Genomic DNA, 71,687 nt, shown 5'->3' on the forward strand with positions numbered 1-71,687 from the left:
ATCACACCCGACACGTTTGCTGCAGTTTGTGAGCAATGTAACACAGGCTGTTAATAACAGTAAGGAGTTTGGTCGGTCATAGATGTAGTTTCAGTACTTTATGTACATTGTTTATAACATAGTTGACTACGGTTTTGAAATTACTTGTAACTTGTAAAATATGTCAACAGTGTGATAGTACTCTCAGACACGCGAGAGCGACTTTTGCTTGTGATGTAAAAGCGCTCGTCAAAGTCAAGTGCGCCGTTTCCGTGGACCTTGTGGGATTCACCGCGACCGCAAGTCGAACACTAAAAGAAATCGACATGTCATTCAAGGCGTTCTTCTTCTCACATTCAGCAAAGTATTTGAGTTGATTTGATCCTCATGATAAGGTTTGGTGCGGCACAGCGACACAATCTCGTTTCCAAATCCGCTTCGGCCGTGCAAAAGCTGGATCTCATCATGCTCGTCTGGATCCGACTGACTTAGCCGCCCTCTTTCTCGCCGTCTTGTGTGAAGCAAGTAACACGACCGTCTGACTTCTGACGCGATGACACAAACTTTTTTTTCCGCTCAACTTTTAATCAGTTCCACAGAACGAAAGCTCTCTGCGCTCTGATCCTATAAGCTAACTTCCTTTCACTCTCGGAAACCACAGGAGACGCAGGCCACGCTGCACCTAATCAGCACAATCGATCGCTCACATTTGGTCGACGACGGGTAAATGGTGATCCACAAAAAGGATCTCTCAGCGACTCTGAGGCCGTCCGAATAACTACATTATTCTGAGAGTGTGTAGGTGTGTTCATGAATTGCCACGTGAGCTCTAGAGGTGATCTGTTGTCTTCAGACAAAGGAAAATCCCGACTCTGAAAGATAAAGCAGAAGTGCCAGGATGGGCGACTCCTCCGGCTGCAAAAATAAGTCTGGTTGTATAGAAGTCTATATAAGTGACTCTACTTCTCTCTTGATTTATTCCCTCAGTCAATATTGTAAACATGAGTTCATGTCTCGATCTCAAGTTTCAAGTCTTCTTCAATACAGCATGATGTTCATTTAGTAAATGATGCTCCATTTAGAGTCAAACAGACCATAAAGCAGGCTATGCGTTAGGGCGGGGCTACCTTGTGATTGACAGGTCGCTACCAGAGGCAAAGCCGTAGCTGAAGTCCTACTTTTTTTGTTGAAAAAGCAACTAGACTTTTTGCCAGTGTCTTTAATGAAAGGTTATTCATAGAAGGGCCTCTGATGAAATGCGAGCCCAAAATTGAAAAATGGGTTTGGACATTAGTTTCGTAGATTTGGATTAGATTAAGACCTGATCACATCATTCTGGACCTTTTGCTTTTTGTAAAATTGTAGAGAAGTACGTTTTTACTTTCCGTACCGGAACTCTGGAATTATATCGGCAAACGTATAAAGTTTTGAATAATACCCAGCCATACTCGTTTCCAACATAGGAGTCTACTGAAATAGATTTTGTACACTTCATTTATATCAAGATTATTCATCAGGACGTCATTTTGTTGTATCAATGTTCAGGAGGAAAACATAAAGCTCTCTAGCCGTTCCACTTTGCTCCAGATTTACGAGAGGACGGCCACGAAGAGAGAAGACAATCTACCACCTCGCCACTTGCTCTTGTTCATTTTGAACAAATTAGTTCCTAGCTGCGGCCCAATCCTTTTAATCTTCCTTTCTTCCCCAGAGCCCTCACTGGACAACTCTGGCATACAGCTAAATTACGGCAAGAAACGCTGCTTGAAGTGTTTGTAAAAAGATGTCGGGTACGGGAAGAAGTGAAGGGGTGAAGTCACGAACACAGATGGCGTTTTCATTCCAAGAAACCACGAGTTTTAAACCGCAGCCAATCTTCCAGTGCGTTCGAGGGGCGCTTCATCATCATCATCATCATCCGACGCTGATTATCAGGCAACAGACTGGAACCTGGCACTTACTCAGATGTTATTTCAATCCCTGACTGACAAGCGCAGTCACCCACTGTGAGAAAAGTACTAGCTGCAGATCGGTTCCCATGGAAACATGGACCAATAGATCTCAGCTATTGACTGAGGATGAAGATCTCTGTAGACCTAGCGGGGTAAATAACTAAAAAACACCACCTACACACACACACACACACACACATACTTTATGTGCCGGCAGACTCTTGAGGCTCTCACACACACACACACACACACACACACACACACACACACACACACACACACACACACACACACACACACACACACACACACACACACCGGCTAGGCGTCAGCCTCCAAAACATCCTCTCTTTTTTTTTCTTCTTTTTTTTTATAAATGGAGACGGAGAAAACAATACAATAGAAAGGTTTTCACTCTAAAAGGCCTGAAACGGCTGAATGCTTGAGTAACCAGGTGAAGGGGAACAAGTCAAACCTCCCCGAGCCGTGCCATGGAAGGGCTCGCACTTAAGTGACAGCAGCATGATATACAAGAGGGTGTGTGTGTGTGTGTGTGTGTGTGTGTGTGTGTGTGTGTGGGCGGTTTGCTCAGATTTAACTGGGGGAGGATGAACTGTCTTTTTATTTCAATATATATCCAAAACCATTTTGGCAGTCGTCTCTCTGTGTTCTGTGTCGCCGCTTTCATTCACGCATTTTTAACACGGCGCCTTCAGAATCACACAACCCCCGCGTAGTGGCGCCGTCTAAGTGTGTGTGTGTGCTTTCCCAATCGCCGTTTACCAATCTCGAGAGTCAGTATAAGATTACCCGTTATCAAATATGGAAAAAAAAACGTGAGGAAGGCAAAGCGAGCAGCCAGTAAATGAACGGGTTTAATGGCGCCTGTGATGTGTGATTGTGTTGTCATGTTACTCGGCCTGTCATTCTAAGAAATAAAAAGCCCCAACTATCCGGAGCATTTGTACAGACGCCTTGTTCAGAGGCAGGACACACATTATGTCTGCCTCTGAAAGTACTATTGGGTTATTAGTCGTCCGTGAAAGCAAATTTATTACTATGGGCTTTTGAAATATCCCCTCATGAATAGATTTGAAGCTACATTCAGGCAGCGAGGAGAAGACGCCTGAGAGCCACTCATCACTTCATTGCCACACTGATAAAAAAATGATATTTAGTAAACATGAGCATATTCACTCAAATGTGATGTTTTTTATCTTCCAAGATTATTATTATTATTATTATTTGTATATATCAGCTGAGGTACGTACAGACTATATTTTTGTGTTGTTTTGGTTTTATTGGCGCATTAACATTTGGAAAAACAATTGTAAAAAATAGATAATTTAAAAAGCCTTTGAGCAACATGCATGTCTCACACTGAAAACCTTTCCACCGTTGTCTGGCAAAATGTCAATGAGTTAAAAAAAAAAATATAAAAAAACTCCTGAAAAGAGACATTTGACATTTTGGGTTTTTCAAATGTCATCTTCAGTGCAGCAGAGGCGCCATTGAAATTCCACTCACATCCAGCGCCATGTTGGCATCAAGTCTGAGAGGCCGATATCTCCTAACCTCTGCAATTAGATCAACTAAACTAAAATATCTACATGGAAGAAAACAATTATATATATATATATATATATATATATATATATATATATATATATATATATATATATATATATATATATATATATATGTATATATATAAAATTGAGATAATTGATCTTTGATAGCCAGTTGCATCAATGGATTCCAAGTGAATGTATTTACATCTCAACTTTGTGGATGTTTTATTGAACATTTATTACAACTGAATTTACACTTGACTCTCCTTGGTTTTAATTTGTTTTCCAGAAAGTGTCAAAAGAATTGTTATGGAAGCAAACTTGACTTATGTATACAGTCATGGTTCCTCCGAAGTTGAACCAGCTCAACACCGAAATGACAACAGTGACGCCTCGACATTTATGGCTGAGGTTTATGCCATAAAGCTCAGTTAACCTTCCAGTGCTTTACAAACAAACACATTATAAGCTCCTTTAATAAAATAAAAAGATCTTTTTTTTAAACACTAAATCTTTTTTTTTTTTTTAAGGGAACAAACATATTGTTTTTTGTTGTCCATATTATATTAAAATCATAAAATAAATTTTTACTACAGTATATAAAATGCCCGTTCCTCTTTAAGAGCTGCAGTGGGAGATGGAACCGACTCTGCTGCTATTTTTGATGTTTTCCTCGGGTGGCCGTGAAGACGCGGAGACCGTCAATTATTGATCTGTGCCCGACTGTGAAAACGTCCCATATGGATCTGGTTCGAGGTCGAAGACCGCGGGGCTCATGAATGAATGAATGAATGAAAAAGTTTCCTCGTTTAATGCAAAGAACCGGCGGCGGTGAGGAGAAGCACGCGCTGCGGTCCACCGTGCGCTCGGGCTGGATGTTTTGTTGTTGGATGTGTGTGTGTGTGTGTGTGTGTGTGTGTGTGTGTGTGTGTGTGTGTGTGTGTGTGTGTGTGTGTGTGTGTGTGTGTGTGTGTGTGTGTGTGTGTGTGTGTGTGAACGTGCCATCGGTTAAAGAGGCCTGTGTGCTACAACACCGATTATTAAAAAATAAAAAATAAAAATGAATACACGGACGTGTTGAGTGCAGTCAGAACATCAATCCCAGCATCCAGCACGCGCATCAAATATGACAGCCACCTCGTCTTACACAACACGACTGCTGGTTCAGAGTGTACTGACATCTCCTCATGGCTAATACAATAACTGCTTTATTAATATGAACAATCAAGCTAGATGGACAATGGAACGGGAGTCATGTCATGTGTTTTTTTGGTATGATACTAAGGAATAAAGGAGCGCTCTTACAGGTTGGATAATAAAGCACAGCACATCGGTGTCTTACCGTCGGCGGCCGAGGAGCTCTGCAGCATCAGCACCAGCACCAGCACCGCGCCGACGGCCACCAGCCGCCGGGCCGGCATCCCGTCCGCCGCCCGCGTCCTCTGCCCGTTCCTCGGCGAACAGGCGGCCGCCGTGCCCGCATCAGGGATCCATGCCGTCGGCGAGGAGGAGCGAGGGGGCCCTGTCTTATTTACCCCCGCGACCCTGGGGCCACCGCGGCTGCCGGAGAGGAGCGCGTGTTTTGGAGCCATTGGTCAACCAATTAATCCCGAGCGCAGAACGTCTAACGGCGCCGCTGCGGTGAAAGGCATCCGATCAACCTGCGCCCGGTGCGGACAAGCGGAGCTCCGCTCTCCATGAGCCCGCCTGCGGGGATCGACAAGCAAGCAAAGAGGATTTTTGTATTTGTATTTGTATTGTTCCCTCCGCGTCTCCCCGTCTCTGTTTCTGTGCTTGGAGTCCGATGTCCCTACTGCGACCGCAGAGCGCTCTTCGCCTGCGCCAGGCTGCTGCGTCAAGACGCAGATGCGATACCGGAAAGCAGCTCGTGCTGCCTTCAAAATAAAAGCGTTGAATTTGTCTGGGAGTGGATTTGGCATGGAGTGGTTAAAGGTGCACTGTATTGCTCACTTCACATTGAAAGCTGTTTAGTATAAGTAGCAAACCAGCCAAAAAAAAGGTATAATGCAAGGCAGTAATTATAATTGTACATTTAATTTAGCTGACGCTTTTATCCAAAGTGACTTTATACAATAAGTGCATTCAACTACGAGTACAAACTCAGAACAACAAGACTCAAGAAAGTACAATTTATTCAAGAAGGCCAAACTACAAAGTGCTATAAGTAAATGCCATTTAAGTGCTACTAATGTGCTATTTTCTTTATTCAAGCTACAGTCGAAAACAATGTGTTTTTAGTTTGAGGCGGAAGATGTAGAGACTTTCTGCTGCCCTGATGTCAATGTGGAGCTCATTCCATCATTGAGGAGCCAGGACAGCAAATAGTTGTGACTTTGTTGAGTGATAATAATATGTATATTATAATCAAATTTGCCCTGGTATATTGGTAAAAGCATAAATAGATATTAAATAGCCGCAGCAGAAGCTGTTGCGCAAACTGCTTTGGGTTGGTAGAGGTACTGAAGGGCGCCTGTGTCTCTATTTCATTACTCTCAAATGTTTTTAAAATGTAGAAAACTGGGTCGTAATGTGAGTGTAATGTCAGCTTCATCACTGTCGATCGTGATCGTTTATTAAAGTGTTATGAAAAGAGAGGAGCGGAGAGGAGAGAGGACTAATAAGACTTGTTTTCACAGAACAACGGGAATAACGTCGCCTGTGGCACTGAGCAGCTCTTTAGTCTGGGAAGATCATGGTGATGTCATTAGGGTTATTATAGGCTGTGGAGACTAAACATTTCTATAATAAAGCAGTTCCAAACTGAATTTCCAAACAGGGATGCTTAAAATCTACAACCTGTTATTAATATGCATCAAGGGAAATGTAGTATCCATCATGTGTGGAGCTTCACTTCTCTGAACTTCTCATAATTTTGCCATGATACCATGAGGTCAGAGGTTGGGGTCGGCCTACACGTATTATAATGATATCATAATGCATATTTTTCCCTACAAACATGTTATACATTCAAACATTTAGTCCAAGTTGTCTGTAGCATCCATTTCACAGCTAGAGCTCTCTCAGTGTTTCTACTCAGAGTAAATAGTTTCGTTCCGTAAACGGGCTTCAATCATTTAGTGGCAGGACGTTGTTTTCGCGGGTAAACTACGTAACTTCCGGTCTTGTCTCGGTTAGCAGTGGCTGGCTTGACGAAAGCGTCTGAGCAGGTAGACAACGGCTCGCGCGGCGCGTTCTGGTGTAACTATGGTGAAAATGACAGCGAACAGATAGCGGGCCGACTAATCCCCCCCACCCCTAAAATATTAATTAATTAATAAATGAAAACACAACGACTTTCCTTCCTTTATAAGGGGCCGTGCAGCTGCATCAGTAAAATGTCCAAAACATATCGGGTTTTAGCAGACCTGAGATCAGCAGCAGGCAGCGGCCCCTGGTGGAGGGCAAGAGTCCACGCTGCATGTATGCAAAGTTGTGTTTACTGTGACGAACTTTAAGTGAGTCGCGCGAAAACCCAAAAATGAAATATAAATATCACTATTGGTACATAGATTCTTGTCTAACGCTGTGGTTCAGTGGTTAGTGCGCCTGCCTTTCACATCAGAGCATCGGGTTCGATTCCGAACCCGGGTCTCCCCCCTGAAGCCTCTCTTGGGGGGAAAGGCGGCTCTAGGAGAGGCGAAAGGCCGCTGCACTGACGATAGCACGAACCGTTACACCGTGTTAGACCGATCGAGTTAGACCGATTGAGTCAAACCGATTGTTTTTACTGCTAATATTTCACATCAGCATTCTTTTACACACACTGTACATATTTGATTCCACCAATTTATAGCTAGGTAACGGGTCCACTGGCGAGTCTAACGCCGCTCCGTCTGGCACCGTTTTTGTTTGTTTTGTGTTTTTTTTCTTCTACCTATTATTTATTTAACAGTGTAGTTAAGTTTATTCAACGTACTCTGCTTTCTAATGCAACGTTTCGTTCTGGATTTGTTTGCTTACCTGTTGCACCTGCTCTCTTCTGCTACCGTCTACCTCCTGGACAAATAACTGGCTAACTGACGGTCTGTCGCTAGCTGGTGGTTACCGACGAGCCAGCCGGCTCCCTGCGGATACTCCTGTCCGTGCTACTGCTCTCAGGCGCGTTGCCTGGATGGCCTCTCGTCTGTCCTGCTCCCCTCACCTGCCTGCTGTGGATTGTCTTGACGTGCCTGTCGCTTCACCTGCGCTTCGCGGCTACCGTCTACTCCCTGGACAACTAGCTGGCTGCCAACTGGCTCCCTCCTGGACACTCCTGTCCGTGCTCCGTGCTGCTGCTCTGGGCTGGCATGGGTCTGCAGTGCTCCTCCTCGCGGCTCCTGCAGCTCCTCTGCTCCTCTGCTCGTCTCGGCCATCGGGCCATTCGGACTCCTCCGTCCGTTGCAGCCACACTTCTCCAGTTTTCTTTTGTGCCGGGGATGTTTGTTTGTTTTGTTTGCTCTATTGTCTTTCTATTTATTTATTTTTGTTCTGTTTGTCTCTGTCCCATGTAAAACGTCTTTGAGCATTTTGAAAAGCGCTATATAAAATTGATGTATTATTATTTTTATTATTATTATATTATTATGTTGTTGGTTTGTTTGGCTACCACTTTTAAGTGTTACACTCTTTAAGGGATTATACCTTTTTTCTTCTTTTTTGTAGCTTTGTTTTTGCTTTGTTGTTCATTTTAATGTCTGACGCTGTGGTTTAGTGGTTAGTGCATTTCACATCAGCATTCTTTACACACACACACACACACACACACTCACAGAACAGAGGGAACAGTTGTCATTTCATAAATTACGACATTCATTTAGTTAAGTATATAATTGCTTGTTATTAGCCTTTCAGTATGTTCATTTGTGTGCCTTGTTCTTCATGAGGCAAACAAATTGATTTATCAAACAGATGAAACATGTTAAAATACAACAAACATGCTGCGTTAAAAAACACATATCCTTGTGGAGAGGAGACGGGTATGAGGAGCAGCGCAACAACAGAGAGAGAGAGAGAGAGAGAGAGAGAGAGAGAGAGAGAGAGAGAGGATCTAAAGGGACAAGTGGTGTCGGTCCTTAATTTGGAGACGGAAAGGGACCAAAAAAGGAAATATAAACAATGACAGGAGTCAATCAAAGTTCCACTTCACATGGCTCCCTACACATGTGAATGATCTGAGTGAGCCTTTCCACTGGAGGGCTGGTGATCGCCCGTGTCACTGGGAGGGCTGTAACTGGGCTCGGGCTCCTCGGTCAGCCCGCTTGACGCTCCGCTTGTGTCGGGGACAACCGGGGACACACTTCTTCTCCGACTTGGTGCCCAGCGACGCGGGGGCCGGAGCTGCAGAGCCCGGCTTCCTGTTCAGAGAAAGGGAGAAACCAGACACACCGGCGGAGGAATGAGAGGAGGAAGCGTGGAAGTGTTTGTTCTGGCAGTGACACGAGAGTCTTTCATTATTAACGCGCAGACTCCTGTGGCCTCGAACCGCTGGTGTGATCACAGTCCAGTTTGAGGCATTACTGTCCTCCCGCAAGTCATCCATAATGTAAAAACAATAATCAGCCCGATGGATGCGTGTCAACTCAGTCATTACCGCAGAAGAATCGATGCTTTTTAAAACGTCAACACCGACCAAGACTCAAGTACAGAGAAATAAACATGTCGAGCCCTTTCAGCTCGAGCCACATACTAATCACAGGAGTGTGTTCATGGTGATATCAATAAATGTGGCCCAACATCCATTCATTAATTACTTATGAAGTAATGATTCCTTACATTTATAGTTGCATTGTAAGTATATACTATATACAATATGTTTACAACCTGGAAACCCTAAATGTGTTCTTATCAGTGGTTTATAGTCTTTAAAGCACCGGTAAATGATTTAAGAACCATTCATAACATCAAAAGTTACAGCTGTTTAGAAAGGGTTCCTGCATAGGAAAGTGGTTCTCAAATGTTCCAAAAGCGGTAGTAAAGTTTATTATAATATGCTTTACCTAATATTGCATTTCTACATTTTGACCATTATATTTATGTGCTGGTTAATGTGTCTTTGGGCAACAAAACATTCTCCACATATTATACCGTTTTTAGCTACACCAGCTGGCTACCATCGGTCCGGCAATGTTGGCTGTTGGCTGATCCACGACTTTGGATCAGACTGAAATGTCTCGACAGCTATTTGATGTATTGGCATGACATTTTGAACAGATATTCATGGTCCCTAGATGATGAAGCCCAATGACTTTGGCGCCACAAGCAGGTTAAAATGCTCACTTATCCAGCAAAATATCTCAACATAAACTATTAGCACAAATATTATTGCAACGCATGACTTTTCCTGTGGCACCATCAACAGGTTGACAATTCAATTTGTCCAACTAATTTGTGATACCAAACAAATACCTGCAAAACTAATAGCATTCCCATTGGCGTCGGCTGTGCTTTGTGTTTGGCGCTCACAAGCAATTGTTAGCATGCTAAGCTAAGCTGGTAAACATGACGACACTAAACACTATGTCTCAAAATTGTTATCAACATATAAAAAAAGCTAAGGTCAATTAATGCACTATAGTTACTGGCTACAAGTTAGAGGTCACTGAGTTGTTCCTCACCTGTTGGCGGCGGCAGCAGCAGCGGCGGTGACAGCCTCTGTGTTCCTGACCTGCTTCATCACCTTCAGCATGCGACAGATCTGTCTCAGGCTCATCCTCGGAGCGTGGCATGCCAGGCGGGGCCGCGGGTCGAAGCGGGGGTATGTGAAGAGAAGCAGGTAGTTGCCCCGTCTGGGTCGTCTGCCAAACAGCTGCAGGGGCTGAACACTGGCATAGCAGGATGCGAACTGAGGGGGGAGAGAGAGAGAGAGAGAGAGAGAGAGAGAGAGAGAGAGAGAGAGAGAGATGTGTGTGATGTTGTGATCTTCTGAGACGATCGATTAGACGCGGACATACTGTATGCAGATATACAATAGATCCGTGTACACACAGTTACATCCACTCACACAGTGCATTCGTACTGTAATGATCTAATAATGAAGTAGGGACCTGTTGCCCTGGGCTTTGTCTTACAGACTGAATTCCCACTTTGTGGATATATGGTCAAGTAAGAATAACACAATTTAAATTTAAAAGGTTAACCTTAATATTAGCAACAAATAAGTAATTTGGAGATTCAAGTAGTCATTTTTAAACTTATCTTGTGATGTGGATCCCCAAATTCTATCTTCTCAAAATTCTAACTTTAAAAGCATGAGGCCTTATAATAATCTTCTTTTAAACTGAAGAAGAACACAAACACCTTAATATATAATAACAAATGTTACACACCGACACACATCACACCACACCATTTTAATTAGTGTAGCCGCTGTCTTCCTCTCGCAGACTTAATCATCCTCTCAATCAGAAACCTAAGACACACACACACACACACACACACACGCACGCACGAACACACACATACAGGAAGGAGCAATCACACGAAGAGAATTCAGTTGTGCAGATTCATTTACAGCAACGACACTAGACCTGTTGTCTACCAATGCACGAGCGCGCACACACGCACACACACACACGCACACTAGCTGACCTAGCGTATTTAAGTTGTCAAGCAAAGAGAAAACGACACCTTTGAGCATATCCAATATCACTATTACTCTTAAAAAAGTAAAACATTGTTGCGTACAAGTATGGAAACGCGTCTCGTAGAGTATTTTGTATACTTTGAGCGCTGTAGGTCACTTGCACTGAGTTTACTTGCTGAGAACACCTAACACCTCAAGTCACACAGCGATGCATCTCTCTGCACGAATGACACAGATGAGACACTTTGGAAAAGTTTGAGATACTCAAAATGTCCTCACTCTCAAGGTCTAATAAACTCACATCGGTTCTCACAAAGACAGACGCACAAGTACACACACACACACACACACACACACACACACACGGATACTTACAGGGACGACAGTAGCCATGGAGGAGTGTTTTTGCTCTGTGAGAAAAAGTTCATCACAAAGGGAATCATTGCCTTCTTATGCAAGTTGATGTGACCGGGCCAGAGCACGGGCCAATCATTCTTTAGAAGACAACATAGCCCCACCCACTTCTGACATCACCACAGTGATGACACACACACACACACACACACACACACACACACACACACACACGTTTTTTCTTCAGGTTACACGACATTGACACGTAGTCTATTATTGAGGACTCTTTTGTTATGGGGGGAATATTTAGAAAGGCTGTAATAACTGAGAGAGGAAGAGAGACAGGAGGGGGACTTTAAGGGGGGTCAAGAAAGAAGAGAGACATGGCAAAGGAGGAGGAGAAAAGACAGTGATGGAGGGATCACACAAATAAGGAGGGGAAGCAGCGTGGTGACGTGCCAGAACAATGTGATGCACAAGACATCTCAAGTTGGACTTTTATTTTTTGGTATTATTGTTTTTAAGATTTTGATACCCCCCAGGAAGATAGTGCGATTGGTCGCATGTGTGCATGTGTGTGCATTCCTGAGTGAAGTGTGCACGTCTGTGTCTGTCCACGGCTAACGTCGCTTTCTGCTGCAAAAAAACCTGGCAAAACGTGTAGTGTGGCTGCGTGCTCACGGCCCTCTCGTGGTTGCGGTAACTCACACAACTTCAAATGACTTCTATTGCTTGTTTTATGCCGCCATTGATTGCCTGCTGACTCCTCACTCACTCACACTATAGTTTCCGCTTCCGTTACGTTATTCATTCTGGCCACATGACATCTATTGCTTCTGTCCATCCGGGGAGAGGGATCCTCCTCTGTTGCTCTCCCTCAGGTTTCTTCCCCTTTTTTCCCTGTGAAAGCGTTTTTACTATCTTTATTGGGGGAGTTTTTCCTGATCCGATGTGAGGTCCCGGGACAGGGATGTCATGTGTACAGATTGTAAAGCCCTCCAAGGCAAACTTGTATTTGTGATGTTGGGCTATATAAAATAAACTGAATCGAATTGAATAGTGATAACACAGCCTAGTGCATCGCCAATCCCCAGCCTCTACTCTGCGGCCAGAGACACACAGTGGGTAAAAGACTTGGCTCACTTGTATTGTTTTGGCACATCAGCTAACAGCCAACAGAACAACCAGTGCATTGCCACCACAGAGCCTCTGCTAAGCCGACAGACAGCAAGACAGCAGTCAAGTCCAAAAACCCAGATGAAGAGCACGGCTACAACAAAAGCTAATCAAAAATGTAAACAAATATTAATACCCCAAAACATTTAGCTGGACTTGAGCTAGCTCCTATTTCTTCTTTTAAATTTTTTCATTATTTTTTTTTTTTCACAAGATTATGATTAGTATTTCCTCAAATGAACTGGTGGTATGTTTAGATCTTTAATTTTTTATTGAAATGAGGTTAGACCAATGTTGTCATATGCATGCTGCATTCTGGGACAGCGGTAGATGGGAGTAACAATGAAAGTCAAACAAATAATCTGTGTTGTTTCTTTTTTTCAAATTGGGTTGAAACTCCTAATTGTATCATCTAATATTTGAATGAAAACAGACTTTAGAAAAAAAGTAAATCAATAGCTACATATTACAGTGACATGTATGTCTGATCACTAATTTATCATCTTTGGTTATGTACTTCAACTTTTTAGTTTAGCAACCCTGACCAAACCAATTTCTCAATGTAATCTGTTTATGCACCGAGGAGGTCATGAGCTGTTTTGCATGACAACGTGACTTTATGTACCAAGTGTAAACAAAAACAAAAGAACAGATTTTTAGCAGTTTGAGTCCAAAACACATTTAATGCCACAACATAACTATGTCAGTAGGCTCATTGCAGCTACTAATACTGAAATAACATGATGGCTCACACATATCTGCACTCATTGTTTTGTTTGGCACAGGTTGCAATTTATTGTTATAATCTTAACAAGATATTCAGTGCAAAACAGATTAATTGCAGCCACAATAGGCAATTTCTTTGTGGTGGGGCATGGAAATGTTTCTTCCTCCAAAGTGAGGTGTGACAAAAAGGTTTGAGAACCACTGGTCTAAAACATATTTAATGTAAGAAAACCCTATTCTTGCCGTCAGCCCAGTGCTATTCAACCACATAACGTCAACGAGTGCTTGAACAGCACTTCAACGGCGACTGGGTGACGATGCAGCTGGCAACGCTTAGCCGTTTCGTAGCTGCGTTGCTAGCAGTGTGAACGTAAGTGGTGATTCCCAACAGACAGACCCAACTGTTCTTTCCTGGCACGCTCCTGAGTTTCAGCCACGATAATTGTGTCGGGCTTCACTTTTTAACTTAAGAGTGGGGACGTTTCCCAGTTATTATTTCTGGACTTCACACAACTTTACAAGTCGCTGTAGCTCCCAAAAAGGAGGCAGATTACGAGATTGGGAGCATGTCTAATTGCTTCTCACGCTAACACCGCTAACAGAGCTAACCGAACAAACGCGCTGACTGAGCTAACAGCGTTCCCTCGAGGGGGAACCGGAGGGTGGGGGTCTACACTGTCGGTGGGGACGCAGACGGAGAATGATTTACTTTCTCTGGCCCGATAGACAAATGCTACGTTAACACCAAAAGCGTTGCAAATTCAAAAGCGTTGCTAAATTATGCTCCATTTAGAGGCAAACAGAGTATGCTTTAGGGCCACATATGGTAACTTCCTATTATTAGTTGGAAAAAAAAAAAAAACAAGATGGCGATGGGCGTAATCCAAGATGGCAACGGCAAAATTGCCAAACTCGAAGCTTGAAAACAACTATACTTGCACATCTTATAAACAGTCTACAGTGGGAGTCCTACGTGTGTTTAGCTTACAGAGCTAACAGCTAATGAAACTAAAACACAGGACCGTTTCTGTTCAGAGGAAGCATTAAATAGTCCACATAAGACGTTCAGACCTGTTGAGAGCTGTTTAGCGGCACGAAGGCGGTGTACTGAGCGCACTTTTCTAGTGGATCAGACGTTTCAGTATGACCAACACACTTGGTGCAGAATCGTTTTCAATACCTGGACAAGACACGTATTCCAATAAAGACAACACTGACTGAAGCAAAAGATCTTTTTTTTTTAATTCAAAGTGAATCTTGACATAGTACACCATCAATTCATAATTTGACACTCACCAATAAGAGTCACCAAGAAGGAACCCGCTTTTTGTGACAAGGTACATAAGGCTTGGTCACATTGAAACTCACTGAGAACTAGAAGGGGGAGGGGGGCTTACCGCAAACTGGTAAGACACATTATCACATCCAAACAATCATTTTCCCAGTCCTCATTGTTGTATATTGCACAGTGCAGTTTGCTACATGTCAAACTAGTGTAGCATTTAAGAATAATAATAATACAAAAAATGTAAATCAACTAAATTAAAATCATAAAGCCACACAGATCTACGCATACTTAGAACAGTAACAGTTTTCAAATGAGCAATCATGTCTACATATTTGTGTCTAAATACAATAACTGTCAACCCGATGATTAGATCGGTGTGATACAAAATCTACCTAAAAACGTGTCTTAGGAGTCGAAATTTCCCACAAGTCATTCCTCAGCCCAGCACCCGGATCAGCTGTGCAGACCCACGCCTGTTCAATGGGTAGTTGTCACAGAAGGACCAAGTAGAAGCAGGACTTCTGGTTTTATTTATTTTTTTAAAACTGAAATATGTCCTTGTTTATAGCCGTAACACCCGCCCTCCCCCCCAAAAAAAGATCACTGAGATGGGACATCTCAACGCAGGTGCTGAGCTGACAGAATAGAGCCATCTGGGGGAATCAACGAGAGGCTGCACACCACATGGTTAAAATAATACCATAATTGTTTTTTTAAAACACAAAAGGAAACATTGTCCTTAAAAAAAAAAAAATGAAAGTACATATATTACGCACACACACAGTTATAATTCTAGGTGGTTTTGCAAGCTGAACAGTGCATCTTCCCGTCCAAGAGTCGTCAGAACAGTAGACTCGCCCTCCATTGCTTGAGCGACACAGTAAAACCATTATGATGCAATACATTAAGTAGCGCCATGACAAAAAACCTGCATGTCTGCAGAAGCTTTTCTTGTTTTGTTACTTTAAAGAGATCCTTTTTCCCGCGTGGTTTTTGACGTTTTCTTATTTTTACTAAATAGCAAATGATTCGTCAAATTACACCGTAGTGTGTTATCTTGCATTATCCCCAAACGTTTTTTTTAACGTTGTTTCATAGAAAATAAAAAAAAATCCATGAATGTTTGTCAGAAATCTGAGCAAACGTTGTTTTTTTTTGTTTGTTTGTTACAGTGGCGGCCGGTAGAGGAGAACTTTGGACCTAAACCTTTGAGTGTGATTGACGGATAAAGCCTTTTGAAAGAACCCTGACTGGAACACACAATGAGATCTACCTATGGTAATAGCTGCATACAGGACTGTCAACATCCCAATCCCAACATGACGAGTATGATGAAGATGATGAGAACAACAGCAGTGTAGCCATCACAAATACAACAAGTAACTCGTTTGCAAACAAACAAAAAAATAGATGTGTCGAGTTTCACAAAAACATTAACGTGTGAGAATAAAGCTTTACATTTGTGAATATTGAGGCCCGATGTTTGTTTTGTTTTATTCAGTACTGCACAGAGGTCTCAGTGAGCGCAAGATCACAATCCCAGACTTGTACTTTCTTAGGATTCTGAAGAAAAAAAAAAAAAAAATAGTTTCCAGACCTATTCTGAAGTCTAACAAACAAACAACTTTGGGGTTTCTCGTGACGTGAAAAAAAGAAAAAGAGGAGCTGATCCCCTCGAGAGGACCTAGATCACGACGACTGGGCGTCACCTGCCGGCCACTCGTTTGAAGAAAGGCACTAGTTGTACAGTACGAAGAGTTGCAAATACAGTCGGGAGAAAAGAGACGGTGACAACGCACCGCTCACAGAATCTAACGGCGAACACCCCGGCCTACGTTTGAAATACTGATGCTAAATGCCAACCCACAGAAACACACAACGCAACACACCAAAAAGCAACGGAATAAAAAAAAGAAATTCATAACTTCCATTACAGCAGTTTACACTTCAAAAACAACACAGCCAATATACAGAGGCACTAGCATATAGGAATATCATTCAATATACTATGTAAGGAAAAAACAACAAAAACACACGCACTTCTATTGTATCTGGAACTACAATACAAAAGAGAGAAAACGCAGACTAGAATGAGATTACTCCTCTAAATTCACAGCTACGAAGTGGCAGATAATCAGTACATAGCAGCTTATTATCTATACATTCCAAATACAATTTGCCAAAAAAATAAAACAGCTCAGAAAAATAAAACCTCAACCTCTCAAATTTTTTTCAGTTTTTCTTTTTCCTTTTAAATAGAGATCTCACAATATATATTCCAATGTCGATAACTGCAATTGTATGCTGGAGGTGAGAGGAGAAATAGTCTCGACCGCGCTTCAGAAATGATTAACGAACAGTCTTTGGTGCTGATTTGAGGAAAAGAAATAATAAAAAAATACCAGCTGATGCGACGGGTAAAGACGCAGCTCTACTACACACTGGACACACACACACACACACACACACACACACACACACGCACACGCACACTATGCATCCACCCTGAAGGAATGTATCAAAACTGACTTCAATACATGGACAAGAAGGTTCGTTTCCACACAGATATTTGAAACAATTACACCAATAACACCTTGAAACGCTCAAAAGCCCAGCGATGATACTGTAAGTTGATAGGTTATCTCAAACACTGAGAAGCATTTAAAACTGAAAAACACACACAAAAATTGCGTTTCACGTCTACGCCGCTCCCGAAAAACTAAAATGCATCGACGCAAGTCTAGCCTAAATGCCAAAAGATATGTTAAAATACACGGCAACCCAGAGGCCAATCTAGATTGTATTGCAGTTACAGTAAACAGTGACAATACTGTTATGAATTTAAGTACTATAGTGAATAGAAATTGATTATCAAAATATCAAATCATTCTTTATGTACATAAAAAGCTCATTCAGTCAAAGCCCTAAATGTGCCACCGCTAGCTAAAGTAAATCCATTCTCTGAGTTAGGAAGCAAACTGAAATCCAACATTTGCCAATATTAATACATGAACGCAAGCGTTAGTTATTCCAATGAGCCCGTCGCATTCAGAGTCTGAGTGTTAAGTGCTGCAAGCCCATTTCTTTTTTTAAATGTACAATCTATAAGCTCTTGAAGTAACGTCAGAGACTCTGGTTTTTAAGGCACTAGGGCGGCGGCTGCAGCGCTCCATCCTGGTTAATACGCACTATGACGGCTTCAACACAGATCAGACCGGCTAGCACATGCTACAAGGCAACAAAGATAAAGGGGTCGGGGGTCTTGATCGCCCCCCGACAGCAACAACGAACGATTTCCCCGCCCTCTAATTAGATCAGGCTCTCCGAGCGCTACCCAAACTAAAGGAGGTAATGTGTGAAGGACACATTCTCAACTAAAACGTCCTCTTCTGCGCACTTTGTGAAGTCACCCGCTCTCTCGTGACGCGCTCGCTCTCAAAAAAAAAAAAACTAAAAACAAAACCTCCGCCGTCTTAAATCAATCAGTTTTCTCCGTGCATGATTTTTTCGGGAAGTCTCTCAGTTGCTCTGGCAATCTGAATTCATTCGTCCTCGACAACACCATGAAACATTAACTTCTTTTTTTTCTTCTCCTCTCTCAATACCCTTCGATACATCTCTCGTTGCAACCGCGTTCGCCCTCCTCGTCTTCGTCAAAAGTGTCCGTTTTGCGCTCTGCTGCCAGCTCTGCCCGCCCAGGTCGCAGCACCGGTCCATTTCCCGTTGGCCTTCCTCACCAAAAGGTACTGCTGCGGCCCCGCCCTGCTCCTCAGATATAGGAGAACTGCGGGTGGTGGTTGAGCTTGGTGGGGCTCAGGGGGAAGCCGGTGTAGGCGGCTGGGGAGGCCATGTACGGGTGAGGGGGGGGAAAGGGCGCATTGAACTGGTGGGGGTGGTGGCCGTAGCCGGGCTGGTGGTGCGGGTGGACGGTCGGGGAGGGGAGGAGCCTGTGCGGGAGGGGCGCCGGGTGGTGGTGGTGGTGGTGGGGGTGGGCACTGATGCCCAGGGTCACCTGGTGCACTATGGCGCCCCCCTGGGGGTGGGCCAGACCGTAGCTGTGCTGCAGGAGGGTTGGGGGAGGCGGGCGGGAGGGCAGGATGGGGTGGGGGTGGTGACCTCCGAGCGGGGCGCCGGGGGGGTACTGCAGCAGGGGGTGCGGGGGCAAGCCCTGGCCGTGCGGGGCGGCCGAGGTGTGCGTGGGGCTGCTGTGCGGCAGGTGGGTGAAGGCGTGCGTGTGGACCGTGGGGGGGATGTAGGCGTGCGGACGCAGAGGCCCATAGTTGCCGTTCCACTCTTTGCCGCTGTGGTTCGAACCGTACAGCTGAACCTGAGAGGGCGAGAGAGAGAGCGAGAGGGGGGGGGGTGGGAGGGGGGGAGGAGCTCAGTGACCATCCGATAAACAACAAGTTTCTACGCAGTCTTGACACTCTTATTTGCTTTCTTGCCGAGAGTCAGATGAGCATTTTGCTACCACACTCGGGTCTAGCCGGTAAGTATGAGGCGTGACCCAGCGACCAGCTGCAGACAAAAAGGAGGCGGCTCCACAAAATAAACATACGAGCGCCTCTCAAGCTCGCTAGTTTACACGTGGAGCTTCTATGGAGTTTACAGAAACTTCCTGTAGCTTATATGTTGGTGAGCTTTAGAGGTAGACGGATTCTGAAACCTACGCACAGAGCCACTCACCCCGGCTCCCTTTTGTAGTGCTAACCGACTACTGGATCTAGCGTCGTATTTAGTAAAGTGGTACCAATCTCCTCATTTAACTCTCGGCGGGAAGTGTTCAGCTCTTGCTAAATCCCCGATGTATTATATAGACAGAGAAAAAACTGAACCGACCTGTCCAAAGCCCAGAGGATGCTGCTGCTGCTGCCCTGTAACTTTCTGCTGCCGGGACAGCAGGGGGGCGGAAGGGAGGAGGGGGAAGTAGGAGGGAGCGCTCTGTTGTCCCACGAGGCTGCAGCGCCCTTTGGACCGGGACCAGGACTCTGAGACTGGGACAGAGAGAGAAGACAGACGTGAGTCAAGCAGAACAAAAACAGTTGGCAGGTTCAGTACACCTGAAGACTGCAGGTGAAGACAAGCAAAAAAAAAAATTACAAAGACTTCAAACAACAAAAAAGAGCGCATGCCAGGGAGAGAATAGGATGGGATACGGTCGTTCCATATAGAAAATATGAAAACTCAAATATAAAAACAGGAATAGCACAGAATCCTCAACCGTGTGCAGAGGGGCTTTACCCGGCTGAGAAAGACTAAACGGACCAAAAGAGCAGACGTGATGCGACTCGTCCCGGCTGGTGCCCAGAACTCTGAGCAGCACGGGCAAAATATTTGTCGATGCTGTGAAATACAAATGTGCTTTCGGAGGGTCAAATTGTTCTCCCGAGTGCTGACGAAAGACAATTAATGTAGCGGCACCGATGTACGGAACATTTGTGAGGAGCCCCCCCCATCCCACCAAGCAAAATCACTTTCGAACCAAAAGCAGGCAACTCTGCAGGGACAACAGTATTGGAGTTAGTTGGGACAATATGGGATTTAATGACCGCACGGTGATCGTACTCTGCTGCTATGAAAGAATCATTAAACGTTTGTCTTTTACTTTTCAACCAGTTGGGAAACACGGCATCAGAAAACTAGACAATAAAAGACAGATTGTTGGCACTCAGAAAAACGGCACCTGAGGGGCAAAGTTGCCCCTTAGACTCTGATCTGTATCAGTTTGAAACTCACTCCACCAGATCTCAGATCAGTGCCTGGGGGCAACCTTTGCTGCACAGCAAGAACCAGCAGAGAAAGCGTTGGCTCTGACTCAACACCACGTCGTATGCATCCACCTTTCCCTCCGAAAGACTCAGAACATACGTGTTTGCTGGAGTAAACTTCCCCTCTTCTTCTGTTGTGTAAAACTTGTCGTCAAGTGTGGAGGGATTTTTTTTTGGATACTTAAACTGCAGTTAAGATATTGGTTTGAATGGTTGGCGAGAGAGACTGAAGGGATTAACAGGTAAAAAAAAAAAATTTCACTGATGGTCAGCCAAAGTAACTGCTCAACTATCCGGTTCACTGAAGCTTACACTAAATGTTGGAAACTTTCAAATGATGCACACAGATAAGAAAAATAAATTAAAAAAAGACACCTGTGCATGCATATAAAAAGGTGAGGAGCGAACACACCAGCTATTTGAACATGTGCTCTTTATTCCTTCAAACCCTAACCACTAATTTGATGGAGGGAAAGCCATAAAAACAAAAAGAGGTATCGGGGCAACGTTAGCATTGCCTGCTATGGATGCATCTTAGAGGTGTTGGTACAACGTGGGCAGTTCTCTGTTGGTTTTTCTTGATCACCTGTTAAAGCCTCTATGAGCCACTTGGGGGCGGTAAGCCCCTACTGCTTCCACGTGACCTGCAGAAGCAGACACTGCCAAAGTGCAGGTGACAGACCGAAGGACAAGTTGTCGAGAAGGGGACACATTTATGGGGGGAGGGGACGGGGACTTTTCTGGGTGTTGGTAATGACAATATTTTCCTGAGAGCATCAATTTCCCTTAGCTTGTAATGAAACAAACGGGTTAAAACCTGACAACAATGGCATAAAATGTATAATGGAGTCTTACGATACATAAATGCACAAACAGAAACATTCGTTTCCCGTTGTTCACATTCACACTGACCTGCCCTGTGAACCCGCTCCTCGGCGCCGTAGCCGTTGTTGTTCTGCACTCTCATCGGCGGGACCACCATTGTCCTGACGCCGCGGGGGCTCCGGCCCTGCGCCGCAGGGGTAGGCAGCGGCACCACCACGGCCGCCAGGGCCGGGCGATTGTTGCAGTTCCGGTTGCGGTCGAGGTAACGGTAGGGACCGTTGGTGGGCGGGGAGGTCGACGCGTCGGACGCCGGGGAGCCTTCCACGGTGTCGCGGCCGCTCTCGTGGCCGTCGTCCTCCGACATGCTGGACACAGAAGGGGATAACATGTCGATGATTGGAGCGTAAGATTTATTTTTTTGTTTCTTCCTCAGTTAAATCACTTCCACGGACGACTCACCTGTTGGGCCTCTTGCACGGTGAGAGGGAGGGGCTGGACTGAAGAGAGTTGGAGGCGAAAGAGCTGGTGCTGATGCTGCTGTCGGGGCTGCTGAGGGAACACACGCGCTCCATGGACACACTGGTGTTTCTGCACGCCTCGCACACACACTCCGCTTTACACCTGCCGAGATCAAAAGTCAGATCAGTCGGAGCAGCGCGGAAGAAAAGAAAAGGAGCAAATGGAACTTTCCAAGATCTTCCATGTTATTTTGCTGCCGATACCCATTACGGATGATCCATATTTTCAGATACAGATCCCTTTGTTTGGTTATAGCAGCTGGTCTACAAGGCGCCTGACTATATTTTTTCACCACAGTCTTAAAAATCATTTCAACCCTTTGAAGTCAGTGTACACCATCAAAAATTATAAATGTTACAATTCAAATGAAAAAGAAATAGTATTTTTATTGATCCATTATTTTTACGGCCGTAAAGGAAGTTAAACAGTCTCTAATATATGTTTATGTTGCTGTGTCCTTCAAAACAACTGAATTCATTAAAGTTTCTCTCAAACTACATTTTACGAGATTACGTTTGAACACATAACAACGTTATAATTTACCTCTGCCCAATACTTGTTTTCACTGAACAGAGCCTGAATGCATCATGATGCAACTAAACATGATTGGAGCTGCTGCTAATGTAACTAGCTCTCCTGTCAATTTAAACTCATTTGTAGTTCACAACGTAACGTCAGGCATCGGCGAATAGAAAGCATAAACGCAAATGTCCTGATCGCATTTTGTTTACTGACTATCGGCCGATAACGAGTCAGTAAAATCTTATTTCCCACTTATGGTTAAACTAAGCAATTAATCCGCGGTTCACTCGCAAACCGTATGGATCACAGATCAACAATTAATAATTTCAATAATCTATAATCTGCCTCTAATTTCTCATTTGGCTACTGACAATTTATAGGCGGCCCAACTCAATTGATTTTGATCATCCCATTACAACTCACCCACTCAGACGGCACCTCTGAGGGTCTTCGTCCTCTTCGTCGGTCAGCTCGCTGTGGATGCTGATCACACTGGGAGCGGGGCTCGGTGTGTCGCCCATCAGGACCGCCACCTCTCGCTGTTGCCGGCTGGACAGGTCCAGCTGGCTGTTGGCATTTGGCACTGCCTCTTTGAAGCAGCTCACTTCCTCTTCTGCGTTGTTTCCCTCTTCGTCTGGGTTGTGAACTGCCGGTTGTCCGGTCCCCGCCAGAGGCACCTCCCTCCGAGGCTGCTCTCTGCGCACCACCGCCTGCCCAACAACGTCGGCAATCTTGGCCGGCATGTGGACGTTGCCGTGGTGGGACAGGTTCCTTATGACGGAGGAGTTGACATATTACATATCAATAAAACGGCAAAGAACTTTAACTTCACTTTAGGAGAAAACCTCACCTGTTGTGACCGTGTCTGTTCCTCTGGTTGGCCGGCTGGGGCCACACGACATGAGCTATGCCAATGTTGATTGGCTGATGGGCAGAGAGGGCCGGCATTTGATTGGTCAGGAGAGGCTGTTGCATGACTGAAGTGTAGTGGCTGTTGGGGGAGACACAATTTCCTGTTAATACATCTCAGAAGCAAACACAAAGAAAAGCGGAGCAAGAGAAACCTAACGCAGCAAAAACATGTGACGGGAAGTTTTACATGCTATTCTCTGATGAAAGCGGACATCGTGCTAGGAGAAAAAGTTACTTTAGTTCACATGTACACACTGAATGCAACACAAAAGAACTTTAATGAGAGGAAGTCTTAAAAAAAAAAAAAAAAAGGGAATTTCCCAGTTAATCTAAACGGAGGTTTAGGTGACTCACCCCCAGTCGCTGATTCTCTGTGGACCGGCTGCGGGGTCGTTGGTAAGGGAGGACGGGGCCGGTGGAGGTGGGTGGGAAGGAGGAGGACCCACCGTAGTCATCTGTTGCCAGGCTGCCGGGACGAGGAGCTGCTGCCCTCGGCTGGACCAGGCGTGCTACAGGGACAGAGCGGGGAAATACAATCATCTGTAATCTGTGTGAACTGGGGGGGGTCAGCGCTTGCCTCGGATCCACAGCCTACACACGTATTGAGCATTCATGTCTGGGTCTGCGTCTCACCTGAGCAATGACACCAGGTCTCACTGGTAAGGGCTGTATGGGAGCCTGAGTTACCATGGGAACAGAATACCCTGCTGGTTGGTTAAGGTTACCTTTAACAAAATAAAGAGAAAACAAATCAAATAAACCATCTCTCATTCATGCAGCTCAAAAGTCTAAATTGATTGATTCCATTTTGGAAAAGGTTGAGTAATGTTTTTTTAAATCCGCATGACCCTGTAAACATTTTTAAAGTGTTATGTAATCATTGCAAGCAGTTTGCAGTCTGCATACCTTGCATGGCGGGAGGACAAAGAAGAAGGGCAGGTGGGAAGGAGTCAGTGCACCCAAACTGACCATTCCCAGTTGTCAGAGCTATCCCAGGATGCAACACAGAGGGACCCGACTGGTTTATAGCCTGCAATGGAAAAGAGTAGAGGAGACAGGAGACAGTATTTAGAGGAAATTAGGCAGAGGGGAGACAACAAGTGCAGACATGGAAAGAAGGATCAGCGATAACGGTCCCAAGTGGCGGAAACACGCAGACCAATATAACGAGTTGATGTGTCATAGCTCCTTCTTCCCTGAAGAGGGCAACATTAGCTCATCGGTACAAAAACAGTGCACAGAAACGTCACCAAAGACTCCAGAAACGTAATACTTTCTGGAGCAAAATGGTATTTAAAAGAACTGACTGTTGTCTGTAAATCAAGATCTTTGTCAGGCTGATATAAATAATTACTGGGGGTTAAGCGGAACGTATTCTGGTAGCAAACGAAAACACCCACGGATTAGTGTCTCACCTGTGTGTGGACTGGCATGTTGTAGCCCAGAGGGAGGCCAGAGGAGGCGACGGGGGCCACAGGGGCCCTTGAGAAGTGAACCGTGTTCTCGTTCAGAGCGTCAAAAACTGCGTTGGCGGGCCGACTGTGGCACATGTCCATGATGCGGAACGCTGACTGCACGCTGGAGAGAATAAGAGGAGTGTGTATATATATATATATATATTTTAGAGGCTACACATGCACGACTGGAGTTTAAACAAGGAAAAAGCAAACAAAGAACGTGCACACTATTTTTTTTTCCGCGTCAGCTGCAGTACTTACTGGTTACTGTGCGGGTAGTCCAGCAGGTGGGTCATGGTGAGGAAGGGGTGGCCGAGGACGCTGGCGGGAACGGTCCGGTGCTCGGCGTCGATCAGCAGCATGCTCTTCAGCAGGGACACAAACTCCCTCCGGTCGGCCTTCTCCGCTTGCATGTCGCTGCCGTCGGGGCTCAGCACCACGTTCACCTGGGGGACAGGAGAGAGGAGCTTTGAAATTCTTTGGCAGCGCACCACGCACCACGCTGCCGCTTGCTAGTCGGTTTATATTATTTGTGTTCTTTATTGTGAGTGCCAATATGCCAGCGTTTGACCACCGTGATAATTAAAAACATTTTTTTTTTTAAAAAAGAGCCGTGTCTTCGAAAAAATTGGGAAGGTTTGGATATCCATACTAAAACAAGTGCATCTCCTGAACCACAAGGGCTATTTGAATAATTCCGGAGCTATAATAAAGAAAACGCTTGTGAGATTAGTTAAGATGTGTATATAGCAAAATATGTATTACTGGTTAAAAGTGAATGAAGACACATTAAAAATAAAACATAAAAGCATTTCCAGGAAGAATATCTCTTTAAAATGACGCAGCTGAACGCTTTACACTTCTAGAATATCATAGCACATTATGTTAAGAGCCTCTCTGCAACGTTTTACTTTGATAAAGTGAAGGAGAACATTTTTAGACAGGTTTTAGTATAGACACTTCACGCGAATCTCCAAATAGAGCGTTTGATTTTTGTTTGATATTTACATTTTCTCATGTAACACGCTATTTATTTCACTTTTATATCACTAATGGTGTTCAATACATCCACATACAGCAGTTATATGAACTAAATAAATCAAAACAATGCTCTATGCCCTCAAATAGTCATGCAATATTTGCGCATGTATCATCATTTCCCATAACCTCTCATATCTCCGTAGTCCTGAGTCCAATTTCATTCTATGAACACTCCTTTTAACTGTGAGAGCCTATGGGAGCCGCCTGTAGCATTCCAAAAGAGATATACAGCCCCTTCAGCCAAACAAAATCATAAAGTCTCACATTTTGTGACACTTAGGATTAGATTTGGTGAGACTTAAACCGACCTAACTAGCTGACTGTAAATCGAAACGCCTCCAGGAAAGGTCGGAGATGCACAGGAAGCTAGGGCTCACGTAGAATCAAAATGGTGCGTGTGGATTTAGCCGGAGCTCCCGTTCTTCATCAAAAAAGGTAAGTCATATTTCTGTACAGTCGCTGGACAATTTTTTTTGGCTGAGAAGAAATCTGAAGGTAGTGTCTGAATCCGTAGGTTGTGAGCTTTACAGAGAGGTCCATTCGTGTATAGCATAATGCTAACGGGCCCAAATATGAACTTCCAGATTCATAATTTCATTTTAAGTAATTTTGAGTCAATTCTCGAGTCATGTTTTGGTTATGTTTATCTTTGAGTTGTGTTTGGAACATGTACATTTGGCTTTCTTATTCTTCTAGCCCAGGCTCTGCCGTTTAATATGGTATGAAACATCAATACGGCATAGTTTGAATTTGATCATATCATTTTGGTGGGGTTAGACTCACGTGTGCGACGTCATCCAGACAGGTGAAGATGTACTTTCTGGCCTCTTTGGATTTCAGTCCCGTCTCTTTCTCGTGCTCTTCTGTTGTCTGGGGGAGAAAAGAAAAACAGGATGAAACCGAAACGTGGGCGTGGTGTCTAAAGAGTTTTTGTACAAACACTTATTTATTTTTGTATCTCTGTGTGTCGAAAGCAACCATGGATTTGCCATGTTTACATGATGAGGAATGAAAGATCAAACACACATGCGTGTAACTCTGAGTGTGAGGCAGTTGAGTGTTTCCTGGGGGGGCGGATGAGCGGTAGGTTCACATTCATTAAATGCATTGAGAATGTGCTGAGCAGCTAGTCTAAATAGTTCCTTGAGCTTTTTCCTCAAGGCATGCCTGATTTTGATCTTGTTTTGAAAAGCTTATGCAGCCGTTTTCATTTTGCTTGCATTTCAAAGCCCACCGTCAACCTGTGTGCGTCCGTTTCCCTCACCGCCGCCACAGGAATCAGCTGATAATGTGTGCCTTGTGTTTTGCTTATTAACATACGCTCTGTGTGTGTGTGTGTGTGTGTGTGTTTTGCTTATTAACATACGCTGTGTGTGTGTGAGTGTGTTTACTTTTAGTCTCCAGGAGGCATAGGGAGAGTTGGACTCTTTGGAGAAGAAACGAGAGGTCTTGGTCCCCCTGTTGAGCAGCTGCTCGGCCGGCACGCCCTGAGTCTGGGAGATGTACCGGATCTGAGCGGAAGGAGAGAGAGAGAGGGGGAGAAGAGAGTGGAAATGTAAAAGTCAGTTAGAGCGAGGAAAAGACAGCACCTCCATCATGTATACTTTATACTCTGCATCTTGGGTTTTGTCTGAGAGCGGGTCTTTGAGTTGCTCGTTATCCAATACGACACATTGACATCCGTGCTCTTTGACCTTCACTACGCTGCCAAGCTGACATAGTGGGAGCACTTCAGGGGCCCGGGGCCGATGCAGCAAACAAGCGACACACACGCACAAAAAAAGAAGAGGTTATTGACATTTGTGAGCACTTATGACCAGAGCCTGCGTCAAACCAGCAAAAACATTCAGAAAAATGCAAGAACTCTCAAAGGCATTCATGAAAAGGATTTTTTGTATTATATATTTTTTTTAACTATTTGTGGGTTTGGCTTGTGGTTTGTGCTTTTTCCTCATCTCCAGATATGTTGTCCATTTTTTTAAATATATAAAACCTGCCCATTACTAGTAATGAATTTTTCTTCAATACAAAAATGATAAATACATTTGCCCAGCTAGGGCGAGACCGGCCGCCCCGTCCCTTACGTTTTACTGCCTTTGTTCATTGTCTGTGATGTGAAAACATCAGCTGTCCACGGGGCCAGAGAAAGTTGGTCATAAGTTAAAATACGAAACCTTCCCTCCTGACCACGCCGGCGGTGATGGATGAGGTTGTACCCACCTCTGGTTCCAAAGCACTTAAGACGACTTCAGTGACTCACGGTCTCGCATGCTATGTGTGGTAGATTTATGGTGAGGTCAGACTCGGCCTGTGAGGTTCGCAGTCGGCCATTGCCGTTATCCTGCATTGCTCTGTGACGCAACTCCTTAAACTCTATTGGAGGCACAAAGTTTGTTCCAGTCAACAAAAAAAGTGGCAAGTGAATCATGCAAAACACATCACGTGTTTTTGTGGTTTCCTTACTGAGGGTAGACATGGCGGCGACGTAAAACTACTTACAAGTACAGAGGCGGATCGCCTCACTGGCCATACAACATTTGTATTTTTCCTACTGATTTGTTCAGCCGTTTCTTTGTTTTTCAGTTACATAAATATTTACTATTCTTAAAAGAAAAGAAAAAAAGGTGTGGTTTCCAGCAACGTTTGGTTTGCAAGTTATAACATTTACATACGGTTCATGTCACAGGAGTTATGGACATGAACTCCTGCCCCATTTTGATTACCAGGGGCCGGCGATGAAAACTAGCCCTTCGGCTTATGCAAATGCACATTTATATTTGTTTGGCGATTGATCAAAGTAAATTCTCCCTTTAAAAAAAAGAAAAGAAACTCCAGAAATTCCATAAGCTTTGGAAATCCTCCAGTGGTGCGTTTTACAGCCTGTAGGCGCGTGTGCACGCGTCTACGTCCCAGAACAAACACACCGACTGGCCTGAACCTGCTGATGGTGCACAGAACACTCACCGCAGTGTGTGTGTGCGGATGCGTGCGTGCACATGTCTACCATCAGGCTTATGCTTATAAATACATTTTGCTGTGTAGAGTGGAACTGCAGTGAGCCTTGGCATAGCACAGCATACTTTTGGGGGGCTCAATATGCACACGCCAGAGTGTGTGTGTGTGTGTGTGTGTTCTGGCATGTCCCATTGGTTCAACAGAGCCGTTGGTGCTCAGCGAAGCTCTATAAGCCACTATCTTTGACTGAAGATTGTCCAAACAGCTAGCTGCTGCTGCTGGAGGCACAACTGACACCAAAAAACAACAGCTTTGAAAACAGACCAAACAAGCAGTCAGTTTAAAAAAAGAAAAGAAAAAGAATGACGTTTGGTACTATCGAAGTGCAGCCAATTCCGATTTTGTTGGGCAAGGAACCGCAAAAAGGTTAGCTTTGAGGAACTCAGTAGATGGCCATAAAACGTGGAGTATCATGCAAAGACACGACTATGCCAGGGTGTGTCTAAACTCGTCACAGAGTTGCCTGTACTCAAAACACGAGGTAATCCTGGACTGTTCTGTGAATGCGGCGCGGGCCTTTTCCCATGCTCCCTTTCCTTTGCCGTTTTTTTACAGTCCCCGTTGTGTTGCTTAGACCTCGCGACCCTGTGGGAAGACCGCTGCGCACTGCCAAGAACAATTTCCTGATTCGCTCGGCTCAGATTAGCATTAGGTGGATTTCACGCTGGATATGTTGGACTTCACTCATACAGCGAGAGAGAGTAAAATCACAGAGCAACAACAAAAATACAGGTTTAACTACATAATGAACTCACTGTTGAGTTTTGGCTAGTGGCAAAGCAGAGGCCGAAGAATTTTTTACATTATGTATTCTGTAATCTCTGAGAAACTATATTTTGTTCTCCTTACTAGCGGTAGAGAGAGAGAGAGAGAGCGAGAGATAGATAGATATAGAGAGAGAGAGAGATATAGAGATATAGAGAGAGATCTCTACTCGTCTCCCTTGGGGGGTGTGTTAGTTCTTGAGCGTGAAGAATGTTACCTGGTCGTACTCCAGTGCTCCAGGGTAGAGGGGCCAGCCCAAGAAGAGCTCGGCTATCACACAGCCCAGTGACCACATGTCTATGGCCTCGCAAAATGGCAAGCCCAAAATAATCTCTGGAGCCCTGCAGAGAGGAAAGAGAGGCACAATAGGTTATTTTTGGGAGAGTTGGTCTGGTGTTGGGTACCATTTATATTTAGTACCTTTTTTTCTTTACTCTAAAGTTAACAAAATGTATTTCAGTTGTGACAATAATAAATCCAAACTTCAATGTTGTTATTTATTCAGATTTTTATTTATTTAAACAATTTACACACCACACACCCAATTGATTCAACGAGAGGCTGAACAGAAAATGTAAGTAGATTGCGTAAACCCCGTCAATGCTATAAAATCAATGTTCACGGGTGACTATGGATCTAAAAGAACTACTGTCATTCCACATAGTGTTTCCAGCATAGAGAACATAAAGAGGACATGAAACGTGGATGTTTTGGCACCGCTAGTGGCCACATAGATTAGAAAAAACACCATGCCAGAATCATACGAAGGATAATTGGTGCTGGCCATGAAAACAAAGCAGAGTCTCAACAAAAACTAAACATAGTTAAGAATTCAGTTTACATTTTAAGCACCATGCTGACAAAAATTGCCGTTTTAGGTGGTAATCTCATCTTCCGGTAGGTTTTACATGACCCCATTCCACCTTTAGTAAACAGTTCATCTTAAAAAAAAAAAAACTGCACAAAGCAAAGCACACAACAGCCTGTGCGAGAAATTACACTTTCATTAACAACAGGTTAGTCGGGTGTCACAAATTAAACATTACACCCATATGACGAGCTGCAACAAGCGCTAAATCCCTCCCAACAAGCTACCCTTGCCACTTGCGCAACTCAAATGGGACCAGTAATCTTTGCGGCCGCGGTGTGGGGCGGCGTATGAACACAATGGGCCATTAGGCCCGAACACAGCCCCCGAGCAACAGCGCTGCAAATAGCAACAAATGCTGTGAGGACAACGGGGACTGTTGCCAAGCAACAGCTGGACGCAAGACCATGATGTAACAGCATTACTCTGATAAATGGGGCCATCGCTCACTGTTGCGTGTGTGCGCGTGTGTGCAGGACAGTGAGCATGTGTGCGCTTCTGTGTGTGCAAACACACAAATGCAGAAGTCAGGCCCGTCATGTTTACCAGCGCAGCCCGTGGCCTCCTTTGGCAATAGGAAACGACACTCTGCCGTTTCCCTCAAGAGAAAGAAGCCCAAGTTATGCAATGGTGTCTGTAACGCTCACAGAACACTCCCGCAAAACGGGGCGTAAGAAACGGGTTGTGGAGCTCCCAGCTTTGAGGAGGTGTTAAGTGCTCGGAGAAACCGAGGCGGATCTGCCCCGGAGACAACGACATCCGGATCACAACAGAAAACAGTTTGGGCACAAAGCGACACTTACTAAAACAAAGGGCGGTTCAAATACATTTAAAAACACACAATAAAAGTTCCATAATGGACTAAATAAAATGTATAACACATTCACACAGACAAACACAACTACATATACATACATACATTTTACTTTATTTGTATATATATCTTTCATTCCTGTTGCTTCTTTAGATATTTTATCTTGCATGTTTATTTGTATCTTCAAGTTGTACAGCGCTACTATGACAAGAAATTTCCCTTTGGGGATTAATAAAGTACTAAAGTATCTATCTATCTATCTATCTATCCACGGCTGGGTGACCCAGGCTGCACCAACTAAAGAAACTGAGGCCAGATCAGTCAACTGTTGAAGAGGACAAAAATCATTTGACTACTGCTACTGAAGAGGAAACGGAGGTTCTGGTTGTGCTTAACGTTTGAGATGAAAACAGAGATAGGAACAAGATGTTTTCCAGTAAGACTTGGACCGCAACATTCTGTCTAAAACTTTTCTTTTTTTGCAGCCATGAAAAATATTAGTCAAACATATTAGAAGTATTTCTTTGCGTATAAACTCAAGGAGGAGCACACACACACACACACACACACACACACACACACTAAAGCGCAGCAGTTAGGACAAGAACAAACACTGCAGACTGTATGGCAACACGCCCCTGCTGCGTGCAGAGAACTGAGATAACTGAACACGTGAACGCATCAGAGTGCGTTGTAGTGGTGGTGGGGGGCTCGCTACGGTACGGGGGACTCGCTACGGGACGTGTGAACACAATGCTTTCCAACACATGTGAAAAAAAAGCTGGTGGCGAGTGTTAAAACGCATCCCTCTGCATTGCCGAGGCGTGGGACGGCAGGTCGAGTTACGGACAGCGAACGCTCATGTGCCGCAAACGAGAGCGTCACAAACTGAAGAGCAATGATCACCTGAGAGACTACTTCTAGAACATTGTGCACAAGTGGCACGTTTGTACATAGGCTGTGATTAAATTGTTTATGAGGAAAGAAGAAATAAATAATAATAAAAAGATCCTGCAGGGGATCATGTATTATTCATAAAGCCCTGCGTATGAGCAGCAGGTGCGGGTCCTGCGTCATACATGGCTTCACTATCGATCGTCGGGACAAACAGTGATCCACAAAACACAGCTACATGTCTTTTCACGGTTTTACTTCCCCAAACTAGTAAAAAAGGAGGATAGCTCCGCTCTAAAAAGCATTCATGTGTGGAGAGGCCCGAGGCTACATGTCAAGGCCCACTCAGGATTCCACCTTCCCGTTCCTCCCGAAGAGAGAACTTAAAAAGCACACATCTGAACATCCACATCAAATATTTCAACGCGACCCGGTGCTGGAGTGACAGGAAAGGGAGCCGGATTGAAGGGAGCCTGACACAAGCTGCCCAAATCTGTGAGCACGGAGAGGCGATAGCCATCTTTCCTTCCACCCGATCTGCTCAGCTGAATTATTCACGCACCCGGTGCTCTGTTTTCATTGTGGGAGCCGTGTTTTTTTTATTTTGTACACACACACACACACACACACACACACACACACACACACACACACACACACACGTCACCGGCCCCCGCAGGAGAGCACAGTCACCTCACCGGGCCCTGCTGTGTCACGCTGCCATGGCAACAACACATCAGAGCATGACGGGCGTCGGGGGGCAGCTTCTGCCAGAGACTTCCATCTACTCGTGAAAAATCAAAAAAAGTTCAAGCACGTATCCGCTACAAAGCATTATCCCGATGACTGGGCAAAGGCGCCGGTTTTCCGTTGGTGAATAGAGACACACAGGGTCCACGAGTGCAGAAAGACTAGATTTATGAACAATGAAATACGTAGGTAAAGAAAATTAAACACTGGTATGCATCGTCGGAAAACTCCAAATGAAACCATAAGCCGCTTCAAGTCCAGTATTTGTTAAAAATTACATTTAACTGACACAGAATGTATGTATTAGTATTCCTAATCAAGACAATGTTAGTGGCATATCAATTGTTTGTTATATTATATGTTTTTAGTTTGAAAACCTTAAATCTGATAATATTTTGAGCCTCTAATGTGATCATTCACATGCTGCTCATTCTGGTAAACAAACCTTTACGAGCATCAGAAACCATGTTGTCTGCCGCTGGTCTGACCATTAAAACAAGGCCAGTTGCAGTTTGTGTGGGAGTCATGGATACAAACATGTATTTATTGTGACTTTATTGCGAGTGTTAAGATCGCCACAATTTTACGACCTCAGGACGGGTTGTTGTTTTTTCGCCCATAAAAGAAAAACGCACCCTGCTGGCGACACCACTGCCTATAGCTCTGGAAAATCCAGGGAACACCCCAGCAAAAAACACACACACACACACACACACACACACACACACACACACACACACACACACACACACACACACACACACACACACACACACACACACACACACACACACACACACACACACACACACACACCTCTGCGGTGAGGCCAGCATTTCTTTACAGCTTCACCGTGGTAACAATACAGTACAGCCATTATGCAACCTGATCGCTGGAGACACCGTGTCCTGCAAACTCTCCTGATAACCCGATGTGCAAACAAAACGACACGCACTCGTCGCTCTGGTAATCGTATTTTGAGGGGTGGTGGGGGGGACAACACAGTACAGCGCGATGACAGCTCCCTGTGAACACAGGCGTTTACCTAACCAGGGTCAACCGACGCACAAAGTAAACTACGGCTGCGCAGACAGCCAGCTGTCGTCATGGCGAAACGGACTCACACACACACACACGCACAAACAAACAGCCGTTGGGAAGCAAAAATAGAGAGAAGACGAACGGAGGAACGGAAGTGCTCCGTCTCCCATTATAAACCAAGTGGTTACTGTGTCTGCACTCCTTGAATACACTTTTCAACCCAACGACCCTTTATTATTTGGCAAAAAAATAAGGCTCCTTGCAAAGCAAAAAGTAATGAAAATAATAGATTGGAACCGTTAGTGGCCACAGCCAAACACGGCTAGCTGTTACACCACACAGGTTAGATATCTTTGTTGAAGTTAACATCAATTTTCTTGACTTCCCATCCGAGTTCAGTTATCATGATGGATATTTGGGTACATTGTGTAACTACATGAAGTATGCAGCGTTGGAAGTTGTTGCAAAGACACTAGCACACATATGAACACACCCAGACACACACACACAGGAATGTCTGAATAGTTCTTTTTTCTTCTTCCCCTGGATCTAAATGTGGGTTTTCACATTCTTCCCGGACCGTGTGCGTCCTGAGCGACCTCAGTACAGCTCAGTGCCAGCCTATTTTAACTGCACTGTGGGCTCAGCCTTGCCGATGCTGCACAAAGACGAGGGGAGTGCTGAGGTGCTTCATTTTACAGTTGGTCTAAAAGAATTTGCTTCGGGACGGGAAGCCCTCACTCTTTTGTCCCGATTTATAAACCACTAGCTCACACTACAGTTGAAATAACTGAGGAAAACGTTCTTGTCACAGGGCTATAAAACCAGGACGGGAGGAGTGTAATGATGGGTGTGTGCAGTGCTTCAGCTGCAGAATTACATCTCAAGAGTATTTGCCATGAATTGCACAACGTTTGCAGCAGCTTAACTCGATCGGGCCGGCTTGCTGAAACTTGCTGGTGAGAGCGGAGGGGTCTCGTCCAGTGGTTGGTAAAAGAGGAAGTAGTCCGCATAGGAAACGAGCGCGGACGTCATTTAACGCGTCGCCTGCCAGCAACTTCCATAAGCGGATGAGTCTCCCTCTCAGGCCGTGCCCACCAGACATGCCAACCATTTCATGACGCCGTTCCTTGTGTAAACATCTCAGTTCCTCTGCACGTTATGCAAGAGCTGCAGAGTTCGGGGCGTGACGCGCTGATCGGACTGCACATGCACGCACAAATGAATACAGGCACGGGTCCAAAAGTGAGCATGTGCAAGGAAAGGGCAACCGGAAAGACAGCACGCGGAGAGGACAAAAAGTGAAAAGCAGATGCAGAGAAGGGGTGCGGGAGCTCCCAATGAGAGTGTGAGGAGCACTTCGCAATACATAGGAAGAGAGAGGGCCTTAACACATAAAGCCAGGGCAAGACTTTACTAAGCCTTGTGGGAAACACAGACACGCATACGTAAACAACCATTACTTGGGAACTACGTCAGCCAACAGTGCCGGGATCTCATGATGATAAATGGCATGACACATCCCATTCTCCTATAACTATTCGAACATTTTGTTCCATTTCAAACCGACTCAGTCCTTTTGTGTAGAACTTTGTTTTTCTTGTGCCATTTTCATTAACTATTGCATCTGGGTTGTGAAAAATATCACCATTTCCTTTCTATTCTGACCAAAGCCAGTCTAATGAATTAACTCACAAATTAGTGTGTTTTAAAAAACTGCTTTGATTAGTAACAAGAAAAGCACCCTTGATGGGTTTTCAAGGTGTGTGAGAGTGAAGAATATCTCACAACAAAGTCTGTTTAATAAGTTCTTGAACTTGATTATACAGTGAGAGTTGGACTGAATGTGGAAGTCCTCACCTGTAGTATCTGGACTGCAGGTAAGTGGAGCACACGGCCTTGGAGATGTGGCTGGCTGAGCCAAAGTCGATGACCTTGACTCTGTACGGCTGCCTGGAGGGATCCACCAGCATGATGTTCTCCGGCTTCAGGTCAGCGTGGATCAAACCCAGACACTTGAGCTTCTTTAAGGCTGTCGCCACCTGTAAAAAGTTACATGAATAGAAGACGTCGTTATGAGTGAATTTGTTGCTCTCTAACTCAATCAAGTCAGTCTTCCATGAGAACCTGCGTGTGCGTCCGCAGGTTCTGAAATGTAGGTCTGTGGACGTCCTGCGACACACTTTGACTTTACCTGCTGCAGAACGGGCCTGATAATTTTGAGCGGCAGCGGACTGAACTTGTTCTGCTTCAGGAAGTCGTAGAGGTTTTGCTCCAGCATCTCAAACACCAAGCAGGTGTGGCTGCGGTGCTGAAAGCACTCCAGGGCGCGCACCACATTGTGCTCGTCTGCATTTTCGCTGCTCAACCGGGCCAGGATCTCCACCTGGGCGGGTTCAAGAACGAGAGAGGAAATAGTACAGATTCAGTTCAGACCATCAAAGCCAAAATGCAAATCAAAAAAGAAAACAGTTCATTGGCATCTCGACGCAGTCTCTGTTGTGATGAAAAATGGCATTAGAAGCAGTGCTTCTCAAACAATGAGATTGACAAATTTGCCACACAACAAAAACTCACCTCAATCTGTCCCTGGCGTGCATAGGATGGGTGGTTCTTCAGTATCTTGACAGCCACCACCTCACTCGTTCCCCTCTTCCAGCACTTCACCACCTGACCAAAGGTGCCACGGCCCAGGAACTCCAAGACCTCGTAGCTGTTCTTCAGGGAGCACAAGACCTCGTGCTGAACTAACTGATAGTCGCCGTCCCCCCCACCGGTTCTGGTCACCGTGGCTCCCGCTGCGGCCTCGGTCCCTTCCGCGCTGATTCCCATGCCGGTCACTGCCTCAACTCTGCCTTGTCGAGTCCCTCCATCCCCAACTCTGACAGTGTCTGTATTGTTCCCGGTGCTGGTTTGCAACATGGCCACAGGGGGAGGAAGCGACGGTAGAGCAGATACCTTCTCCACTATCTGCATGGTTCCTGCGCAGCTGTTCTCCCGCGGATGCTCTCCACCTTCGCCCGCCTTCTGCTCACATCTCTGGGGGGCACCCGTGTCTAGAAGGCTGACGTATCCCCCGCTCACTTGCACTCCTGTGTTTCTGACCTCCTCCTCTGCTCTGATGCAGACCCTCCTCAGTAGCCCGCAGTCCAAGCCTCCTCTCGGCGGACTTCCGCCGCTGTCTCTGCGAAGCCTCACTTCCTGTGGGCCTCCGCTCTGGATCCCAGCGGGACTGTCTCTTCGTATCTCCCAGTTCTCCTCTCTCTGTAATCCGTCGGCCTGCGGCGCACACGCCTCCCTCTCGCCAAACTGCAGTCCCCCGGGCAGACTTCCTGGATAAGCACCGGCTGAGGACGGGATCACGTTATTCGGGTAGGCGATACCGTAGTTGACGCCGATCACATAGGCCTTGGGCGTGGGTCGGTGCTGAAAGGCTCTGCTGGTGTTGTGACTGCAGCAAGCGTCGTCTTTGTTTCTGCTGGTACCACTGCTGCTGGTTCCTAAGGCACTTGTTTGAGTTGAGTGCAGGTGTGATGGGTAGACCAAGACTTGTGAGGCCATACCTAAAGAAAAGAAGGAAATAAAGCATAGGCCACATGTATCTTTTAGTCAAAGTTGACACAAGTAGGGTGTAATGTGTTCAAACGGTGTTCATTTTTGCGTCGCTTTACTTGCGGGAGTTTGATCACGGAATCATTTGAGTTTATCCGCTCCTCCGTGTAGACAACGTTTCATCAATCATGGCAGACATAACCACCAGTGCTGCTTTGTAAAATGTGGTGGAAGGCCCAGATATCCCAGGAAACGAAATGCTTTCAACAGTTTTATTCACTGTATCTAGCATTTATGCACATAGTTTCGTCTCTGGGTGCCCCCCTACGACGACAGTATCTTTTTCCTCTATTTGATTCAACAACGTCAAGACGTCAGTGATGACGGGAGGAGAATCTCAACATGGCAGGGCTTTCGCAACACAGAATCACCCCAATTTCCTTGATTAGGACTCATCGACGTGATTAATTAACATGTTGAGATGAAATGACTCAAAGTGAGTAGACAGAGAAGTGAACAGCTTAAAGAGCAGCTTCGTTATCACCATCCTTCTGAGTAAGATTGCGGTCTATATAATGGTCTCATAAAAGCCATCTGTGTCCTCCGTACTTAAAACAGAAACAGGCCTACTGTAATGAGAGATGGGGGAAGTCCGTTGCTTCTCTGGCCTGTCCCTGCACGCCACACTGCAGGGTCAGTTTCACAAAAGTAGACATGCAAAGAAAGCAATGGGAGAAGAAAAAAAAAAAACACAAGCACAGCGACCAAATTGTAGCGACCAGACTCTGATCTCAACAGCTAACATACTGCCACACATGCCAAACACATTACTTTCATTTAGCTGATTAACCCAAATGAGTATGTCTACATGGTGTCTCACATGTCAGTATTTCCAATTTTTGTGAACAGAAACACTACTTTCAAACAATGTCAAATGTAAAGTCCCTCTTCAAGTTCCTTCAAGGGGACACTATTCTCCTTGCAGCAAGTCATGACACTGATAGACAGAAAACAGACAGAGGCCAAGCCTGTCAGCCACACTTCCTGATTATTTCCAAACAGAGACGGCTTGTGCCCAACTGGGCTCACGCGCAGCTGCGTTGCACAAATGCACTCATGAGGCTGGTTCCCTTTAGCACAGCGCCTTGTCCTACACAAAAAAGGCCTGCTGGGAGCCAGTGGCTCTCCTCAGTCAGGAGGCCGTCAAACACAGGCTGAGACAGGCTGAGGGGTGTGCCTCGACGTCAACATGACAATGCAGCACACTTGGTTTCTCATGACTTGTAAGGGCTGGCGAGTTATACCCGATACGCTGCTGACAGACATTGACAACAAATGCTGTGAGCAAACTTTGCTTTCAAACAAGGAAGTACTCTTAAGGAAACATACCAACTTCACTCTAGTTTGAACAATATCACCAGTAGCCTTCTCCAAAGTGCCAAACTGAGCTGGACTACAACTGCAACCGGTTAACATATGAGTTTACCTGTAAATTGGAGGTTGTAATCAAAATTTCTGCAACCAACAAAACTGCCCGGAGAGACAGCTATGACGTTGCCATTGTGACGCATCACAGTATGCGTGGTAAAAAGCTTGACGATGCCACTGACAAAAAGTCACAGGCAATAAAGCACCACTATCCGACTGGCTCGGTGCAAACACTTCACTCCTTTGTATGCTTGACAAGGTGCAATGCCCATCAGTCATGGAGGGATAGGCTGCTGGCATGGACACAGCTGCCCTCTCACTGCCGACCTAGGAAGCCCGATATCCCACAGGGCAGCGAGATCCAAGCCTGAAATGGAGAGCCATGACAGACGCGGGTGCATGTGTGTGTGTGTGTGTGTGCGCGGTGGTATGTTTCAGTTGTAAAAGAGTGCCAGCTGTAAACGCAATTTGTTACTTATCAATCAGACAGTTGACATATGGGGAGCGGTGGTGTGCGCATGCGTGTTTGGGGGAAGGGCACCAGCCGAGACACCTGTTGAAACTTATGTTGTTAGTGACAGGCAGCTAAATGATGGCCGATTTACACTACGCGGAATAGGCATTAACACAACTCAAATCTAGTTTTAATATTTAAAAAAAACAACTAGCCAATATATAGCCAGTGTTGCGTATTATTTTAATTGTGTGTTAAAAGGTCACTTAAATACATTGTCATTCCTTCTCCTTTCAAGATAACCTCGCACACAAGACGTAGCTTAATATATTCAATATAAAAATGCTAACAAGTGCATGCTTGATTAAACCGCTTTAAAACGACTACACGTCGTTAGCTCAAACTAATTAGCTTTCGCTGCTAACACTTGAGCTGAAGTTGGCTAGCTCGCCAGTTAGCAAACCCGCTAGCGATGGGCGAAGTAGTTCCGACGTCAAAACGACAAACCAGATACACTTAAACACCGGTCCTGGTCGGATGAAGCAACGTACCTTCAGTAAGACCTGTAAATAGCATCATCCAGAGCGTCGAGGAGCAGGCTAGCGACGGGGACCCGCAGCACAGTCAAATCCTGCAACGACGCTGCTGCCGCCGCTGCTGCTGCTGCTGCTGCTGCCATCTTGTTGTAACGACGAGGTGAGACCGAGCGACTTTTCACACATTTGAAGCTTCAAAATAACGCGAATAACGATCCGTTACGAGCACCCGCCGTGGCCCATGGTGTCGACAGCCGTCTCGGGGTTCGCCCAGCGTCGCTCTCGTCTCTGTTCAGCACCGGGAATCCGTGTTTCCAAACTTTTGCATGTTAATGCACCGCGTCTCCCCCTCCGTCGGAAGTAGCCGCTAGCTGTTGCTGCTCGTTCGGTAGCTTGTTGCTTCTCCGCATGTGTGGAATGTTGGGGAGGAGAGAGAGCGAGGGCGCGCGTGCGAGAGAGAGAGAGCGCGCGTGCGAGAGAGATATAAATGTCACTGTGACAACTTGGCTCCCATGTTGTTTTTCTCCGTTAGATGCATTTAGATAAGTTACAATAGAAACGTTTCGGCATGACGTGTTTATTGAATCATCCAATGAGCTGCATTTAATTAATCATTTACACAAAATCGGCCTCCATTCCCGGGTTTCTCAGATCCAGCTCACCTGTTGACTTAACGTTAAGTAATTTGATTAATATAGGAATTTCCATCCGTTGTGTCTGCACTGAGAGGGGCAAACTTTTTTGTTAATATCGTGCTGGTATGGGTCATTTTTTCTTCTTCAAAATTAAGTTGCGTTTAATCAAATTACCACAAATGAAATGGCGCAAAGTAAAAAACACACACACACAAAATGAAAAGCTGACTTTAAATGGGTCAGCGTTGGCTTTTTTAAAATTGGGTTTCACAAAAGATCAACTATTTTTGTAAACTGAGGCACAAAAATAAATGTAGCATTATTATTTGACATCTCAGACCCAAACAATAGATAATAGAAGATACTGAGATTGAGCACAGAATACAAAAATGTAAAAAAAAAAAAAAACAAGTGTATATAAACAAGAGTAATACATAAGTGATCAAAAAGTAATACTAACACCAGTGCAAAATATAATAGCAATATTATATATATATTTATTAAGTCAACTGAAAGTCAAAAGTATATGACAGCAACCTACTATTGTGCATATTAGTTATATTGCACATATTGAAAAACAATAGTGCACTGGGTAATATGTCATGTATCATATATGTAAATGAGTGTGATGTTTCTGCTGTCCTTCCTGCAGAAGTGGGAGGAGTTATACGGTTTGATGGCCTGCTCTGTGGTGCACCTCGGTGGTCTAAGTTCGAAGGTGCTTTGAAGGGCCTCCAGTGTGGTGTGCAGAGAATGAGACACCGTCCACAAGACAGTAGTTCCATTGAGCATCCTCCTCTCTGACATTTCCACTATGTGCGACGACGGGTCCTTTAGCTCCTAAAATCCACCACCGGCCTCTCAGTCTGTGGGACGTTGGGTTGCATGGCCTGTAATTTGTAATTCAGGACTATACGTGTCTGGAGTACAACAAACCACATTTTAAATATGATACTCTACCTCTTTCCAAATAAAAGGTCTAGCACCCAGGAGACAGCTTTTTTCCCTTCCTTGCCTTTGTTTTATTCATCCCGTCTCCTCATGTTGCTGCACTTGTATTGTTCAACTTGTAATATGCTCCATGTTGCACACATGTTCAAAAACTCTACAGTCAATGGTCTGTCATCTAGAGTGTTGGAGTAAGTCTTGTTAAGGGCTGTGATATATGCAAGTATTGTATATTCCGGGAGAAAAACACTGGAATCAAGTAATTAATGATACAACTGTTCCATCAGATGAATTGGCGTTCTGGCTCCACCTAGATCTCATATGTAAACTGCATGCATGCGGTTTGGTGAAGATGGTGGGTCCTCATACACAACTCCAATGTTGTTTTAGACCGTAACGTAAAGCCCAACAACACAGAGAAGGACTGAAGAAATGACTCAGCCGTGTGGGGCAAACAATTCTTTATTGGCATGTTGGATTGACAAATATCAGTGTGGCTGGCATGGTGTTATTCATGTGGGGAATATGGGCAACGGCATTCTGCCTGGAAGGGCGAGGACGCGTTACAACAAGTGCATTGTGTGGTGGGTTGAGTGTGTGAAATATAGAAAAGCAACGGGCCTCATTTAAAAAAAAATAACAATACGCATGCACAAGTCTGGGCTTGAACCATGCGTACGAACGGCTGACACGCAGATGTCCAGGACTCACCGTTATTGCCTCGCCTAAATTTGTTCTCACTCCAACTTTATAACTGCCTTTGATTAAAAAAAAGAACCAAATTAATTCAAACGAACGTTAATAGACAATCATATTTAAAACAGCAAATGTACAAAGTATGAAATAACTATATATATATATATATATATATATATATATATATATATATATATAAAAAATGTTACTGTGGCTACGTCATATATGGTGCTGTTAGCTTGCTGCCAGGCCGGCCCGTTAATACAGGAGGCGGCGCCGGCAAGCAAAATGTTGTGTTTGAAAGGCTGAATGCCAACAAATGTGGATCGAAGCAGACTATTGCTTGAAATAAAAATAAAAAACTCCTTTCTGACAACTTATAATCTGTTGAGACGGTAATCTTTTTGTGAATGAGGCCCAACGTGTTTGACAAAAGTAAGAATTCTTAACATCTTATTAACCATCAGAAATAGTAAGGAGGAGATAATTAAAGAGAGCAACAGTTCAAATTGGTCGATAACAGCAGTCTGGTTTCCCTTCAAGACTCGTCAGTTCTTCCTGATCACTTTCCTTTTTTTCTAATATATTGTGAAATGCACATACAGTGGATACAAAACGTCTACACACCTTATATTTTTTACATTACATTTTTTAATATGTATGAATTATTCACAGATTCATTTTTGTATGAGGAATCTGTTCAATCTTAGATGGATTTAATCGTTATGGCCACATTTAAATACTGCATGGCCTCAGCCCCCGGCTGCATTTTGGACCCTCAAGCAGGCTTTTACATTTCAACATAAATTGAGTGTTTTAAATACACTGCAAGAAATGCGTACCCGAACATTTGTACCGTTACTTTCACAAATTCAATCTGATAAGCAGAGTAATAATTATCAGATTTCAAACACAAGATGTAAAAGTGGCATCGGGTCTGTGTAACCACTGGATTTCCTTACAACAGCAGCGTAGAAGGCAACATGCCGCCGTCTGCCGTCTTGTTCGTTCTCTTTTACGCTCGTCTGCGCTCAAATCAATTAAACCGTGTCAGTAGCACCCTAAAAAAGCCGTTCCTGAATACTAGGCCGGCGTTGGTTTTGTATTTCTGAAATTGTCCGAGTGTCGCGAGTCCATCCCGGCCAAATATTCTATGAGTGATGCATGTTTAGCACAACTGTGTTCTAGAGTACGAACACTTCATCAGTGCTCCTAAACCAGGAAATGACTCCCATCTCTGCCGGTACTTAGTGAAGGAGAGCTCCAGGATGTGCTCAGACTCAAGCTTGTTATTATTTCGTGCCTTTATTTGGATGGTTCAGACGAGAGGAAAAAATGCGAAAAGGCCGCTGCGGTCAGCATGGTAACTCGGTTAATTGGGTCGGAGGTTCGCTATTTGTTTTTCAGCCGAGGGACGTCTGACAAGATAGAGAATAAAAATTTAAGCACATGAATCAATCAATGAGCCAGTTATTACCACTAATGTGGCTTGTTTTCCCCATCACTTCACACCTAGTGGCTAAGAAATTGATGAATCAGGGCATTATTGTAAACTTTAATTTATGAATGCCTTTAGTAGTTGGTTTCGTGGACAGAATGTGTTCTTTGCATTCCACTATTTGCTCTGTAAAGATACAGTGGTGTGAAGTCCACCTGAGCAGGGAATGAAGTCGCTCTCACTCTCCGGTTCTGTCAGCACTGTTGCCATAGCCTGCACTGTTAGTACTCATAGCACTGTTAGAACTCATAGCACTGTTAGCATCGAGCGTCCGACTCAGCCGTCGCCCCGTTGAGAGGCTGATAAAAAAAATTCACCCAATCTCTCATAAAGCCCCTTTGAAATGGATAAGGCCATGGGACTCTGGTAAAACATTTTTTTTACAAAAAGATACAAAATACTTCTGGGCCTAAAGGCAGCAGGACTAAACATGTGTCACTCTGAGAACAGTTGGCTAGCGAGGACTGAGACGCTCGATAAATAAAGGAGGCCCTGATCCTTTTGTCTTGTTGATTTCATCTTTAACTTAGATCTTTAGGATTTAAAATTGTAGTTTTGTTCATCTTATATTCTACCTAGCCATATTTTTTTTTTGTAGAAAAAAAAACGTGTTTACACGCAACAAAGTAAGGTGACTGTAACACTTGGTCCTGTTTTAGTATTGGTTCTAAAACACAGGTATTGTATTAGTTCGGATATCAAGCGGATGACACCCGACCGTGCTAGTAATACTGAACACGTCATGGAGAGAGGAGGTTATGAGGCCTGAGATTTGATCATATAAGCAACACTGCGAGTTAATGCAACTGAGATGATCCGAGCGTTTTGTTGTTGATTATGCTGGTTTAAGATGCAAGCGACGGGGGCAGATCAGCGTCCTCAACCCGTTTCTCTAAATCTAAACCCTTACTAGTGTTGGTGGGGTGCTTACGTCCCTGCGCTGGGACTCACCCCGGCTGTCAGTAGTTTCTGGAGAATCTTTTGGTAGAACGGGGAGAAGACCAGCTTGTTAAAGTTGATGAGGCGACTGAAGCGAACGGCGAGCTCCTTCACCTCCTTGCCGACCGGGGCCAGGCCTCCTGGGAGAGGGGGAGGGGTCTTATGCTGACTGGACTCCAGGGAGGCCAGCAGGAAGTTCTGAACCCGGGACTCTGCGAGGAGAGGAAAGGAAGAGAGAGGAGTTGCTGTCACATAAATGCGTCGATTAAAAAACACACAGTCGACCACAGGAAGCCCCCCCCCAGCTCTTCTTACCCATCAGCTTGCGGACGGTGTTGTCTGGCTGCACGATGGCTGAGATTTGTCCCCTCAGGGTGCCCTTTCGGTCGGCCGAGAATGGAGAGTAGCCATGCTGGCTCAGACACTGACTCAGCTCAACACACAGTTTCTCCCCGATGGTCGCTAAGGCCTCCTGGACACTAAAAGACCTGACGACGGGCAACAAGGAAGCATTAAAGGGGAAGCAACGCAACTTGTGCAACACACATTTCAAGCTGAATTCGTTGTGGGAGGTCACTTAGCGGAGTAGAACCGGGGTCTATCAATAATAGCGTTCATTTGCGACGTTTTCGCCGCCCATCATCGTGTGTCTGTGAGCGTTAACAACGTGGAGAGCATCTGAACGACGCCGATGCAACCGACAAAACAACGTTAGTCACACTGAGCCAATAAGTACACAAATCGTAAACATAATCTTAAATAATGAATAATAATACTTTTTTTAATGTTTTACTATTCATGAAATTTAAGTTAAGACTTTTCTGAATCGCCTCTTTTGATTTATAGAATATTGCTTTACGGGGCAAACATTACGGGAATAATAAAAAGATCAGACGGAGCGTGTGATATGTGTAAATAATATAATTATTCAGCTTCGTCCCTGAAACTTCTTACTTATTATTACTTGTTATTTACAGTAATAACGACGGTCCAAAATATTGTCAAATTGCATGGCTTTAAGTAAAAAACATTCCAATGTTCCTGTAGAAAACCTGAACATAAACTCAAAATGCCCCTTCCCCTCCCGTGACCGCTACTCACGGCAAGTGCATGTCTGCGAGCATGGCGTTGACAACGCCCTTGAGCGTCTCCATCAGACCCGGGAGGCCCGAGATCGCCTCCCCCGTGGTGGTGTAGACGACGAGCAGCACGGAGGACAGCACGACCAGCTGTTCCTCCTCCCGGTGCATCTCCTGGAACCGGGCCTGATCCATCAATACCGTCTGTGGAGTGCAATGGGAAGAAGCGTTTTTTATTTATTTAAAAAAGACATACCTGATGGCTAGAACGCGGTGACCGGCTTCGTGTTTACCTCGGGGAAGGGGTCGGAGGCGTGGTCCCAGGTCAGCAGGCGGAGATAGGCGCGATTGTGGACCTTGACGGCGAGGAGGGATGGAGGGTCGGACGACGCAGCGCCACAGGAACCTTCCTCCCTCAGGCATCTCACCGTTTCCTCCAGCCACTTCTCAGTGTAGTCTAAGGCATCTAAAGAACAGGTCGTTCTGTCGTTAGATCCTGGGTGTTTTCTTTACCCCCCTAAACACTCGGGATGCCAAAACCAGGGAGACGCCACATCCATCCGTTGGCCAATAGAAACTTCTTCCATCATTTATTACATCAGCAGTCAATTACTTAAATATTTCCACTTATTTTACCGACGAATATCAAATAAGGATTGTACTGTGCTAAAAATAGGAGAAATGTATGTGATGTTTGAGAAGGCGAGTGGACTATTGTGAATGTGGTATATGTCGAATGAAGTGGCAAATCAAAACCTCAGAATTTCACTTGACACCATTTTGATTCAGGGTGGGCCAGGATTGGCTAGCAATGCTACTAATAGGTTTCAGCTGTCAAATGGCTGCATGTAGGTTTGGATCTACTTATATGTGCCGGTCCATTATGCGATTTCTTTTCTTCTCTGCATGGATAAATCCTAACATGACTTAATGGAAGAGAGAATCCTTACTGGGGTGTTTCTCCAGAAACCCCTGGAACTTGCTCCTCTCGTACTCGGCCGACTGCTGCATCAGGTGAGGCCTGATGCTGGTCAGGGCGAAGTTAGCCATGTCCACCTTCATCAGGTCCAGCACGGAGAATATAGCCCTATAGAGGGAGGAGACAGAAACATGGAATCAAATGTCGTGAGATTCTCTCCTCTCAAAACGCACCATGAGGTGTGAAATTCCACTTGGCTTGAGAGTGAACTTGTCATTCGCTCTCATTGGGTCCGCGTTAGCTCATCCGCCACGCTTGCGTCACACCAGAACACGCTGACCTCTGAGCCGCTGGAATAAAATTACACCATCCAGAAATAGGCCGAGGGCCTCCCCGGGGAGCATGCTGGGCTCATTATAGTCGCCTGGCTTACTTGAGCAGGGGCACAATGTCGGGGACCTCCTTCAGCTTGCCGATGTCCTCGTCTCTGCAGGGGGCGCACAGCGAGCCCATCATCCCGACGATGAACTGCGACAGCTCGCCGATGTCGAGCGCGCCGTTCTCAGCCTGCTGCTGGATCAGGGGCAGATCCAGGACCTCCTCGATGCGGGTGCGCAGGCGGCCGTGGCCCGGCAGCAGAAAGGACAGCAGCGTCTGGAGGAAGGGTCGTGAGACAGACGGTGACTGGCGGCGGGAGAGGGAAAGACGGATGGTACGGCAAAGCTGTGGCCTTTCTCAAAACGAGATCTGTGAACCTCCCCGCTGCGGTACCAATAAAGGATTATCTTATCTTAAAACACACAACAACCGCGGGGGGATGATATCTGTATCTGCAGAGAGATGAGGCGGCAGCTAAAAATAAAACCTTGCGTCTGAACCTCACCTCTCTGATCTCCGCCAGCAGTTTGATGGCGTGTCCGTACGTCTGCGGCTCCTCCATCAACTGGGCTTCCAAGCAATCCCAGAACGCTTTGTGCATTATCTCCTTCACTTGGCGCTCCAAGCTGTACAGGGTGGGGGGGCACTGTTACTTCTCCGGCGGGAAAGAACTCTGTCAAAGACGAGGACTCAAGCTGTGTCTGATTGAACTCTCACCTCCCTTCAGGAAGCACCGCAGGTTTGACTTGAAAATCCTGGTTGACCATTATTTCATGGGCCAAAGCCATGTTGGTGACTCCCTTAGCCGTCTCCATCAGCTCCTCCACGGAGACGAGCCTGGGGGAGCTGGCTGTGAGGGAAATCCATCTTTGTGTGATTTATTCTGACAAAATTACACATTAGAGTGTGTACGAAACAACCATTACAAAACATGCTTATTCTACATAAACTATGGAAACGAAATAAACTATAAAAGCTAATTGATGATTCTTACAGATATGGGCAACGGTGAATGCTGGGTATGTCGATGTTGTCCAATGTCTACTTTGACGGATTGACGAGATGACACACAGCGGCTAGTTTGCGACCCCAAAAAAATCTGACAAGCTGAGCCCATCTGCGGGCCGAGCGAGCAGTCGTGCCTTTAAAAGCAGCGGTGTGTGCCTCGGGGCCCCGTCGTAACTATCCTACGCCACTGTTTCCGAGTCCACGTGTTCTGTGCTAATAAAGAACTGAGGAGAGACTGAGCTGGGCGGCTACAGTTTGCGTTGGGGAGCGGATTGGAACATGACCGCAGCTGTAAATGAAAATACCTTTCTTCACCCGAGTAGACTTGTTTGTTCTCTCCTGTGTGTGTGTGTGTGCGCGCGCTAGTTAAATCAGTCGGTTCCTCACCATGAGGAGCGTCCCCCCTGCGGGGGCTCGGAGTATTTGCCCGGCCCCTCTTGCTCACCGCCACCTCGGAAGCATCCGGCCTCCTCTCCTCCTCGTCTGCTGCACCCTCAAGGCGGTCCGCCTCTTTCGGCATGCTCCGGGTCTGTGTGGAAAATTTCAATCAGTAAAAATGACTGCAGTGCATGTGGAACGTCACATGTAAGTTACTATAACAGTTGTTATTTGGGATTGTCCTCTTTCTTCCTAGACATGCAGTGTGGCTACCATCAATTAACTATGATGTCATGGGATTTTGTTGTTGTTACAGTTTAAAACAGATCAGGAGAGATGCACGTTTGTTGTTGTGGTCTGTTGGGTGATGACGTCACCTAGACTGGTAGAGGAGCCAGTGTGCAAGTGCGATGCTAACTGGCTGACGCAGAGGTGGTGTACGCGACAGATGGTAAACGGACCACAAGGCCCGCAGGTGCCGCGGCTCACTCCTGTCGTCCGCGGCAACGTCACTAACCTGAAAGCTTGTCGGAAGCCACCGAGGAAAGAGACGGCCGACCGCTAGCTTTCGGGCTCTCCCTTGCCAACAAACAACAGCGCCTCAGTGACAGCAGTCACCGGTTTATTCACAGCTGCGCCGCCGCCGGACACCGCGCTGCGCGGGAGGGAGGCGTTCGTTTCAGCCTCAGGGAGCTCGCGCGCACTGATGTCGCAGCAGCCTTTCTTCTCGTGCGTCGCCGCTCACCGAGCGAGTCTTCTTCCCGGTGTTGGGTGGGGCTTGACGTAACGGCCGAGCCCCACTTTCTCTCTGGCGCACGCGCACACGCCCGGAAGTAATGAATCATGATTAAATTGAAAAAAAAAAAGAAATTCAAATTAAATGGTGGTTGTGATTGAAGTGAGCTAGGTTTTTGATCATCACTGTAACCTACAGTAGGTGAAATCCATCAAGTCATAGATAAAAAAAAAGTTCTCACAAATTAATTAAATTATACACACATATTGGGGTTGGGTAGACATCGGACTGAGAAAACGGAATACTGCAATACGTTTTTGTTGCTTTTGGAACTCTGCCATTTTTCTTCCTCAAATCACGGGCTCCCCCTCTTCTAGTCTATTTAATCTGTTTCGCATGAACCTTTGCATCCATATAAAAGTGAAAGATGACCCCAAAAAAAATATATCAACAGTTTATTTATTTCTATCAATAATGAAGCGAATACAGATACACACACACGTACGGGTGCAATCACGTGCTGGAGGTATTGCTGCAGTCACAAATGTCTCATTAAACACTAGCTACATGTGCAACAGAGGAAGACAGAGAGAGAGACCATGTGTCTGCACAGAACTACAGCACACTAACGGCAGAGTCACCAAAGTACTGGTTGAATATCTCCGGGTGGGCTTGATTAAACTGCCGGAGGAGGCGCTTTCTCTCCTTGGCAGAGATCTTGGTGTCGTGGTGGATGGTGCCCAGCAGAGCACACAGCTCCTGGTTGGTCGTCTTCTTTGTAGACTCAGCGAAAGTCCCGCAGGAGACCGGCTGACAGAACGTAAAGCCTGAAGCACAGAGAAGAAAAACACAAAAAACAAACAAAAAAAACTGTAAACAGCGAGGGGGCTGTTTTCTGCAATCATGAACATCGGATTCAGTTATTAGCGCACACACTAATTCCCTGTCAAAGGGAAACAAGCAAAGGCCCGTCTGGAAATCCAGCCGAAGTGGAGCAACATTAGCATTTCATTTGGGTTTCTGGTCACATGACTGATGTCTAGTGACTACAGCTTTGCCTGTTAGCTCAAATTTAGTCTCCACCTGAGGGGGAATATCTGGCTAAAGAGCCTCTAGTCTAAATACTCTGCAAAAGCAGCTGTGGTTTCTGAATTATTTTCTGTAGTTTGACATCAAGGTAGTTTCCTCTGAATTTATTTGAGATTAAGACTTGCGGTGAGAGCTAAAGCAAAACAATAACGCTTTTGGGGCGTATAAATCAAATCCATGAGCTGAGGGGAACTGAAGAGTCCCATGTTGATTCTCTGCGTGTTCATCACACGACCCCCCCCCCCCCTTCCGCATGGCACACATATTACTTGATCTGCTCCAACACAAACACATTGGTTTAGTGTGGCTTTTGAGCAAGATGGTGTGATAAAAAAAAAGGAAAGTATTGACATTTTGATAATCTATATATACGACATTTTAAAGTCAACATCCAATCGTCTCATTTCTAAACGTAAGTGTGAGAAATTGACAGTAAATCTTAACTTGAGGCAACAAGAATTATACAGCAGGAGGTGTTACGCCAACAAAAATATTAGCCGTGGAAGCAAATTGTGCTCCAGTAGGAAGCCAAATGGAACAAGACGCAGGCCGGTATTGCATCGGCATGAGAACCATCAGTGCCTGTATCACATTGCTGCGGCCTTTGCCTATTTAATGCTGAAATAACTTATTTAATGCTGAAATGACTAATGTATGTATACATAGTACAACTTACATTTGTAATGTACAATGTGTATTGTTGTGTACTATGTTAGTCATGTTATTTCAGCATTAAATAGGCCAAGACCACAGCAATGTGGTTCCAGATTTGAGGGGAGCCAGAAAAAACCTCAAGCCCAGATGTCACATTTGTGTTAATCCCTGAATGGTGCCAGATCATTTAAACAAATTTAAGAAAAAGACGGAGATGAATTAGAGCTTGCTGTACAGCAACAGATACAACCCAGTGAGATGGTCAGATTTATTGATAGTCTATTCTGACTTAGAACAGTGATTTGATTTTTTTCTTTTTTAATCAGTGTTTCGTGTTGGAGCAACACTTGTTTACCCGTCACATCGGGCTGCTTCCCCTGTGCCAGGCTGGCCAGCGTGTTGCTCACTCCTTTGTGCAGGGTCTCCGGTATCTGGAGCAAAGAGAAGAAAGTCTAAATGATTGTGGTTCGTCGACGAAATTGCGCTTTCCCAAAAAGATTATTGTGATTTTCAAGTCAAGATCACTTCTCTTTTTCACCGAAGCCCTCGCGCAAAACGTGTTGGGGACGCCGTTTTCTAAACTACACTTTGTGACTCCGATTTAAGCAATTTGTTCACGCAACAATGAGTTACAAAGCCACTTCACGTCAAAACAAACATTGACATTTTGACAACAAAGATCTAAATAAATTAGGGCCAGAATCTGGTTTGCAGTTCGAGGAGGAGCAGGCCTTTACATTAAATTTATTAATTTATTTTGTACAGCCCAAAATCACATGGCTTTTGATAAGTAAATTTAAGCAGAAGCAACATATACTAAAACCCCTTACTGGTTCACTCCTCTCCCTGTACAACACACTCTATAGTTTGATCGACAGGGAGCAATATGCATCCAAATATGATGCATTGCATTGTGGGAATGTTAGCAGAAAGTTATCCCATTGTGTGTTTTTTATTTGCATGTGCATCTTCACCCTCACCTTAAAAGAAAAAGGGGCCCATGGCTTGTTTGGGTGAAAGCCCGAGGAGCGGACACTCAGAATGTAATGGGACATGCCCTCACCATAAAGATGTCCTCTACGTTGCTGAGCATGAAGACCACCAGCAGGTCCTCTTCCTCCTTTGGAAGAACCCTGCTGTGGATGACTGCCCGAGAGAAAGACCTCTGCACCGCCTGCCTGTTCTCCATCTGCGTGCGGCACATCGTTAATGTCAAATTACAGGGGAAAGAAAACACGTGGTACAACTTTGGAAACAGGCCCTTCTTTCTTTTATACCCAAAGGACAAGTAAAACAAAAAGTCACCAGCTCTCACCTCGTTGTCCAGTTTCATCCCCTGCGGCTCGGCCGCCAAGCCCATGAAGGTGAGCAGCATGCGCAGCTCATCTCTGCGGCCAGGAGGCAGCAGCTTCAGGCACAACTGCAGCGCCTCCAGAGCCGTGGCCAGTTTGGCGTTCACTGGTGGCAGGCGGGCAAACAGGAGGGGTAGAGAGATTACTGACAAACAGCAGGCTTTTTCCAAAAGACCGGCTCGCATGACTGACAGGCGTCAGACGCCAATAACTTCCTCTTTGTGGAAGTCAGATAAAAAATAAATCCACAACATAACCGAGAGCAGCCCATTAAAAACACTTATAACATTTGTAGATACTTAAACATAACTGGCACAAGATCGTTCACAACCCCCCCCACCATTCTTAATTTCCCCAATGTGTTTTCAATGATTGGAAAATTGTTTTTCCAGGACCTGTGGGGAACGACAAACAGGCGTGGTCACGACTCCCGGTTTGTTTTTACTCCGACAGCGTGAATCTAAATGCGTGAGAAAAATCTACTTTTCGTGTGAGGAACTTCGGTGCATACTGCAACGCTTTACAAAGTCCGTACTGTTGCATGCATAAAATTGGGACGTGCTACTTTGACCCCAAATTGGCACCTTGAACTTTGACCCTCCTGCTCATATAGCTGTTGCGCAAAGGATTGTGGGTCAGAGTACGTAGTAGATCAGAGTATTTTTGGCGTACTGCATTTGACCTTTTTTTGGCCGTCGTGATGTCACCCATTGATTTGTGGACTGCCATTTTGACGCCTTGAGCTCTGCATTTTGTCCGTCGCCATCTTGTGAACGGAAGTGACTATTTTTGGACTGCGGAGGAGTGATGTAGAGACGCCGTGTATGGCTCTGGTATCGGTCCGTCAATTACAAGGTAGCCCCGCCCTAAAGCATACCCTGCTTTATAGTCTGTTTGACTCTAAATGCACCATCATTTACGAAATGAACATCATGCTGTATTGAAGACTTGAAACTAGAGATTGAGACATAAACTCATGTTTACTGAGGGAATAAATCAAGAGAAGTAGTCGTTTTCTAACAGACTTCCAAACAACCAGGCGTATTTTTGCACCCAGTGGAGTCGCCCCCCTGGTGGCCATCAGAGAGAATGCACTTCCACATTGGCTTCACTTTCCTGAACTGTAGGTTGGCGCCGGATTGGCACGCGCAGCCAGTTCTTACCCAGCAGGTCGGTGACGGCCGTGTAGATGTCGGCCATGTGCTGCGGTAGCAGAGGGGGTCTGTCCGCGTGGCTGTAGTGCTTCACCAGGGTCCCGTATAGCAGCAGCTTGCACTGGGCCAGCCCGCTCGGGAAGAGACGAGGCCGCTCGTCGCCGTGGTGGATGGGAGTGGACCTCAGAAGCTGCACTGGAGCCAGAAACGCATATTGTTGACATTGGCGGACATGGACACCAGATACAACCCTCCCACCCCGATTCTGACAGGCACCCGAGAACTTGCCTCCGTCTTGTGAACCGCTACCGGCTGGCGCATGTTGACAGATGTCCTGGTCTTGCGGGAAACAGTGAGGTAGCTCCCTGCTCAGCTCAACCACCGGCTGATCAGGGAGGAAGTCCAGACAATCCATAGCTGCACCGAGCCACTCGTCCTCCCTGAGGGACAAGGAAGCAACGACAGATTTCATGACATTAAAAAGGCGATGTACTGTTGTATACGTTATAGAAACGTACTGAGAGTCCCTGAAGGCCTTGAGGATCTGCCGGTCCAGGTGGTTGCTGCTGTAGATCAGGTCCGGGTTACTGTGAACCAGAAGCTTTGACGGAGGAGGTGGTGATGGAGCCTGGCTGCACTGAAGCACCCTTTCCAGCAGGGGGAGCTCCACCAGGTTTAACAGCCGGAGCAGAGTCTGCTCCTGCCACACCTCATCGACCACTGCAAAATATATTTATAAATTACGTTATTAATATTATAATAATACAAATGTACATGTTTATTTTTATATTCCAGGTAAACCAAAGACTTAATATAAATGAATAACACTACTGTATGAGGAAAAGAGTCATCTCTGGGAGAGGATGAGTATATCTAGTAATATGATGTGGGCGGGTCTTTGCTAGATTTAATTTATCTGAGGGGAAAATATAATACGGAAGGTGGCAGCATTTGCCGTTGCTCTTTAAGGAGATCAAAAGCATTTATGAAACACTGAATCAAGTGCCGTTAATGGAGGCAAAGAGGGAAACATTAAAAAAAACCTGATCTAGTTTGTAGTTAAGACTCAGATCAGTCATCGCAGGTGAAGATCAATAACACCAACAAATACGTCCGTGCTTTTCCTACTATGACTCTGTGGTGCACTGGTGTCCAATCAGGGTGCTTCCTTGGCCCCCCGTGCATGTTGAGAGAGAGGCTCTCCCCTGTGACCATGAGTAAGTGTGCAACGTTAGAAAGGGAACGGATCTATTTGAGCTTCAACAGATGAAAACAGCGTTTTACACGATTGTGGTAAAACAGCGTCCGCCAGAGGCTCTAGCGACGGACCGGGAGTGTCCAGCTGGTTGGCTTTTGTGGGCGTCTCTGTAAGTTTGAGGGTGGTGGACGTCTGAACGTGTGAGCCGGTGGGATACATCTGCTCTTCCTGCCTGGAATGCAAACAAATAAATAATTAAATAAATAAAAGCGGGACAACTGAGAGCTCATGCAGGTGTGTTGCCGTTTTTTCTCAACACAACTGTTTCATTGCCAGGTTGGATCCACAGGGTTTTTGCATCAATGTGATGAGGGACTTTGATTTGTCAGGTATTCTAGTGACTTGGAAATCAAAACATCCCTATCCTGTAATTCTAGCTTCAAAAAGTGTGTTAAATGTGAAAAAGAAAGTTTGAGTGAAGTCTGATAAAATGCCTCTAGTGAAAATAAATAAATGCTACTAGCAGAACACACGCAAATCTCCGACTGATGGGGCTTGAGTTGCATTGTGGGTAATGTCTGTAGTTATTAGTGACACATTTATGTCGATGTGAGTAATACACACGTGTTCAGGAAGTAGGCCTGGAACACTGAAAACATGTCCGACTTAGTACCTGTCTGAAGGGGCACTGCAGAACAGTCTCTGGATCCCCTTCCCAAGCGCACCCCTTTCCAACTCATCGACCGAAGGAGAACACAAGCCTACAAACCTGTGTGTGGGAAGGAGAAGAAAAAAAAAAACATTAACCCCAATGGACTGTGGCTTTAGGAGTACATCCGTGTGTGTGTGTGTGTGTGTGTGTGTGTGTGTGTGTGTGTGTGTGTGTGTGTGTGTGACCTCCTGACCTGTAAAGAGCACTCTTGCTGTCCTGAAACACATCCTTCTTCTTGACTTTGCCGAACACTCTGGTGCCCACAGCCTCAAACACAGTGCAGTCCAACAGGGCCTGGCACACACACACCACTTTGTCCCGAGACACGTTGGCACCTTTGTGAATAAAAATCCATTAAAAAAAGAAAGAAAAAAAAGTGATGATAAAATGGCAAGGATGAAATTGAACCCCTCAAATTAAAAATCCACCCAATTATTTGATATCAAATTGTGCTGCCATATGTTAAATGCACTGCCCAGCACACACACACACCCTCAAAGGCTTTGACACAGCTGATGTGCTCTGCCACCACGTCGACGGCCTCCGAGCCGAGGAAACAGTCGCCGTGGGACTTGAGGTGGACTCGACGGCGCTTCACCGTCACGGAGGACCTAAGGTGGGAGATGAGGCCGCTCCACATGGAGGAGGACCGGACGGGTCTACCGGACGCGCCGTGGGCTAAAAGACAAGGACGCAGAGAGGGTCAAAAGGAGACATATCGCACGAGAGGACCTGTGCGGCGTTGGGAGCAAGGGCACAGAGAAGGGTGCTTAGGAAAGCACCCAATTAATTAACCGATAGCCTAGTCAGTGGGGGTTGATGACCACAACAACTTTACGGGCCTCCATGACAGACACCTCTCTGAACTGTGTGTTTCGTTTGACTCACCTCGAGGACGCACACACAGCTTTTCGGCGAGGTTCAACGCCGCGGCTCTTTCCTTTATTGTCGACATGTCTGCCGAAAGAAAAGTGGGGTGAGCACTTCCAGGCGTGCAGACGAGCAGGAGAAAGCAGCCGGCGCAGCAAAGCACGTAAAAGCAGCAGCTCATTCGAGAAAGTGCGCCATCTTAACATCCAGCCGCTAGATGGCGCCAGGGGCCCACTGCTTTAACGCCTGCTCTCTTTGGGCAGCTGTGGTGCGCTTCATGTGATGCCTTCATTTGATTGCGCGAGTGTCGTTTCTCTTGTGCTACGATTCATAAAATATAATAAACAACAATCTAATATTGTTTGTTGTATCTATTTCGGCAACAATATTAGGTTTTGGGGACGTGCACAATTCTATCGTTTTAGGGATGACCTTCAGAGAGTGCTGAGGGTGGAAAGTACGAGCAAAGGGAGAAAACATTGAACGTCCCCCAAACAAATTAAACCACTTAATTTGTTCGATTATACACAGAGACAGCAACGTTATTAATATATGGAGATGAGTGAACTCGTTTTTATATCTGTCGTGTGTTTTGACTATCGTATTTCAACCAATTCTTTTACATTTTGTTAACCATTTATTTTAGCGTCCCCTCTGCCAACAGCTACTCAGTGGCACCTTTCTCGCTTCTGCTGGCAGGCCTTCACTGCGCATGTCCGGAGCTGTTTGTAACCATTTCCTCTGGCCAGTGGGCTAACTAACCTCCCCAAAGGTAATGAATCAGGATTTTACCAGAATAATTCTCTTAAAACAACAAATGAATTAGTTTTTCTCCGATCATCATAAAACAATATTATCGTAAAATGAATGGACAAACGGCCTTATTTTCTGTTGTATTTCAACACATTGAAGGGTCGTGCTAGCTAACGTTTCATTGTAGCTCGCTAGCATTAAGTTAGCTTCTGGTTCAGGCTAATGTTTAGGTCTAGTGGTAATTCCAAGAGGAAGCTGCATTGTAATAAACTTTTCTTTATTTAAGTCATAATTTAGATTACTACTAGTCAAAGGTAACACTATATCAAATTAATTTGGAATATAGTTAATGAATTCTGACTTAAAAGGGGTGTTAGCTCAGGTCTTAGTATTAGCTAACGCTCTTAATTGGCACTTGGAAACAGTTTGAAGAGTAAATGTACAGTTTTACCGTTATGAATCACAATAAACAGTGGATAGCGCAAACAATGTTGAAAGAATATTGCAGGTTTATTTGTTTTTTTAAAGTCCCTCCTTTTTAAAGAAAAGGTTTGTATTCATAATTGGCTCAATATTGTGTATTTTGCATGCAATATGGTCGTACTATGCCGACCTTAATGATACTGTGTTGTCAAACACCAATAGGCATTAAGCCACCAAGTGTCAGCTAATGAGCCTTTTTAAAGCAGACATATTAATAATAATAATACATATTGTCTTGTCTTAGTGAGAAAAAAACAGGTGTTACTGATAACATTAAGCCAGCACGCACAATACCAGCACTCTGAAAATGAAGTAGCAAAATTAAATTCAGTCATCATTCATTTTATTTTCCCACCCCTGCTTTCCTTACTGTGACATAATACAATGTCTTCAGTGAAAAAAAAGCCTATTAGGTTTTGGGGACATGAGCACAATTGGAAACACTACACTTCTACACAAGTAATTGCAGTAGTTCTGTTATTGTATTTCTGAAAGCTGTAACAGGAATACTTGTAATACAATCCCGGGGCTGTGGTTTTAACTTTCTTTTCCTAACTACATTATGAAACAGTAACTAACATAACTCAACCGAAGGTAATACAGACATCATGTTGCGTGATAGAAATGCTCCCATTTAATGGATGGCAGTTCTTTTTAATTCGTCTTTTCATGGCTCGGAGATGGTGGTTAATACCTGCTCAACTGAAGCACAGCAGAAGAAAATAAAGACATTGCGGTCTACTCCCAGTCTCACAGACATATTCGCAGCGTGCACATAAGATGGACGCACACTATCACTTTGACACACTAACGCATGTTTGCGCTCCCGCCTCAGCCTGGGGGGTCACACTGTCATTTTATGATTGTAGCCAATTCTAGCAGGGCTCATTTAATTCTCCTACATGATTGATACCAGCACAGGTTAAATGGGAGAGAGAAAAAAAGGTCTGTTCTATTAAGAGATCAGTGGCTAGTGGAGACCTCCCACTTAAATAGTCATATTTTCCCGTAAGTGTGTGTTTGCACCATGTGTGTGTGTCACTCACTTGGTTATATTGAGGGGACACAGAGACAGTCGCAGAGGACCATCCGCGGGTCAAATTGAATAACCAAGATAATTTAAAAAGCATTGACAGTGCAATTTGTCCATTCAGTGTTATTGCTCTGACCTGTATTAGTGTCAATGGGCAGGTTCATTTGAACCTAGATGGCTTATCAAGGCGTTATCTTCTCGCCGCAATGGACGTGGTGTAAAACAAAGGAAGAAAAAAACCCTAATGGTCATTTCAAAGCCATTAGGTTGGGTTGTAGTGATTGAGGAACATTACGGGGCTTTAATGTGCTCGCATATTATTTCTAATAAAATCATTTAGCAGTAAAAATTGCAGATGAGGAAGTAATTATCAGCATGCGAGTGGAATGGTAGATTGTCACTGCTTATTAAACAGCCAATTCTATTAACCTCTTTCAACTAAATGCTCTTTTTTTCTCTCCCTTGATTAACCGGCAGTAGAGGCCCAGTGGGACCTTGGCCTGCCCTGAAATAACTCGATGGATCTCAGTACTGACTCCGGGACACTCCCCACCCACACCGCTGTAAGTTACTACTTCTGACAATAGAGGACAAAGCAAAGAACAACCACGAGCTGATTTGTTTATTTAGTTTAGGATTAGATATAAACTAAAAAACATTTCATATAAATAATTACTAGGCATTTGTTACAGTTTGGTTCTCAGAAACAAAATATGACACTTGCAGAACAGTTGGCTCATTGTTCGAAACAATTTCTTATTGTATGCAGAAGGAAATTACTTTGTGCATGCACTTACAGCCTCAGCATGTAACCCATTTTTGTATCTTTTAGAATTCACGAACTGACTACTTACTAAGTATTTAGTATCGAGCTAAATTAGTAGTGTGCGTTTTTCTTTTGCAGAGAGGAGGACCTGTGATGGAGCAGGAGCTGTCTCTGTCTAACGCTCGCTGTCAAACAGAAAGTAGAGGCACCATCTTACTACAGTTACTGGAATTTAAAACCCATCTACTTGAAGCTGTTGAGGAGCTGCACATTCGGAGGGTACAGTAACATTTGCCTTCAGTGTGCAGCTTTTTAAATTGATGCAGTATTGGAAAAGAAACGGCGGTCAAAGTCTCTGATGATTGTACCTAATGTGATAACCAGCAGGTGTCTGGCTTTTTTTAATCCCTTGAAACGTTGCAGTGTATGTGTGTCTCCTATCGTCACTGCTTGTATTTCCAATGGTTGTGACCAGTTCACCAAAAACAGATTGTTCCTGTGGTTTATTTAATTAGCAAGAAAAAAACTCAGTTTAGCTATGACTGAATTAATACATTGAATCAAGTTTCTAAAGAAACAGAATCAGCAAATCACTTTGTATAGTTTAATGACTATATAGGGGCTAATTGGTACAAAATGGCTCCAACAGGAGACGCTAAAGTTGTACGTTTTCGAGCAAATGAACAGACTTTTTTTTTCACGCTGAGGAAATGTCAATTATGAAGCAAATCTTCCTGTGACATTTTATTCAACTAGTTTTCTCAAGTTCAGCTGACGTAGCTCAGTTGGTTTTACATTTACTAATTATTCACCCCCAGTTCAGTTAATGTCAGTTAACGCTTATGTCACTATGTGTTTTATTTTAAGCAATGCTGACTTCCTCTGTACCTCTGCGTCACATCACTAACTGCTGAGTAGAACTCGGACACTAACGGCTCTTTGTTTGGCTTCAGTGTGATTTCATAGAAGTAGGAGGGAGCCGGCTGCCTCTTTTGTCCATCTGGATAAGAGCCAGCTAGGTCCGATGCACATTGCATCGAGATGGGGGTCACAAAAAAGCCATTTGACCACTGACCAATAAGTAGGAAGAAAATTTGTTTATAAAAGTAACACAAAATAAATAAGAATGCTCTTCACCCTCCAGCAAGTACATTCAAGCACAACAACACATTGTAAATGTGCTTAAAGGTTAGGCCAGCAACAATGGGATGTTGGTCGTTTGTTGCCATTTAGTTTTTATTGTTATAGTCGTGTTAACTGGAACACAAGCATGAGATGGTGTATCGGGGTGATCCTCCTCAGGCGCTGTCGTTATGAAAATAGCATTTTGGCGTTCATGGGGTGGAGAGGTTAAGAAACGAGAGGATGTCATGATGGTGCCGGACATTCCTGAGCAGGTCAAATTCCAATGGGGTTTGTTTTGTTTTTCTTCTTCTTTTTCATGCAGTACAACCCGATGCTTTAGGTAGTGAGAATGTGGCTCACTGGTAGACTTAAACCTAAATGGGAAAGCACTTCATGTCGGAAAAGACGTTGTCAAAGGTGAGGGTATGTGACAGTTGGTGTGAGCTGAGAAGCTTTTTACAGTGTTCAAATAAATACTAACTCCTCAAAGTGAAATGTGAAGACACAGTTTGACTTATTACAATAACACGTACAATAGAAAACTTTAGGGCAGGCTATGTATAACTTCTTTCAACTAGACTATTAAATAATCCATCACTTTTTCATCATCACCCAGATACTTGTTTTTTCTTCTTTTTTTAATGCTCAGTAAAAAGCATCCATTCAGAACAGCAATAAAACAGTAAAGAGATAAAAAGCCATGGCAAAAATATGATGTTAACAATCATGAATTTTCACATAATACATAAGACCGTATGTTATTTGGTAAATAATATATATGTATATATATATACATATATATTAATACAACTTTCTAGTGTATTTTGAAACGTATACTTTCTTTCTCTCACACACACCAATATGGATTCCTCTGTGGAAAAATAACAGCTTTATCTCCTGTGCACTCCTTTTTTTTCCTCTCTCTTTTCTTTTTCTTTTTTTTAAAGTGCACCGCCACGCTGGTAGCATAGTTTAATTGGAACTTATAAAATAAACTCAGTGAGTTAACCAGCTCCCACGTGCACATAAAAAAGTCCCATGGATATATAGAGAGCAATTGACTTTTACCTGCCTTCTCCCGGGGAAGAGGGAGGATAGGGATGGCTTTCCACAAATATCACCTCCCCTATAATGTTCCTCTTTCTCTGCGTGCTTCTGCAAAAAGATACGGAGGGATGAACCGGTGAAACTTGCTGCAGTTTGCAGTTCTGGCTCAACTCCAACATATAAAAAAAATAAAAATTCAGTCTGTGCCATGTACCATCCGTCATTGCCACCTCTAAAGTTACTGCGATGTTGTTTCATTCAGCAGGTGTCTGTGTGTCTGATTGTGAATTACTCTTTTATTGCAATGGTTGAGTACCAGCTGTTGTGTAAACGATGCCTTTTCCGTGGTTCAGGATGCAGAGACGCGCTTTGAGGACCAGATCAGTAAACTGGTGTTGGAGAAACAGGAGCTGGAGTGGGACAAGGTACTGGGCCCCGCTGGCGTCACATCAGCGTCTTTGATATCTTTAATTTGGTACTTGGATGGGTGAATGTTCTTCTTTAACACATCATTCCTTTTTGATATCGTATACTGTGTTGATTGGGTCTTTTCCTGTGTGACAGGAGTCCCTGCAGCATCAAATTGAAACCGTGTCAAACCAGCACACAGAGTCACTCATCAATGTTAAGAAGCAGGTATGTTTTTACCGTTGGGTTGCAGTTTCTATATCTCAACAGAGACATTTAACAATGAATTAAAACCCCTCTGAACCAATTTCTTTCCTTTTCTCAAGCTTCAGGCCAAAATAGTAAACATCGAGGAGCAGAAGGTATAAAGGGCTTATTCCCCAAAACTTCAAAACATCTTATTCAATTCATGTTTTTTAGCGGAGTAGTAAATTCACTCGGCTTCGTTGTACAATCTTGGCTCTCTGAGTGGATTCCTTAGTCATGCGCTTTGGTATTCATTGCTTTTTTTTGACACTCACAATAATAATCTTAACAATTCAGGGGAAGTTCCAGGTCAGTGCTGAGTTAAAAGACAAGGAGATTAACAACCTGAAAGAAGAGCTGAAGTCGCTACAGGTACTGAGATGTGTAACACACACAGCCTTCTCTCTCTGGCTTTGTCTCTGTCTCTCTCTCTCAGCAAAGAGCCTCACACACAAACACAAACACACACACACACACACACACACACACACACACACACATACACATCAGGCCTCCCACTCGTCCCATCACTTAAAAATCGGAGAAAAAAAACAGTTCAAAGAGAGAAGTAAATAAAGGAAGCTCATGCCCAACCAGTGTCAAGGGCGTCGGGTGTTAGAGCCCAGGCCCGAGTCTTCAGGCTTGACACCCAGAGGTGATATACGGCCGTCTCCATGGTCCGCTGCACTTTAACAACCCAGCCGCGTTACAGAGACAATAGAGACTGTTTTTGATATTCTATCTGGGAGATACCGACTGTGGTGTTTTTTTTGCTAAAGCGAGGCCCAGTTGTGTGTTAATTCTTGCGACACGGTCTGGTGGGCTCCTTTTTAATTTACCACGCTATCCCATCAGCGGGCAGTTGGGAATGAAGAGATTTAATTGCAGGACCTTGACGGTCTGCTAAATTACAAATTTGAGCTCCATTGGAACAGTCTGGTTCAACTAACCTTTAATTAAATCTGAATAAATCATGACGGCAGTGTATTTTAATCTCAATAAATAAACTGGCTGGTTTTCTGGAGTAAAATATATATATCACTCTCCCCTTTTCCCTTTTTTCACAATCCAGGAACAGCACTCAGGACTAGCCTATCTATTACTGTTATTTAACATTTTAAACTGTATCTAATACCTTTCTTGTACATACTACCACCTTCTTTACATATAAAAAAAATATTAAAAAAAAAATATATATATATAAAAACACTATACATACGGTGGTATGTATAGTGTTTTTATATTTTTTTCTCTTTCTTATTATATTGTGTTTTTATTTCCTAAACTGTTGACTCAGAGTGCCCTGCCAAATAATTCCAATGTGTCTGGACTGTTGGTCTATGCACAAATGGCAAATCAAAAACCTTGAACCTTGAACCTTGATATTATGTACTGTATATAAATATATAATTCAGTTTTTATTAGTCTCAAAATGAAGCAAATACTAGGGTCAAACTGCCTTCAACTGCACTGATAAAAGGCAAATGTTATCTTTTGATTTTTCATATTTCCCTATTTATTTTGGAAGGTCATCATTTAGTAAAGTACTTGGTTGTCTTTGAAGTCAGGCTGGCCCAAGTAGACCGTGCTTCTCAATCTGACCCCTTTTTAAGACATTAAACTAAAAGTATTTGCCAACCTACAACACTGGCTGCGTGTGCATATAATGAAAGAACAATTCGCCTTTTGTGTTGCTTTATGCCATTAATCATAAGAAGAGGTCATTACATATTTCATAAAAAAGGTCTGAGTATTTTTTCCTCCTTAACCTATGAATCAACTTGCAGCCCTTTAAAAGTTATCTGGTGACCCTGCTGGGGTCTGGATCCCCAGCATGAGAACCCCACTGACACTTGATAATGAAGTGCTGGTTGTCTGATAAATGATCCCCAAAGTCTGATAACATCCTGGGAAGCCGATCATGTCAACATTTCAGTGTAAACTTTGAGGAAGAGTTCTTACAGGGAGACATTTTTTTATTTTGTTTATATCGTTGATGGAAATTGTATCTGTAACAATTTTAGTTTAATTGTTTGAGTCGTTTGATAAAGAAAACTGCCACATTTGATCTGTTTCAAGCTTCTTCAATGTGAAGATGACATTTGAAGATGTCACCTTATTCGCTTGGAGACATTTATCACTGTTTAATAAACTAAATGATTCATCGGATAATACAAATAAGATTAACAGATTAATCCATAGTGAGCAAAATCACTAGTTGCAGCCGTAGATCAATACCGAGGGAGCACATTTTTAAATGCATACAATATTTGTATCAGAGTAATGTCTGTTTTTGACCTTGTGGTTTATTGAGTTGATGATGTTTTTGATGAAAACCTCAAACGCTCGACTCATCCCAGTGGAAAGCTTTTTAATCTTGTTTGATTTTAATTTGCTGCTGTTTCACAGTTACTGAAGTACAACCTGGAGAAGAGATCGAGTGAGCTGGTGAGGAAGGATTTTGTACTTTCTACAAACTGTTGACAGAGGATCGGTGGGAGTGAGAAAAATTAAGAGGAGGGCGAGGGGACGGCGCTAAGGAGGCGGTTTGGAGGGAAGAGCTCATCAGGAGTAACGGATAGGGAGTATGCGACACTTTGAACTGCCAGCACAGCACAGAAAATATCTCTATTAAAATGTTTTATAACCGGGCCTCGCTCGGTTTAACCCTCTTCACATAACGGTGGCTCCGCAGAGCGAGAGGGGAGGCGAAGTGAGCTGGTGTGTCGGCGGGAGGGAGGGAGTGGGGGAAAGGAGGAAAGGAGAGTGAGGCCCAAAAGAATCTGCTCAGCTTGATACAGACAATCAAACTAGAATGGCAGTTTGAAGAGCAATAAAGCGCTCTGAGGCATGCGCTGAGTTGATTCTTTTATCCCACAGAAAGAGACGGCACTATCCGTGTTGGACCGCCATCCTCTCAATCACCTGACATCGGTTTGCCCGCCTTTAAACCCGAGCATGCTTTCTTTTTGTAAAGAAAAAGTTTGACATTTTGGGAAGTGGATTTTTAAATTTTTTTTTGCTGGGATGCGAACGAGAAGATCGATACTACTCAGATGTCTGTGTGCGGACCTCGAGCTAGCAGCCAATTAGCTTAGCTTGACAGCTTGAAAGTAGGGGGAAACAGCTAGCCTGACTGTTTTTAAAGTTAAAACACATCAGCCTACCACAACCTCTCATTTCCATGTTATATAATGTTTGTTTCACTTGTATAAAAAACAACATTTGGGTTTTTACAGGGGGCTACATGCGAGACAATTTCTCGGTGGTGACTTCCTGGACTTGACCTCACAAACCGAGCAAGGCTCGCTGTTTCCTTTTTGCTTGTAGTCTTCATGCCAGGCTAAGCTAACCAGCTGCTGGCGGTCAATTTAAAGCTTCAAGACAGACAGTCGTATTAGTCTCACCATCAAACTCCCAGCAAGGAAGCTTACTTTCCCATATGTTAAACTATCGCTGTAAGAAAAGAAACCTTTGAAACCTTTCTTCCTCATTCCTCTTTGTAGTCCTCAATCGATTCATTCTTGCAACATTTCCGTGATAGGAACTTATCGCTGTAGTGTTTTGCACTGTGTGAGCATTTTCTTGTTTTTCTTAGTTTTAGAAGAAGGCGCTCATTTCTTTGTCTGTTTTTAACTTCACCCTCTCCACAGGAACAGAAGTTAGCCTTGCAGAGCCGGTCAAAGGACAGCCACTTGAACCAGTTGGGGGAGGTTGATAAACGTTTCAGTGCTCTTTCCAGACAGTGTGCGATGGTCAAGCAGGCCCACGAGAAACTAGAGCACAACGGTATTTAATGGATGTACAGATGGATGAGTATATACAGTCTATGATGTACGCTAAGATTTATAGATGCTCTCCCTTTGGTGATAGCTGCAGTTTTATAGGTTAATAGAGGCCATATTTGGCTCAGAGAACAGCCTGAATTCTTTAGGGTATAAATGTAACAAGGTGCTGGAAACGACTCGCAGAGATCTCTATCCACGCTCACTTGACAGAGTAACGTGAATTCTTAACGGCACATTGATTCCTACAAATATCCAGTTTCACTTCATCCCCAAGATATCATTTTAGGGTCGAGATCCGGGTAACGAGCAACGGTCACGTTCCTTTTTAACTGCTCCTCCAGGATTTCTTATAAAGAGCAAACCGTGGCTATGAGGAGATCTCCCTGGTCAACAGCAAGCACCGTTAATACCAGCAGCCGGTTCTGGTGACATGCTGTTGACAGCCAATATGCATCCTGCCGTTAAACTACAGGCGGCTGACCGTAGAGCAACCAGACAGGATTTTCTGCCGCTGTCGCCCAGCGTTCAATGAGCTGTGTGTTCTAAGATGACCTGTTGCCCAATATCATGTCGTTTTGGGCCTGTTTTTTGGTCCCCATTAAAGGTGAGCTCTGTCATGTGGTCCGGTAAAAGGAGTAAACAAAACTCTGCATTAAAAGTATGTGTGAGCCACCGTTTAGAGCAGTGTCATGTTTACTTCACAAGGGAGACGGCTTTAAGACGGTAGGGTTTCACAGTGCATATGTCTTGTCATGAATGTTGACCATAGTAGATGGTCCCACAGTAACGTATACGGCGCTGAATACAGTGTTGGGGTGACATTAGCGTGCTATTGTTGTCAGGACGAATGTGAATATGAAACATATGACCAATGCAATCTCAAATTGAAGCCGACTACATTGTCACCGCTACATAACTCATTTAAAAACACACTTATCCCTAATCGTCTATTTCCACATCTAATTCGCTATCTTTGTTTGCTCATGGGGTTGATTCAGTTATACAGCTGGCTCATTTAATGTAAAAAAGACATGTGTCATGTGTCATTCATCATTTACCTCTCAGGGACACGGAACAACCAGAGTGGAGAAGATGAAAGTTACTGTTGCTTATAAGCATCGCTTCCTCTCTTCCCCCGTGCCCCTCATTAACAGTAATGTACGACGCCATCATATGTGATGGCGTCTCACCGTGCATAATTCTTACAGTTGACGAGGCCGTGAAAATCCAAAAGAAGCTGACTACTGCCAATGAAAAACAAGAAGCCACCATTGTGTCACTAAAGAAGGTATGTGAGAGAAGTGCGTCGTCACGCTGTGTTTAATGTCGCTGACTGTGGATCAGATAAAGGGCTCTTGAAGTTTGTAATACTGTATCACAGCCAATGCATATCCATGGTTGCTTCAGAAATCCTATTTCTGATATAATATTGTAAGGATTTAAACATAAGTAATGAACTGATTATAATTTGTATTTGGTGCTTTCTCAGGAGTTGGAGGAGGTCAGTCACAAGCTGATCAAGGCCAAGATGTCCTCAGTTGGACACGAGGAGGCCCACAGTGCGACAGGCAGAGAGCAGCACTGTCAGCAGCTGCACCGGAAACTGAGCATGGTAAAGAACAATCAGTAGGATGATAATAATAATAGATCATCTCTGTCACATTATAAAATATAACTCTTATCATGCTTCTTTTTTCATACATTTCTTTTGCTTGTTTAGGAAACTGAAATGAACAAAAAACTTGGGGAGGAAAATGTGTCAGTGAGGGCAGAAAAGCAGGTTAGAAAATAAGGATGAAAATCATATGTGACCACGGCCGTGAACTTGTTGATGCTCTGCTGTTCAGAATAATACCAAAACAGTGTCTTTCCTTCCACCGGAAGAAATTGTGTGAGTTCTTAATGATTTCGAGGGGCAATAGCAGTGCGACGCTGAACGACTTCATTGTGGATGCCTGTATTTTGCACGCGTACGTGTGTTTGCACAGGAGGTCATGAGGTCTCTGCAGCACACGCAGCAGCTTTTGTTGAGTCAGACGCAGACAGTGAGCAGAGTTGAGCTGGAGCTGCAGACCCAGAGAGAGCAGTACCAGGTCAGAGACGCGTATTCTTTGCCGGTTTATGGGCATAACTGTTAGAAAATGTGTGAACCTACATCAGCACAGATTTCGCCTCATTCATTACAACACACTAAATTACCTTATTTTTAATACCTTTTTTCTCTTTCCCGCCTGAGCCCACATGTATACCACGTTGTCTTGTCCCACGGCAGATCATTTATTGATGTTAGTCTAGATATCGTTTCAGTTAATTTATTGTTATTATTTTAGCCGAAAAAGAGCTGGAAAGCAGATGATAAACAATAAAAGAATAGGAACACAGCTTACAGTGGAACTCTTCCTAAATCATGAAAAGTCACCTTATTTACTGTCGGAAGTCATTTTATTAAAAGCAAAGCAAAATTGAAGTTTGACATGCACAAGTAGACAAGTAGACACAATTGGCTACATTGTTCGGGATCTAATAAAGGTGAGAAAGGGAAGGAATTCATCTCAAGGACACAAAGAGCTGTATGAATAAATCAAATTCTACTGTCACGTGTAACAGAAAACATAGAATGAAAATTGCTCCTTTTCGGTCATCTGGAGACACATGGATTTATCTTTTAGGACAGATGAAGCTGAAAAACATCACATTGTGTAAATATCCAGATTGAAACTGGTTATGATTTCAGTTATAATTTAAGGGCTACATAAATGTGTCTCTGTGAAATGGGAATAAATCAATTGTCAGCTAAGAAGACCAAGTACTAAAAAAAAAAAACAGCTTGGGAAAATATGCAAAACTCACTTTTGTTGTTCTTTCTGTCTGCCCTCTTGTTGTTGTTGTTTTTTTTCTTGGATGTACATATCCATCCATCGTATGCTTAAACAGATGGATGCAAATGTATTAAAAAAAAAAGATGTGACAGCATATTTCTCCAGGTGAAACCCTACAACCACCTATTGGCCCCACACGGGCCAGGAGCCCATTTAAATGATTATGGAGTGAATTTATACAAGGACCGAAATGAATAACGGCCGTCACTTCTTCTCATAAATGTGATGAATGTGGTGTTGTACATCACAACATATACATTAGTGAATATGATCCCCTCCACAACTGTTGGTGTGTTTATTCTCCATTTACAGCTTTACAGTTTATTATTATTTGCCTCTGTACCCCCTTTTCAATTTTTTTTTAATTCACCAATTTCTTCATTTATTAAAATCATTATTAAAATGACACAAGCCAACTGATTTGTATTGGTGAGAAGTGCTGTCTCCCCCTCTCCCCCTCTCCCCGCTCTGTTTAAGACCCTCTGTTCACGTTAAATAAACACATAAAAATTTAGTATTGCATTAAAAATCCCATGGGTGATTAATTTTACTGCAGGCCCTTAAGCAGGGACAGAGGGTGATGAGAGAGCGGAGCAAGGCGGCGGAAGACGAGGTGGCCCGGCTGATGGAGAGCGCCGCCGCTTCCAAGCACAGCTGGGACAAAGAGGTGGAAGAGAAACTGTAGTGTGAGAGAAGGCAGTGCGGTGGTTGACATTTTAATACAGCAGAAGCAAAAAGGGCCATCATGTCTGTTTTTTTTTTTATTTGTCTCTACGCTTGTTTTAAACAGAAGTCGATGCTTCTGGGTTCCATCAAGGGCGAACGGCAGGACCTTCGAGCAGAGAAAGAAGCTCACGAGGAGCTTCGTCGGGAACACACAGAGCTGTCCTTGCAGGCCAAAGTGCAGGCTCAGCATATATATGAACTGGAGGTAGCAAGAGACACACACACACACACAGTGGCCTAAGTGTACCCAAAACACACAGGAGCCAGTAATGTTTCCACAAACAGACTCATTCATACAGAGGCAAATCTATTTCAGAATTTATTTTTTCCTGGCTAAAACTAATTGGTGACTCAATTGTGACCTACTGGACATTGACTTATTTATTTATATGAATAAAAATGTAAACATTCAGCAGACATAGGTCCCATCTGCCTTCCTTTGACAGTTGAACGTTGGACTCGTTAGAAAAGCCTCATATGAGATCAAATGTGTGAATAAAAGCAATTGTATCTGAACAAAGTGGCATCCAACATGCGTGGTTAATAGCAGAAACACTCGACCAGCAGAACAACATTGATAACGGCTCAGTAAAGAGCTTCCTAAAACCAGCTCAGCCCAGTGCTAGTCACCATCCATGTACCGCACGGCTGCTGGTGTTGTGGTGAAAAGAAAAAGGTGAAATGAAAGCATGCGACATTCTATATTTCTCTCCACACAGATGAGAGACGGCGGTCAGAGCCCCAGTGTTCCCACAGAGGACATCAGAGGAGAGGGAACTCTTAATGAACCCATCTACAGCTCGGCGTGGCCTCTGAGCTTTGGCAGTCTGCAGCACTTGGCCTCCGCTCAGACCAGCAGCCCAGACGGTCTGGAGGACACGGGGGTTGTGACTGAGCGAGATGCCACTGGAGCAACTGGAGGTCAGCCAGCTAAATATAAACATACAGTACATAAACGTATGTTGTGGCTTGTTCTCTGCTAAGGATTCAACACAGAATTGTTCTCCGACATTGACAGACTTCAATATATATTTTTATGACCTTTCTTTCTTTCTTTCTCAACAGTATTAAGCCATGGCCACATGTGTGTCGAGGGATCTGTCGACGTACTGAGCAAAGAACAGAGTAATAAAGGTAATGAAGGAATGAGTGAGAGGGACGACGCAGAACAAGTAAACTACAACACCGACGAGGAGGAAAGACAGGAGGGGCAGCAACAGAATGGCGAGGTAGAAGATGTGAAGGAAGGAGGAGGTGCTGCAGAGAAGAGAGGAACGCCCGGGCCCCAAACAACAGATAGAGCGGCCAGACGAGAGGGTAGCTCCGGGTCAACGGAGGAAGCAGAAACAGAAGATAGAGCCAAAGGTGAAGGGACGTGCGAAGCGGAGGAGCGGGGAAAGACGGGGCTGTGGGCCACAGAAACCCAGATAGCGGCCCAGACGACCACTGACACGACGGCCGGGAAGAGCGACACACAGCCGGTCGTTGACCTCATGGACGCTGAGCCTCCGCTGGCCGCCTGCGAGACTTCAGACCGCTCACAAAGTCTGCTTCAGAACGTCGGTGAGGAGGATGCCGCCTCCAGCCGCGTGAACGAAGGCTACGAGACGCCGTCTGTTCTGTGCCGTGCCCATGAGCACCGAGGTGTCGATGACGAGCCGAACTGTGTCGTTCAAGAGGCGCAAAGCCTCTGTCATGATGCGGTCCAAACCTTAGCGGAGTCGGTTACTCCAAGTCCCATTCATCACCTTCTAGAGGAAACCACGGAAGAGAAACCGTCCAAGAAATCCGCAGCCAATATGTCTACTGAACTTTCTGGACCTCCGGATCAGTCGGGCGTCTGTAGCTCACAGATCAGTACCGCACCATCAGCTGCTCAGTCGGATGGTGTTAGCATCCAAGAGTTGGCAAGAGCGCAGACTCGACCTGGTGATCCTTCGGACATCCCCAGCGACGTGAGTCCGGAAATCTCCCGGCAGAGTGGACAGCTGAAGTGTCTGGTAGCTGATGACGACGCGTACAGGGAGAGGAGAGGGCAGTCAAACCGGAAACCTGCGGACGAATGTCCTCTGAAGGATGCCAGTGCCGACATCACTGGGGATGCTGCGGGTCTCGAGACCGGCAGCAGTCGGGAAGAGGCGGCGGGAGACAAAATAGACGGCGCAGGAGAAGCGAAGATGACTAAGAGCGATGCGGCTTCGAAGCCGCACGTCCATCCGTCTCACAAGAGTGATGCGACACTAGAGATTGGCGGCACAAAATGCTGTGAGCGGTCTCCAGCGGAAGAAATGCTGCATGATGATGCAAACAAGTTGCCTCTGCCCGACAATAAGCCGTACAGGTCGTCGTTTGACTGGGGCGCCACTCAGGGAAGAGTGGGAAGCTCCGGGGATGAGTCCGA

The 71,687-nt window shown here is 44.6% G+C and overlaps 4 protein-coding genes across 4 annotated transcripts in view; 1 reads left to right on the forward strand and 3 right to left on the reverse strand.

Moving 5' to 3' along the window:
- Window positions 1-18,101: 18,101 nt before the first annotated feature.
- hipk3a (homeodomain interacting protein kinase 3a) lies at window positions 18,102-37,380 on the reverse strand (the record flags this gene model as incomplete). The annotated part of the gene is made up of 17 exons (XM_079223292.1): window positions 18,102-18,955; window positions 19,468-19,622; window positions 21,309-21,586; window positions 21,681-21,842; window positions 22,686-23,033; window positions 23,113-23,253; window positions 23,529-23,683; window positions 23,808-23,899; window positions 24,081-24,204; window positions 24,590-24,752; window positions 24,893-25,077; window positions 26,456-26,542; window positions 27,064-27,183; window positions 29,670-29,793; window positions 35,680-35,861; window positions 36,014-36,205; window positions 36,397-37,380. 17 exons carry the CDS (start codon window positions 37,378-37,380, stop codon window positions 18,398-18,400), a joined length of 4,050 nt encoding a protein of 1,349 aa, XP_079079418.1. The 3' UTR covers window positions 18,102-18,397.
- A 7,113-nt stretch (window positions 37,381-44,493) lies between these two features.
- Window positions 44,494-48,409, reverse strand: tcp11l1 (t-complex 11, testis-specific-like 1; the record flags this gene model as incomplete). The annotated part of the gene is made up of 9 exons (XM_079224081.1): window positions 44,494-44,717; window positions 44,821-44,993; window positions 45,607-45,788; window positions 45,878-46,050; window positions 46,535-46,671; window positions 46,937-47,157; window positions 47,387-47,507; window positions 47,599-47,731; window positions 48,277-48,409. 9 exons carry the CDS (start codon window positions 48,407-48,409, stop codon window positions 44,494-44,496), a joined length of 1,497 nt encoding a protein of 498 aa, XP_079080207.1.
- Window positions 48,410-49,618: 1,209 nt separating this feature from the next.
- LOC306741765 (DEP domain-containing protein 7-like) lies at window positions 49,619-56,117 on the reverse strand (the record flags this gene model as incomplete). Its single annotated transcript, XM_079224082.1, has 12 exons — window positions 49,619-49,830; window positions 51,102-51,177; window positions 51,810-51,935; window positions 52,062-52,204; window positions 53,262-53,447; window positions 53,529-53,692; window positions 53,771-53,972; window positions 54,537-54,682; window positions 55,124-55,219; window positions 55,356-55,497; window positions 55,655-55,840; window positions 56,051-56,117. The coding sequence occupies 12 exons, from the start codon at window positions 56,115-56,117 to the stop codon at window positions 49,619-49,621; spliced, it is 1,746 nt and encodes a 581-aa protein (XP_079080208.1).
- Window positions 56,118-58,819: 2,702 nt separating this feature from the next.
- The window catches only part of ccdc73 (coiled-coil domain containing 73), a gene marked incomplete at both ends in the record, with an annotated part of 15,620 nt that continues 2,752 nt past the window's right edge, over window positions 58,820-71,687 (forward strand). Inside the window, 16 exons of the mRNA XM_079224083.1 lie at window positions 58,820-58,864; window positions 59,206-59,346; window positions 61,593-61,664; window positions 61,804-61,875; window positions 61,974-62,009; window positions 62,191-62,265; window positions 64,303-64,341; window positions 65,547-65,682; window positions 66,890-66,969; window positions 67,171-67,293; window positions 67,402-67,461; window positions 67,670-67,774; window positions 69,117-69,227; window positions 69,351-69,491; window positions 70,006-70,207; window positions 70,352-71,687. The exon at window positions 70,352-71,687 is cut by the window's right edge and continues 28 nt beyond it. Coding sequence (XP_079080209.1) covers window positions 58,820-58,864; window positions 59,206-59,346; window positions 61,593-61,664; window positions 61,804-61,875; window positions 61,974-62,009; window positions 62,191-62,265; window positions 64,303-64,341; window positions 65,547-65,682; window positions 66,890-66,969; window positions 67,171-67,293; window positions 67,402-67,461; window positions 67,670-67,774; window positions 69,117-69,227; window positions 69,351-69,491; window positions 70,006-70,207; window positions 70,352-71,687 — 2,774 coding nt within the window. The remainder of the gene's footprint in view (window positions 58,865-59,205; window positions 59,347-61,592; window positions 61,665-61,803; window positions 61,876-61,973; window positions 62,010-62,190; window positions 62,266-64,302; window positions 64,342-65,546; window positions 65,683-66,889; window positions 66,970-67,170; window positions 67,294-67,401; window positions 67,462-67,669; window positions 67,775-69,116; window positions 69,228-69,350; window positions 69,492-70,005; window positions 70,208-70,351) is intronic.

The sequence above is a fragment of the Taurulus bubalis genome (assembly GCF_910589615.1).
Source record: "Taurulus bubalis genome assembly, chromosome: 9".
Lineage (NCBI taxonomy): Eukaryota > Metazoa > Chordata > Actinopteri > Perciformes > Cottidae > Taurulus > Taurulus bubalis.